Here is a 72089-nt window from a genome sequence, read left to right on the forward strand (position 1 = left end):
AATAATTAAGGGAAGGAGGATAAAGGAAGCAGGGTTAATCTTTTTTATATAAAGATGGTTTTATTCTGACTTTTCATTGTACTTAGCAAGCAACACACTGTATTGCTTAGCCACTTAATGGTAGGACCAGTCCCAGTTACCCTGAACAAAGCTTTAGGTGTGTCTCCTAAGCCTGTTCTACTTCTGTGCACAGTGTATGAAGAACTTACATATTTCATTAAAAAATTAACAAATCCCTCTTAGCTGTCACTTCAGCTGACTTCCTGCCTGGTGATACTCTTGCTTCCACAGCCCATGATGGTGCTGTACCTCAGATAGGGCTTTTTAAGATATGCTTGTGATCTTCCAAACAAAACAAAACAAAGACATTTTTTTCCCCAGAAAGCACTGGTTGTGCTATTGGGGCATCAGCAAGTACTTGCTTCCCATGATCATGAGAGCAGGAGCAGCAGCCACAGGCAGAGTAGCTCACAAAAATCTGTGAACAGTCGAGTAGATGGTTAGGATCTGGTTTGGCAGGTTTTGAACTGAGAGCGAAGAACCAAGTTGAGATTTAAATCAGAATTGGTAATAAAAGAATGTGGAAGATCAAAAGGGGATGGGAATAGACTTACTTATCTGGGGACCACTATAATAGCTTTCATTCTGGTGTGTATTGAAAAGTATGAGGTCAGCTGATAACAAGAAAATATATTCTAATCTTATTATTGTTGCTGAATATTGAAGTGGGAATAAACTAGGTACATCTGTCTCAACCTTCCCATTTTGTGTCATCTTAATATGTCAAAGACAGAAGAAATAAAGGCTTGCCCTTGAATAAATTACCTCTTCTACACATAGAGAAATGCTGTATAGGTTACTGCCTCTCTCATTTTCTCTTCCAGCCATTCTTCACCACAATCACACATCTATGGCTAATTGTCAAATGGCAGCCTCCATGAATAATTAAGTTTAACTATCAGGGAAGCTAACATTCCCAGGAATAAAATGTTTAATGGATGTTTCCCTCTATCTCACATTCAAATAGCCTTTTTTAAATTGATGATACCACAGCTGACTTTTCCTACAAATGCCACAGCCTTTCCTATGTAATAGCATGTGAATTCTAAGTAGAAAGACATTATCCCTGATGAACTGTTTCACGGCAACACCATAAATCACTCTTCTAAATGATTTTTCCGTGTTACATGAGCAAAATGCTGAACCTATCAATCCCTCTTGCTTTATGAGGCTCAGGACAGCACAAAGGCGAGAAAGCTGAAAGAGTATATATTAATCCTTCTGAAAATTCATAACTCAGCTGATGTAAAGAAGCAAGTATGCCTGACATTGCTATTTGTTATGTTTACTTGTGAAAATGTGACAGCAATACCTTCCCCATTTGACTTATTCACTTCGTGGCTTTCAAATGAGCAATCTACTGAATGTATATCAGCAAAATCTGATAATGCTAGCAAACATATCTATTCTGGAGCCCTCAGCATGACAAAGACATGGGCCTGCTGGAGTGGGTCGAGAGGAAGGCCACAGAAATGATCAGAGGGCTGGAGCACTTCTGCTATGAGGAAAGGCTGAGAGAGTTGGGTTTGTTCAGCCTGGAGAAGAGAAAGCTCCAGGGAGACCTTATTGTGGCCTTTCAGTACTTAAAGGGGGCCTAAAAGAAAGATGGGGACAAACTTTTTAGCAGAGCCTGTAGTGGTAGGACAATGGTTAACGGTTTTAAACAAAAAGAGGGTAGATTTAGTCTAGGTATTAGGAAGAACTTTCCACCATGAGGGTGGTGAAGCACTAGCACAGGTTGCCCAGAGAGGTGGTAGATGCCCTTTTCCTGGAAACATTCAAGGTCAGGCTGCAGGGAGCGATGAGCAACCTGATACTCTTAAATGGATACTCTTGTGTTGTACACTGTTGTTAGGCTCTACAGTATTTGCAAAAGATTATTAACTCAAGATTTTTCAAATCGCAAATTTATAGAGGTATTAATAAAATTGAAATTATTATCCTATAAATTCCTTACTGTAGTAAAATGATGATGACACAAATATTTGTTCGCCTGACAATAAACTTTTATAGTGACTAGCATTGGGTCAAAAGATTGTTTCGGAGGTGAAAGAAGGAGATGAATATCCCACAACAGCTTTTGGCAGCTTATATTGGTTGGCTAAATCAATGGTGTAGCTTTTAGTAAGAATGGTTGACATGCCATGAATTGTTCCTGATTTTCCAGCCAAAAAGGTCAAGTGAAACTGGTTGCCTATATTTATGGTTCAAATTAATTTAAATGGTATTTATGTAATGCAAATGAATAAGAGTTTGATTTGGTAATAGATCTTAAATTCATTAATGAATTTATTTTTCTTATAGCTAGAATATGAAACTAGATAGGTAGATAGGTAGGCAGGTAGGTAGATAGATACCAGATGATACTATTGGCTAATATACTTTACAAGGAAAACCAGAAAAAGTTTCACTCATTTTCAGATTTCTGGGAATCGTTTTTTAAGTAATGTGCATTTCTCATCATTTAGCCAAAACTTTTATTTCCAAATGCAGTTTTTTGCATTAGAGCTTTGAACAAAACAAAAATTAAACAAGTCATTCTATTTAATCCCAAGTAACTCTCCATTAATACATGCAATACAGAAATGCATTCTATTTTACTGCTCCATATTGTGCTTTTAAGCTATGTATTTATATACATACATGATTACAGAAATTTCCATGCAAAGTAAACTTTTGTCTATGTGTTACCATGTTGCTTGTGAAGGCATGAGGGTAATTCACAAGTGCATTCACAGGGCCTTAAATGCTCCTTTGAACTGTCTGAAGTTCTTCAGTGTCCTCTCATTCAGTCACGTGTATGTGCACAACCACACATGCACAGAAAGGAACAGACAGATTATATTTCAGATAAATAACTCCATGGGATTATTCCTTTGAGTAGCTTAACCCCCTGAGCAGGTTAGCTCATCTTTTCGGAGTCTGCAGCCAGTCTGTTGCTTGCTTCATCCCCTCCCCTCAAATTACTCACCTCAATATATAGCGCTTTCCGTAAAATTTATTTTCCTTTCCTGCCTGTTTTATCCAGTGATCTTCTGTTCTTGGCCAGTTGTTCTGCCAAGTTTACTGAAGCTCAGAGAAATTAAACTGGTGAGTTTATTGAGTCTCAGAGAAATTAAACAACTAGTGCAAGGTCACATATGTCTCGGCTCAGCCAAAATTAACATCAAGAGTTAAAAAGCAGATCTCTAAGTGCATACGAAAGAGGGAGAAGAAGGTGAAATTCCATCACTTTGTTTTTCAAAGTGATGAAGAGGGAGAAGGTGGTGAAATTTTGTCACCTTTTTGGTTGTTGGGGTTTTTCTGCTACAGAGAAGTTTAGGTAAATTTTGGTCCTATCAAGAAGAGGATCTCTTATCTTTTTCCTCCTAGTAGATCCTTGATTCTGCCATACAATTATATTTTCACATAGAAAGAGCAAGGCTTATCACCGTTTTTCTCCTCTTTTACCACCTCTGAGTGACAGGATGTAGAAATGGGCAAGGCTGTGTCCAATTTTTCAAAAGGGAAAGGCATAAGTAGCTGCTGGTAGCTACATTAAACCCTCTCTAGACAACAGAGACCCACTATTTGTTGTCAGCTTTCTTAGAAAATGAGCGAAAAAGAGGATGTTAGTCCTTTAAAGTTAGAAAATCAGCTCCTTTTCCTGTCCTGATTTTTTATCTTTCATGCTTTATGCCTACTAATAACTGCATTGAAGAGAATTGTGTGACATATAACAAGTCAAAAGATTTTATGAGTTAATAGAATATTGTATGTATTAATATTACTATGTACCTAAGAAAAGAATTAGCAGATTTTGAAAAACGCAAGTAGGACTAGTGTGTGAAGCATGGAAAAACTTCAGACTGGTTCCAAAGGTGTTGAGGTATACTTCCAAAATAAAGCATGCATTACAACTAAGAATAAATAATTATATAATAATACACTATCTTACTCCTAAAGATAGATGAGATTTAATATATAACCTCTATGTATTATATGAAGGTTTTTAGTTCTTGTCATCCTCCCAAGCTGCTCACCAAATCTGTCATGATTATTTAAATTATGTACATTTTTAAATATAAGACTTGAAACATGTTAAAGGTCAGCAGAGAAGAAAAAATTCTTTTCTATTTTTCTGTATTTCCCCAGACACCCAAAATAATTTGTGTTTAAAAAGAAACACTATCACTTTCTAGCAAAAGAATAAGCATCTTATTTTCTTATAGCTCCCTTTATTTTAGCTCCTTCTAATATCCTTTTAGACTTAGGAAACCACTCATTATGCTTTATTTTAATTCCTTCCCACCATTTTTAAAAAAATCTTTGGTCAAAATCCTTGGTGGTTTTCAGTTTCTCTCCTAGAGAAAAAAAACCTTACAGTATTTGACATGCCCTTCAGCATTAGCACTTTTGGAATAAAATACATCTTCCCTTTGTTTGCTACCAAAATCTATTTATATATTTCCATAGGGAAATATCTGAGACTCATAAAGCAATGAGAAAAAGCACTAATCCATTCATTAGCGAAGTATTTGATCTTTTCCAAGACTATCCAGGACAGAAATTTAGACTTCGCTATTTTTCTCCTACACCAATGCAATCTTTAAAAGAAAAATGTGAGAAATGTGAAAAAAAAAAAAAAAAAAAAAAAGGTTAGTTTTCTGATGGGTGTTTGAAAACATAATCCCTGAAAAATCTCCAGAGGCACTTCTACAAAAGCAGATAAACAGGGATCAAATTGTGAAGCTTAGACATTATTTACGTAGGTAGTATGAAAAAACTATCTCGCACACAAAAAAAAAGGCAAAATCACTGTAATGCAGTGTTGATAGTCTTCTTGATAGACTCGAAATGTCTCCAGCCCTTCTAGTGGTATTTATTCTCTTTTTTTACTTTCATTTGAAGCCAGAAAGATGAATTAGTTTTCTCTCATTTCATAGAATCGTAGAATAGTTAGGGTTGGAAAGGACCTCAAGATCATCTAGTTCCAACCCCCCTGCCATGGACAGGGACACCTCACACTAAACTATGTCACCCAAGGCTTCATCCAACCTGGCCTTGAACACTGCCAGGGATGGAGCACTCACAACCTCCCTGGGCAACCAATTCCAGTGTCTCACCACACTAACAGGAAAGAATTTCCCCCTTATACCCAATCTAAGCTTCCCCTGTTTAAGTTTTAACCCGTTACCCCTTGTCCTGTCACTACAGTCCCTGATGAAGAGTCCCTCCCCAGCAATCCCTATAGCCTCCCTTCAGATACTGGAAGGCTGCTATGAGGTCTCCATGCAGCCTTCTCTTCTCCAGGTTGAACAGCCCCAACTTCCTCAGCCTCTCTTCATACAGGAGGTGCTCCAGTCCCCTCATCATCCTCATGGCCCTCCTCTGGACTTGTTCCAGCAGTTCCATGTCCTTTTTATGTTGAGGACACCAGAACTGCACACAGTACTCCAGGTGAGGTCTCACAAGAGCAGAGTAGAGGGGCAGGATCACCTCCTTCGACCTGTTGGTCACGTTCCTTTTGATGCAGCCCAGGATACGGTTGGCTTTCTGGGTTGCAAGCGCGCACACTGCTGGCCCACATTCATTTTCTCATCGACCAGCACCCCCAAGTCCTTCTCTGCAGGGCCGCTCTGAATCTCTTCTTTGCCCAGTCTGTAGCTGTGCCTGGGATTGCTCTGACCCAGGTGTAGGACCTTGCACTTGTCATGGTTAAACTTCATAAGGTTGGCATCAGCCCACCTCACAAGCGTGTCAAGGTCCCTCTGGATGGCATCCCTTCCCTCCAGCATATCAACCGGACCACACGGCTTGGTGTCATTGGCAAACTTGCTGAATTTCCCATTTTTTTCTTCATTTACCCCTAGTTAGTTCATCACTTCTGCAACTTAAACCAAACAAACCAACCTAAATTATAATAATTACAGTATGACAAGAAATTAAGTATGCCAGTTTGCTTCCAATAAATTATAAGGATAAGCAGGTCAGAATTTGTTCTGATACAAACTATTACACAGAGATTTCTATCATTTTCTGTTCAGCTAAATATGCTCATAGAAGCACTGCTTTGGAAAGAACATAATTTCAGATTTGCTCTTGCTTGTCTCGTGCTGAAATATTTATACTACACAGATTTTATGTTGGTTCAAATACAAATGTCTCTCTCGGATATGATGGTTTTCAAAGCTTTCAGTGCTAGAATGAATCTGAAGCAGATCTTGAATTAATTTTAACACTGGCTTTGCACTAAAAAAAAAGTACAGAAGAGCTTCATGAAAAATCTGTTAGATGCTCCAGCTGGGAGCAATTCTTTGCCTTGTAAATGCCAAATTATTTACTGTTCTGTTTAATGTTTCCTTATAAAAAAGAAAAAGTAGCACTTTCCATAATGATCAAGAGTGTACTCATCCTTAAAATTCCTACTGACCCCAAAATACAGAAACAGGAACTGTTAGACAGGATTTTAAGATCTCTCACCCAAGGTAAAAATATAAGAGCAAATACAGAGCCAGACCAAAGACCCTCACAGCTCAGTATCATGTTTGCTCAGTTAGAACCCAATTCTAGAAAAGACAACCAGAATAGAAAAAGCAAAACCAGCATGCCCTTCAGATGCCCTCCTAGCTATCCTTTGCTATCTTTTCATTTAGAACTATAGGTATTTTTAACACAGGACCTTACCATGCTCTTGCCCACACACACTCTTAGCACCTTAAACATCCCGTGAAAAGGAGTTTCACACCTCAAGAGCAGCTATATGAAGCACCTCCTCCTCTTCTTTCTTTCTTTTGAACCTGTCCCTCTTACTTTTCACTTTCCCCACTTAGATAGAATGATAAAATGATAGAATCATAGAATAGTTAGGGTTGGAAAGGACCTTAAGATCATCTAGTTCCAACCCCCCTGCCACAGATCTTGTTTTGGGAAAGATAATGAATCCTTGATCCCAATTTACACCCAGTACCTCAGCTGCCTGAAATAATCTCATGGCCCCTGGCCAGTAACCTGCATGTTACTTCAACAGTGGGCTGGTTGTGGTGACCCCAAGTGTTTGCAGGTCATACTTGGAGCAGGCCAAACCTGATTAGCAGCATCAGCTATAAATGGAAGCTCATTTCTCTGCAATATTATTCTTATTCTTGTTATGACAACTCTTGAGAACACTTGTCTTAAACCATGAAAAGCCTCAAACACCAATATATGTGTGGAAGATTTCCACAGAGACTTCTAGAAACAAATACTTCCTCTGCTCTCTCTAAATTAAGGATAACTTCCTTTGAGCTCTCAAGCAACAACCATTACCACATTGCTGAAATCAGACAAAGATTTAACCCAGAGGCCTTGCACTGAGCCCCTTCACAGGACTGTATGAATCCTGATGCAGCTGACAGCACATACAACACCAGCCAACTGAATGATGTTCATGTTGTTATTTCTTCCTTCTCCCTAATATGAATGGATACAGTTTGAAGTCACATTTCAGGTTTTAATATGAATAGCCCATACAGCAAGCACGTCAGCAATGCTGCAAGGGCAGCTGGGGAAAATGACACCAGGAGTGATTCAATCTTCAGGAGCTGTAAACAATCAGGTTGGATAAAGCACATGGGGGAAGAAATGTCAGCACTGTAACGCATAATTACTGGGTTTTTAAAAGAAAATAATGATTTTTGAAACATTGCTGCTCTTCAAGCAGATTTCATTACATTTTGAAACTGCATGATAGAAACAAAAACACCTAACAACGCAATCTCTTTTTTTAAAGCAAATTATAAACTAATTTCTTCAAATTTTTCTTCTGGGAGCTCAGAGCTATTATTTTTGTAACTATTTTATTCCCTTGCATTGCATCATACGTCATATATTCCACACTGCAAAATATTGACAGTTTTACAAGTACAATATCATTCCAGTGACTGAACACACTACCTAAAATTTTAGAAAAGCAAACCTCTACAAAACTAAGCATCAGTTTCCCAATTCAGCCTAGGAAAAATGTAACTTTCATATTTCTGGAGCAGCAGAGCTGACAATACTGGAGCAAAAATGACCCTATTCCCAAAAAAATAAAACCTCTTAGACCCCACCTCAAGTTTAATTCTGATATAATTAAATTTATACCAAAATAACCAAATAAGTTGGGTATTAACTAGGAACCATACCTTATCTAAAAATCAGTCTTTGTTGAATAAAATTGTAACTGGTTCTTGGAAGGGTAACTAATTCACTGATGTTACTTGAAACAAATTTTTATGTTTCATGCCTTTCTCAAATTCCTTAAAAAATATTTTTATATTTTCATAATTATCATTTTTATATGACAGCATCATTTGTTTGTGCATTAAACAACTACACCCCAGAACAATCTTTTACATCGAGCACAGATTTATTTGTACTTAATTATGCCACTGAACTATATTAGATATATTTGAATGAATCTTTAGCTCCAATTATTTTGTTGCAGTTCTTTCACAAAGATTTTACATTCACGGTTGTGCATGGTGATCACATAACAGGAAGGTTTTGGCATTCTGGGGTGTCTAGAGACAGCTGTTACTGCATTTTCTTAAGACATATATTTTTTGTCACTGAAATATGCTGTTAAGCCATGATATTAGGAAGTTACCACCTCATGTGTCAGCAGTTCAGTAGGACAATGTACTAAAATATATTATTGGCTTTTTAGAAACAGAAATTAGTCTTTAACAATTATGACAGCAATTACTGCTTCTGAAACAAAAGTCTCAGTCTAACATGGCTTCTTGACCATCCATATGAAACTGTATGTTCTATAATTCCATTTAAAATTAATTACACTTGAAAATTTATTGAAGTCAATGTTCATCTGAGGATTCAATAGTGCCCAAAAAAACCCACTAAATTTGTATGTAAGAAAATGCTTTCCAAAATTAACAGGTTGAAGTAAAATAGAGCTCAAATTATTTTTTCCTCAAATACCACTATTATTTGGGAAAAAGGTAACATTCTAATTATGAGGAGCTATGAGTTTTATTCTAAGTATTAAATTATCTCCATGAGAAATGTGGATATATAGCAAATTAAGTACCAAAAGATGATCATAGAATCGTAGAATAGTTAGGGTTGGAAAGGACCTTAAGATCATCTAGTTCCAACCCCCCTGCCATGGGCAGGGACACCTCACACTAAACTATGTCACCCAAGGCTCTGTCCAACCTGGCATTGAACACTGCCAGGGATGGAGCATTCACAACTTCCTTCCCCAACCCACTCCAGTGCCTCAGCACCCTTACAGTAAAGAACTTCTTCCTTATATCCAATCTAAACTTCCCCTGTTTAAGTTTTAACCCATTACCCCTTGTCCTATCACTACAGTCCCCAATGAAGAGTCCCTCCCCAGCATCCCTATAGGCCCCCTTCAGATACTGGAAGGCTGCTATGAGGTCTCCATGCAGCCTTCTCTTCTCCAGGCTCACCAGACCCAACTTTCTCAGCCTATCTTCATACAGGAGGTGCTCCAGTCCCCTCATCATCCTCGTGGCCTTCCTCTGGACTTGTTCCAGCAGTTCCATGTCCTTTTTATGTTGAGGACACCAGAACTGCACACAATACTCCAGGTGAGGTCTCACAAGAGCAGAGTAGAGGGGCAGGATCACCTCCTTCGACCTGCTGGTCACGCTGCTTTTGATGCAGCCTAGGATATGGTTGGCTTTCTGGGCTGCGAGCGCACACTGAAGCCGGCTCATGTTCATTTTCTCATTGACCAGCACCCCCAAGTCCTTCTCCACAGGGCCGCTCTGAATCTCTTCTTTGCCCAATCTGTAGCTGTGCCTGGGATTGCTCTGACCCAGGTGTAGGACCCTGCACTTGTCATGGTTGAACTTCATAAGTTTGGCATCAGCCCACCTCACAAGCGTGTCAAGGTCCCTCTGGATGGCATCCCTTCCCTCCAGCATATCAACCGGACCACACAGCTTGGTGTCATCGGCAAACTGCTGAGGGCGTACTCAATCCCACTGTCCACGTCAGCAAAGATGTTGAACAAGACCGGTCCCAACATCAATCCCAAGGGACACGCCAGGGTGATGATGCTGAAGTTGTCCTCATTTTCAGCATTATATTAACCCACACAAGTAACGATTTTTTGGTTAACACATCCTAATGTCTAACTACTGTGAAGATGTTAACAATGTCAATATTAAATTTCATGTAATGGTCTGTAATCAGACCACAAAACATCCCACAGAAAGTACAGTGATAGTAAAGATTTCCATCCTCCTATCATTTGGATTCACTCACTGAATCTTAAAAGATATGTGAAGAGAAAGAAGACAGAAGAGGAAGTTAGGAAACTTGAAATTGGTTATTGATCGTCACAAATGAGTGACAAAAAGGAGCAAGTCTACCATGGACCTGCATTTTGGCAACTTTTATCTTCAACAGAACCTGGAAAGACAGGAGTTTCTCAGAACGTTGCCAACCAGCAGCATACTATCATTAGGGTAAAGATCTGAAAAAGATGTCAGAAGCTAAAAAGGAACTCACACATGAGAGGTTGTATCTTCTGTGGACTCTCCCAGTGCAGGCAGAAAACACATCAGGAGAGGTGCCCACTCTGCCACCTACCCAGCACACCAATCCCTCTTTTGTTTTCCAGAATGACATGAGTTATCCCATCATTCTGACTGGGATTTGGGAATTTCCTTAACATCCATATTCAGCAGAGCTAAGCAGGAGTTTTCACTGTGACAAGGTTGCACACCCTTATCACAGCAATGGTTTTCATTTTGCTGATGTTCCCACCCATTGGTGCGCTTACCCAGGAGTTAAAATAATGGACAAAGATAATGGTATGAATTTCAGAGACTTATGATTTTTCAATCTAAATGTCTTCCAAGCTTTAGATCCATAAGAACTATAGAGTATCTTAGAAGTCATTGCACAATAGTCCTGAAGCTGAGACTTTTAGAAGTTTCAGCATTGTAAGACTGTGAAAACACTACTCGCTCAGAACAAACAGCTCAGGTACCTTTTCCATGACTTGAAATGGGTCTGTTTAAACCAGAAGCAGTTTTGCTTCAGACAAGCTCAGGTTTGAGGAAGGTTAGAAACTTCACAAGTTTATTTTCCTCTTGGAGTGATACAAGGCAGACAACCAGGGAAGAAAGGTGCTCTGAAAGAAAATATAAAGCATGCTTTTCAATGGAAAACCAAGTTTGTAGCAGTGGACACAGATTTTGGCAATCCAAACAAATTTCAACCAGAAACTGAACAAGACAGCTGCTGTCTTCTGATGGAAGCAGGTGGCTGAGGCAGGGGAAAAGGTGGGGGTGATATTTTGTGGGACAGCAACACTGCCAAAAATCTCCTCAGCCCTGCTACCCCCTTGGTTGATGTGATGTGGTCAAGCCAGTTTTCTGGGGACAACCTGAGAAATTCAAGTGGTGTTTTTATTCCTTTCTTAGTTTAAAGGTGTGTAACTAAAAAGACGTGTCATAAAGAAATAGATCTGATGTTGATCACATAACAGATGCCCTCACTGCTTCATTAAGAACCCTGGAAAACACATTTGAATTATTTCCAACATCTACTTAAGTTGTATTTCCTATTAAATAACTGGAACTAACAGGGGTTACTTTTAAAAAACTGCCCTTCTTACTGCAGCAGGCTGACGAGAAGAATGCGATGCCTTGTGACAAAGCCATGAAAACTAACTGCAGCCAAAGAGTTTTGTGAATTAAAGAAAATTACAGCAATTTTGAAGAACAGACAAAAACACAATACACATACAGCATCAGGCAGTTACTCTGAAGTTTCACCAAACTTTTATTACCTTTGCTACAGCTCCTCTTCCTTTCAGTGTATGTTTATTCTTCCCTCAACACGCAATTGCTCAAGTGGCACTTGAGCTGTCTGTATCAGTAGCGGTCCAGATTCCGTTATGCATCCTTCCTCTGTGTGCATTCAAACTTACTCATTCTCACCCACCGAAAATGAAACGTGTCACTTATTCTTCCTTCCTCATCCTATGAAAGGAAACATTCCTTTCTTTTTTTAAGCTTGCTTCATGAGGGCCCTGCCTACCCCAACCCCCTGCAGTACCACCTTCAAAGCACACATTTAATCAGATTCAGTAAACACATCAGTAGTTTACTGACAGTATGCAGCAAGTTGGCCTGAGAAAATGACAGCCTCCTGTCTCAGGAGAAACACCACCTCCTATCTCTGAGTCATTCCTCAAAAACCAAACAAATAACCACTGTCTCCATTCCTTACAATATCCTATTCCTACTTCACATGGCTTTGACAGGAAAAAGTAGGTAATACCTTACCAGAAATGTCAAAGACGTGCATACTACCGTTACAAAAGATACTAAAATGCTTGTCTGAACATTACCCTTTGAAAGAAAAAGAGAAAAGCACAGATTGCAAGCAATTTCTATATAAATACGGAAGTGATTGCGCACTGTTTCTTGAATATTAAGGATTTCTACTAGATCTTACACCTTTGTAATCTTTGAGGTCTTGTTTTAATTCTGAAGGATGACTTAATTCAATCCCCCAGCTGCCAAGCCCTGACTTGTTACAAGGGTTATGTTATCAGACATACAGCAAGCTTTCTGCATCTGGCAGTGTCTTCATGTTTCTCTTCTATTCTCACAGCTATGAATCTGATTGGATGAGAGGTAGAAATAATTAGGATTACAGGCATCTTGATTATAAACATTTCAGCCCTGCCTGGATCATGCTAATTTTACATGCAGCTGTAAAACTAACTCTTACTCACCTTTTTCCATTTGACAAGTAAGCATTTGAGGGCAAGTTTAATTTTTTCATATTTTCTGGGGTGAACAGAACAAATGTAAAGACCATCATTCAGATTTAGCAACAAAACCCCAGAAGATCCCCCATGTACTGGCAGAAAAACCTCACACCATACTGAGCATGAAATGCTAGTCCCAGCAGTAGGAAATCGGAGAAAGAGATTTCCTCTTGAATGGCAAACACTATGAATTATTTCTGGTTACTGGTTCAGGACTTAAGAGAATATAGTAGAAAAGTACTTATCAGCTGTGGACAATATGAACAACAATTACTTGCTACCAAGGCTGGGGGTTTTGTTTATTAAAAGCAAACAAACAAACCAGTTATAATTAAGACCTAAGGACCTGTTGGTATTTTCTTGACCTTGAGTAGTGAATCTGTAGGTCCCAACTATATGAAAATGTGAACAGTTGTACATATCTTCTGTAAGACAGAAATTGTTTATCCTTGATCTTCTGGTTTACTTGTGTGATCTCCCACGGTTTAAAATACCACCGTCTTTTCAAAATTAACCTAGGACAGCATCATGGGAATATATGAAGACCACCACCATATATATATATATTATTATTTTAAACTAAATAAGTACTATTCGCTTGCGAGGAAGACAACAGATGGTATACTACCTTTAACACACATCTGGATGAAACTGAGACTTTTGTTACAAAATCCTGTAATTTAAGGAAAAAAAAAAAAAAAACAAAATTATCCAAAAGTTAGTAATAGTCTAATTATTTCCTGCTCTTTTTTTTTTTCTTGCTTTGAAAAGCAGAAATTAATACAATTGGTATAACAGAAATACTGAACAGTCAGCTAGCAAGGGCTAAAAATAGGTAACAATTTAAATGTAACCATTAAAATGTAAATGTTTGTCAGATGCCCAGATTTTACAATGTCACTTTATATTTCTCGGTTTAGAATGTCATTAAGGTATATAACACTCCACAAATGTTTTTGTGAATGAAATTTTTATTTACACACTGTATCCAGAAGCAGATACATAAATCCTTATACAATTATTTTTCAAAAATGTGCAAGAAATTACTATAATTTTGTTTACAAACCAAAACACATTAAAATCAATGGACTTTGGATAATTCACTCTGTGGTGTGCTTAGTACAAATAGTGCACACCAGGTCTGAAGCAGAGAAAAGTGTAAACTACAGCAATCTGGATTGCAAATATTAACTTCATGGCACTCCATCATCACTATAAAAATTCTTTAACCCAACACGTATTCATATAAAATTCTTTAAGATTTTTTCATTATCTGTGTAGAATTTAGAAGTTTCCAGATACAACAATGCCATATTTTCCGTATTATGAACTACCATCTAGCCCATTTTTTGTTTTATAAAGAATGCTTGTAAATTATGTTCTCTGCAGTCATAAAAAGATTTTAAGAAATTGAGTTGGCAATCATTAATTTAGCCATAGCTTAGCTCACAATTTGAAAGTTTAGTAACAGAAAAATATTCCTCATCAGAATCATAGCCCATATATTGCTGGTATGCTGTTTTAAATTTATAATTCCAGTATTCACAAAGACGAAATGCATCAAAACAAAACCTGCACAGCTTTCACTTAGCCCAGCAGTCAATATTCACAGAAAGAATTTGGCTTTACCAAAATGCAAAGTCAGCTCATCTGAGAACAAAGAGTTTAATTGCATTTCTGATCTGTCTGTCAGAAAAACATTTTGATAAAAAGATGGCATTCACTATGTCAGCAGCAGGATAAGTGCTATATCCTTCAAATAGATCAAAGAATACAAATCACTTCCAGGTGTTTGTAACACTGGCTTACAAAAATAAAAAACCAACCAAAAACGAAAACAAACCCACACATGACTTGTGCAAATTTATTTTTCTATTTCCAAATATAAAGTGTTGTTTTATTCTTCTAATTGGTAAAACAATGTTATTAATAACATCAATCGAGATACTCAAAGAAAGAGCTTTATTCCAAAGTTTCATTTTCAAAACATTTTTCCACAAATCAATTGCATTTGAACCCTTAAACTGTTGTGCTGCATAAATAGCCATTTTTCTCCTATGTAAGGATCATAGTCAGTTAGCTTTTATTCCTAGTGTATCTACTTCCAAAGGTCCCCAAAATATCCTCAATCACTTTCTTTTTATTTATCAAGGACACTTTGTTCCCCCAATTTTCATGAAGGAGAAGTCAACACAATTTTTATGGTTACTCTGAGAACGTCTAAATTGTCTCATAACTAAATTAGTTACTTTTATATTAATGTTTATTATAAGAAATTGTAAGTATCTTTAATGTTTTCAAAGTAATTTTTCTGGGTTCCTTCTCCTGGCTGGCCAGTTAACCTCAGTATGAAAAGAAAACAAACAAAACAACCTGCAAGGTCCTGATTAATGAAACCTGTAAAAACAAGTATTTGTGTCTACTTACTACTGATTTAAAGTACTTTGAGCTTAGTAAAAATATCACCATCATTTTTTATTCAGAAGCAATGTGCTACATGGTTCTCACATTCTAGGTCTAAACCACTTTACAGTGTTCCTTTTATGGAAGCTTTACAGTGTGGGGGGGAAATGACAAAGTTAACTTGACCTGAAGAAGTTCACAGATGAAGAACACAGCAAGGAAAGCAATTATAAAACTGGATAGCTGAACCAAAGTGTGTCGGTTTTGTTTTCTGTTTTGTTTGTTTATTAAAAAAGGCATCAACTTGTATGAGTGAAAAAAAAATGAAATTTATAAAGGCATGGGCAAAAATTTAGCATGCGTGTTCTTGCACGTTTTTCAATTCAACAATAAGACAAGGATATTACAGCTTCAATTATTTAAGTTTCAATGCAATGACTGCTAAATTAATGTATGTGGCATAATATAAACAGGTTTAATGTATTCAATAGTGGTATTAAATGGCAAAGAAAATATTTAATATACTATAATCTTTTGAAGATTCTGTAGAATGCATAGGCCCTCTGGCTTGTATGGGGAAAGAATTTTTAAAGTGAAGAAAATGCCAGAGGTTTTCTTCCAAAAGTATGCGTCTGAAATCCATAAAAATTATTTTCTTTTTCCTCCTCACAGCCAGAATCAGAACACTGTACCATACAATAGGTTATTGTGCCTTTTTGAATAAAGTTTGTGATCCTGATTCGGTGATAGGGAAAAGGGCAAATCAGCAGAGGAAAAAAAAGAAAACACAATTCACACTTTCATACATACATCCCAATGGCAGAGCCAAGAAATCACACGTATAGACTGCTCTAGATTTTTTTCTTTTAAAGTTTAAAACTTTATCAGACTAAAGAAGAAATCCTTATTCTCCCTCCCTTAAAAGCAAAGGCATCCTTTCTCTACCTCTGATTTTCTTTTTCTTTTTTTTTTTTTTTTTTAGTTTTTAGTTAAACATTATGGTCAAAAAATAAATAAAAAAATATAAATTTAGTCTATCAATTCAGGCAACCCAAGATGTAGTGCTACTGCACCACCTTGCAGCAATACTGTATTCATTACTAAAGACTCATTTCAGGGGACAAAAGGCCAGGCGAAACAAAGAAAAGAAATGACCTAAACAAGAAAGCTCTATCAAAGATGAACAGCCTCTTCTAAACTGATGTTTAGTGACTAGACACTCCTACCAAGGATGGGGAAGATGACATTCTAAAATAAAAAGTGGGGCAGTCACAGGCAAAGCAAGCCTCCCTTCCAGGCTATGACCCCTTTAACAAATAACAAATAAAAGTGATAGACTCATTGGTGGGGAAGGGGATGAGGGAGAAACCTGAAGCAAAACAGAAAAATGCCATGGATTAACCTTGCATGACAAAAATATTACAGTGTAGAACATGTAATCCCCACTGAACGTCTTTCCCTACAGAAGGTCACAATAACTGTAAGCTTTTCAATGCCAGAATTTTTGACAAATATCATAAACTTTTACTTAATTGATTCAATATTTCATATGTCAAAACATATTTTATGACAACAGACATATCTTCTGTGGTCAGGGTTAGTGTTCATATGTTCTATAATCTGAAAGGCTATGAGAATAGAGATTGAGAGATGCATTTTAAGCATCTTCCATCTTAAATGTCATGTCCTGTTCCTTCCTCCCCAAAGGATACCAAAAAAAAAAAAAAAAAGAGAAAACTATCCAAAGGATATTAGTGTATTACTGCATTTCCAAAATGAAAAAAAAAAACCCAGAAAATAATAAAATTTCAAATAGCTTGAATATATATTGTAGAAATCATCCTATTAGAAGTTTTCCCCCCTTCGCTACAATGGCTTATCAATTTATATTCCCATAACAACAATTCCTAGAATCTTTCAAAAAAAATTGAAAACAAAACCAACCAAACAAAAACCCCCTGGTCCCCCCAACAGGAGGTAGGAGGGAAAAGGACAGAAAGATGGGGACCTGGTAGATGTTAATTTATTTAACTTATGGCATGATTTTAAAGGTAATATTTGACAAGACCAAAATACTGCCATTTCCTTACAGGTACTACACACTGACTTTTTTAAAAGGCCATTTTTAGAAGGACAGAACACTGAGACAAAAAGGCAGCTGAACTAACCTTCTCAAACACAAAAGTGTATAGACAATACAAGGCTGAAGAGAAAGGTGTTTTTTTTTTCCAAAAGATATGCTGCATAACTATGTTCTTATCACACAGCTCTGACTGTAAGTTCTATATTAGGGCATATCTTGTAGAAATTCATTAGGATACTGGGAAATTGTTTTTAAAATAGTAAATTCTGTAATTTAGAATACCAGTATGTTTTTTATCCATGATAATTTTTTTCAAACAGGCTATTTTAAAGCAGGGGGTGGGGGGGGAATCCATTGAACAAGTTTCATTTGAGTTTTACTTATCGTTGAATACACATGAAATGTGCTTTCAATGCATAAAAATCACAGTGGATAGCAGCAAAGGACTTGGGGGAAATTAAGGAGAATCTGATCATTCACATTGTGATTAATCTGCACATTGATGAAAGATAGCTATTTCACACTTCTAAAAATAAACTTGAGATCATTCTTGGAAAAAAAAAAAAAGCTCCCCCAAAATAATACACAACCCCCCCAAAACAAACATAAATCCAAATGCATTACTTCTCTTTTACACACAAAAATGAAATATTTTTATGGCAGCAAAAGATTTTGATAGCAATGAAAGTCTGTAAACTGTAATTCAATCTCTTTTTGTTGTTGTCGTTCCCAAAGTGCAAGATGCAAGATTCCCGTAAGCTTTCAGTAGTGCTTTTCCTGTAAATAATCCTTCATTTTGTTTGGCAAAGGCAGTTTCTGAATCAGGTCTATTCTTGTGTACTGACGTATTACAAAACGACACAGGTATTGTAAAGAACGCACCTGCATAAACCGAGATACTGGATTTGTCAGTCTCACTGGGTAAGTTGCAGATCCAGGCAGGCGAGATCTCGAATAGCAGAAAGCTCCATTTTCAGAGTCCCTGATTGAATGTTCAATTAAGTCAACTATAGATGTATGTCCCTCCACATCTGGTTGTTCATAAAAGCTAAACCTACCATTTGAGTGTTCAATTCTAGTGTGAAGAGTTTTTCCATGGGAACGAAAACTCAAACTTAAAAGATAACGATCATCAGAACTATCTCGAACGAGAAACGAGCCATCAGGCACATTAGCTAATTTTCCCTCTGCCTCCCAACGTGTAATGGGGCCCCAGTACCATCCTTGTTTTGCAAGTTTTTTCAGTTCTTCTGTGAGACTTGTCACAACCATAGGACCACTGTTCTGTACAGAATCATAAACTCTTCCAACTCCCGGGGCAGTGTTAGGATCAAAATTCAAATGGCAGCGCATACTTTCAGCCACATGGGCATCTGTGCCATTCAATCCACTGAAGTTCCTTTGGATTTGATTATTCTGCATTGGAGGTAGCAAAGGTGAGAGTGGAGGGACATCGCTGTGATTAACTCTTGGACTTTGTAACATGACTCCTGTGGTACCAATCAACAAACCATTCACCGTCTGGTCCACAAAGATATCTGGTGCAACGACTACATCCTGATCCACTTGGCTCTCTTCTTCATGGAAAGCATTTCCCCCCACTTGAGAAGAAACAGTTGAAACTTCCATGGGTGAGGAACTATCCAGACAGTAACTACGTGATCCTTCCAAAGGATACATTCCCTCATCTAAAGGCACAGTATACTGAATGTAGTCCTGAGGCATTAATCCAATAACTACAGGCACATGTTCATCAATATGAAGATGCAAGTCCCCGTTCTGAGATTCTGTATTTTTTAACACACTGTTTTGTTCCTGGAACACACTGTCTGACTGCAAGTCATGAAAGTCCTTTCGAACACCATTCAGTGCTGGGCTTGGATTAGAGGAATGGACCAAGGCCTTGACTTTGACTTCCATTTTGATGCAAGTCTCCTCTGAATTTGTAGGTCGAAGAGGCCACGGAGTTGGACTGTAATGGTGATTACGGAGAGAAGTGGATCTCAGAGGTCTTTGAGCTCGCACATCTTTGAAAGTTATTGGAGCAGATGAGGAAGAAAAGGTGTCATCATCTGCGGAGCTTACAGATGGTGTGCTGCCTTTGCCTTTCTGTTTTTGTTTTGCTGAAAGCCTCCTTTTTAACGTACCCATTAAACTTTCACTTTTTGATCTATTTTTGCCTCCTTTTTCATCTTCACTATTGACTTCACAGCTAGCCAAATCTTTACCATAGCAGCTGCCAAACAAGGAGTCATCTTTTCCAAATTCACTTAATGATGGCTGCTGAACCACTACAAAGTCACTTTCATCTTTACTTTTATTTAAGTTAAAGGACTTGCGAATTGTTTTGAGACTAATTTTCTTCATTATGACAAGTTACCAAGAAGTCTGGCTGATCAGCAGTGCTTGTGGTGATATAGCCCTAACACATGCAGAGCAGCTTCTGCTTCATTTATGTGTTTTATCCAGCCTCATTTAACTTCAAGAGCCATTTCCTGAAAACAAATAAAAAACAATTAACTTCACAAAAGAAATATTTTTTAAATTATCCATAAGGGTTTCTCCCCTCCAAACAAAACAGAAATTCCTGCACTTTAAGTAATGGGCATCAAATAGAAGCAAATATAGAGAGCTGACTTGGAAACCAATTAGGCTCAAGGAATTAATCTGATATATCTGCCCTGGAGATTTCCCCCTTTTATTTTTTTTCCTTCTTTCAGCATGCTATTTATAAAATACGCACAGAATGATTGAGGATGGAATGGACCACCAGGGGTCATCTAGTCCAACCTTCCTGCTCAAGCAGGTCACCTAGAGCACATTGCTCAGAAATGCATCCAGTTAGCTCTTGCTATCTCCAGGGAAGGAGGCTCCCCAAGCTCTCTGGACAATCTGTTCCAATGCTCAGTCTCCCTCACAGCAAAGAAGTTCTTCCTCATGTTCAGCTGGAAATCCCTTTCTATTTCTACCCAATGCCTCTCATCCTATGGCCTGGTAGCACCAAGAAGAGTCTGGCTTCATCCTTTTGACATCTTCCCTTCAGATACACATTTATCAGATCCCTCGAGTCTTCTTTTCCCTAGGCTGAACAGGCCCAGCTCCCTCAGCCTTTCCTCCTGTGAGAGATGCTCCGGACCCTTAATCATTCTGGAAGCCCTTTGAGGGACTTGCTCTCTTGTAGTGGGGAGCTCACAGCTAGACACACTACCCAGGTGAGGCCTCACCAGGGCTGAGAAGAGAAGGAGGATTACCTCCCTCACACATTATGTCACACTCATAGGCACATATATTTAATGCATGTATCCAGAATTTTGCTTACATATATATGTGCTTGTATATAAAATTTGCAAGCACAGAAACATCCCTCTCTTTCAGAAGGCTCCTAAAAATCCCCACAATAGATAATAAAACTATAGAAGATACTCTATATATTCTATCCAAGAGGATTAAACTCTAATTATTCCTAAAACATGGTCTTACAAGGCCACACTTTCTTTACACAGGAAAGTTGAGCAATATTCAAATAGCTACATAATTCTAGGAAAACTAACTCTAGTGAAAAGAGACACACATTAACAGCAAAGTAACATCTGGTTCGAGCAAGTCATAGAAGTCTCTTCCTGAACTTCCATACAAGAAAAGTTAATTTCCAAACACTGTTTTAGGTACAGAGGAGGTCAAATCATGGGCTCTCCTTGCCTAGTACTAATAAAGCTTTCTTCCTGCAGTACTTCTGCCAAGAGTAAGTGGACACATCTGCTCAAACACCAGCCAACTGCTCCCACCTGGCTTCTTCCAGAGTCATGTACCCACCGCCTCCACAAATTTGACTTTTCAGCTTGGGTTTGGGTTTTTCTTGTTTTGTTTTGTTGGTTGGTTGGTTGTTGGGTGTTTTTTTTTTTTTTTTGTTATTGTTTTTGTTTGTTTGTTTGAGGCTTGGCTGCAGTGGTTTTGGGGGTGGAAGGGTGGTTTTGTTGGGTTTGTGGGGGGCTTATGTGTTTTTAGTATTAATTAGACCTTCCAAAGCAAGCAGCTCTGTAGAGAGGGGAAGCACAAGAAGAAGAAAAGGAAGTTGCTGCTGCCATAGAAGTAGGTACTACCATTAGTAATAGCCATTATTCCACATTATTCCAACTTTTGTGGTCCTCAAGTACACAAAGGCTAAAGGATCATATCCAAAGTAAATTAAAACACATCTAAGGATTCTGAACTTCAAAATACTTTGAAAAAATTTGAGTAAAGCCCTGCTGCTGGGCAGTTGAACGCTGCTCTCAAACAGCAAAAGGACTAACGCTTGATTTACCTGGATATGTACCCTAGTCCCATCTTCAAATTCCCTACACTATGCATCACCCCACCACAAAGACCCTTTCTGTCTCTGCCATAACCTCTGGCATTTTCCAGGTCCATCTTTAGAGTATCTTAGTCGACTTCCATTTCCTTTTTCTAATTACCAAATTAAAGAGCACCTTCCTTTCTCTCCATGGGGAGAAACTAAAAAATTTTTCTTTCCATAAACTGATTTACTTGCCATCAGCAAAGAAAACATGACTTTAGGAAACAACCTGTTTCCTATACAAAAGACTAAGAACCAATTATTGCTATAAATAAATATTAAAATGTTAAAACCCAGTATTTTATTAGAAGTTTACTGCTTGTCTCCCACTTTTAAGATAATTCCTGTGGTACCAGGAGTCCTGACACCTGAAAAAACATGAAGATTATACTGGGATATGCATATATATTTTCAGAAGTTAAGACACTACTTTTATTTTCCTTTTCTTATGACAGATACATGCAGAACCATAAAATGAAACATTTTAAATTATTGGGCTTAATATGAGCTCCATATGTTTGGAATAATTGGCAAATATAGAAGTACTGAAAATCAAACATGAGCAGAACACATCTAGTGAGTTTTATAAGCCTGAAATTTGGCATACGGGAATAACTGACAATGTACAGTAATTAAGAAAAAGCTACAGATATAGATAAAGGGACAGTTACATATCAAGAGTAGACTTGAAATGCCTTGTTGACCTTCTATTCCTAAACCATTTGGATTTTGCCATCTTACCAATCTGCAGTTTCTTTTCATCATATATAACTGAAATAACCTAACAAAATGAGTGAAAAATTTAACTTCAGGATTCTATGCTGCTCCTAAACTGACAAAGTCAGAGTGCTTGTTCATTTGATAAATTTAACTGTGCCTTTGTGTAAGTACTACCAGAAGCCTGGGAATCCTCACATTAGCCCCACTTGTGAAATCCATGATCTTCTCCAACTGTTTCTGACATCCACAAGCTGATACTATTTCCACTTCATCAGGTATGTAACCCCATCATTGTGGAAATACATCATAATGTTTGCAATTCCTAGCCCTGAAAAAGCAAGCATGAAACAAAGTAAAATCTGCCTTCTAACCTAGGGAGAAAATAAAAGAACACTACCAGGCTGTTGACTGGGGAGAGATGTAAGAGACCCAAACTGTCTGATTCACGATATATTTTTTATTGGTATGTTACAAAAAAAGTAGTTCCCTAGGATCTGGCTGAAGGAACAGCATTTCTTCAGTTTTTCTATAACTAAAAGACTTAACAAGTCACTTAAAAGAACAGGTTTTTTTATCACATACCAGTCTTTCGGTATAAAAATGTATTGCTTTGCAAATGAAAAAGCAGTATCTGAAAATAATCTCAACAGATAAATCTTTATGGCAGCATAGAGAATTAAAAATTTTCTACTTTGAATGTGACTGAGCCTGCTTGAGCTAGTGGTTTACATCTGTCAATCTACCTTAGTGGCCAACGTCTTCATCAAGCAAAACAAGACTGCCCTAATGCACAACTCATTACTTGTATCATTGTAACATTTCATATAAAGAAACAATAAAGGTTTGAAGTTCACATACAAACTATATGAACAACAGACATATATCTAAAAGTCCAGCTCATTCATCCAGGAAAAGATGATAAAAATCTAGTCAATGTTAGGCTGCTGTCAAAGCTCTGCAAAATAAACTGAACACACCTACAAACGAGAGCACACCTCTAAACAAGTTTTCCGCATGAGAAACACTCTACTTTATGATATCTCAAACACATATTTATCCAAGACAGCAGAAAGCAAATATATCATGAAATAAAATACTAATTGATCCAGATACTCTTATTTATTTGCACATACTTAAAAATACAATAGCAATTCTGCATTGTAGATTAATGTATTTAAAAGTACTGTATGACCACTCCTCAACATGATAGACTCATACACTTGCAAGTGTAGAATTTTCTACTGTCTACATCTAGAAAAGCTGAAGCAGAAGAGCCCAGCATGCACCCCTTCCAGAAATGCATTAAAACAAGCTATTCAACTTCTTCACAACCCTCAGCACTGCAATAGCTTTGCTAGTGTTCTGTATGCATTATAGCATCACTGAAGTCTCCCACTGATGGCCTCTTCCAGTGCCATCTGCTGTACAGTGAATTTAGACAGCCTAACTAGAGACACCTCCAGAAATTCTTCTTGCAGCTATATGTGACTAAAAACAGGGTCTGAACTATGCCAATGTACTGCCAAAGCCTGGTAGCTATGTACACAGTAATACCTGGAACATACATATTGAAAATGGGAGATTAATCAGACCCAAAAAGAGAATCTGATGTTGACACACAGATTAATGAGGCAAAATGAAATTCTGCCTTATGAATTGTCATTACAAGTTCTGCAGGTTGACAAAACACAGGCCTCTAGACAAAAAACTACCATATTGCCAGACTGCCAGATTACTACCCAGCAAACAACATGGCCCCCTCTGTGCTTATAAACATAATCATAACTAAATTCACATGCCTTATTTTGAAGAATAACAATATATATTAATTACATATAAATGTGAAAAGAATTAAAGAAAAACCTTACAGGCTGCTTTTCTGAAATCTGAGGAGCAGCAATGCTGTGGTTTTAAGCAGATTTATGAAAAAATGCAGAAGTTTTAAAAATGTAAATCCATTTGTGGAATCCAGTTTGAATAGTCAATGGTTTAGTCAGTTTGATGCTACAAAACATTTTCAGCATATGGCTATCTCAATGCAGTATTCACAAAAGTACATCAACGAAAAGTTTGATTATTTGTATTTATATGGCCTTTATCAATTTCTTATTTTTTTCACACCTTCAGGTTAGGTGTACTCATTTCCTGAGAAAAAAATACTATAAACAATGCTGCCAGAATACACTGCTATAGAAATAAAACAACACTAACTCTAAAGAGTCAGGACAGAAAACATCATACTGGAAACACACAGCAAAATACAAGTCACGGTTGAACGAAGAATCACCTTTTAAAAGTTTAATAAAAATACCATTATAAAATGGCTTGGAACTATTAATCAATGCTGTTTCAGATAACTTAAAGATTTTCCTATATAAATTACATCATTAAATAAATGTTAATCTGCTCATTTATTTCCATAAAGTGATACAGTGGAGCACTGAACTATTCCTGAAAAGTCTGGCTGTTCACTAGAAATACATAATCTTCATTCTTATACTGAATCATAGTAAGATCTACATAATTAACAACTTCAACTTCTGCATTTTTAACATAATTACTTATATTAAAGAAAATAACTAAAGATACCTCGAAAGATAAAAAAGTTTCTGCATTCCTGGGGCATGACAAGCAACAGGTTCTCATTATAGTCAGATAATGAAGCCTAGTCTAATTATCTGCAGAAGTATGAGGTGTTGTTCCCCTGCTGCCTCCAAACTTTTGCTGAAATATATTCATACATTACTCAGAAGGGTGTTTCAGAAACACCATTTCAAGGTGTACTGGGTTCGGCACACAGGGTAACACCGATTTCAAGTGCTACGTTTCAGAAATTCCTAAGAGTCTAAATTTACTCCAGAGTTCCTAAATCTGTGTATGTAAAATTATTAAGAAGTTGTTCTCCATACCTGATTTTACTTCAATAAGTAAAAAAATCAAGTCTGGATCACTGGAAGTTATTTCTTCAAACCAGTAACAGAAAATACTAGCTCAAGATACTTCCTGCCATGTATTTACAGTTTCAGTCTATATGAGTACAGAAACTACACATAAAATACTCATTAAGAAAGATTAAATATCTGTTTCAAATGTCATCAGTTTCTGATAGAACATATAGACTACATTCAGCTTTCTCGCTATAGATGCTGTCAGCATACTTAAGATGGTGAGCTTTTTCCTTTCCCAGAGCTTCAAGTAAATTCCTTCACTGTATTACTCTAATATGAACAGTCTTTAAATTAAGTAATCTGAACCTCATTGCATAATCTTGTACCTTGAAAACAACAAAAAAAGATGGATGGTTTTAGTAGTGGCTTGCTGATGAACATTAATGTAAGACTGCAGATTTCACAAAAGCTCATCCTCTCCTGCACACCTGCTTTTCTAGAGCGTGGAGAAACTCAGATGTACACCTTTGTATAAAATTGCAATAAGGTAAAAGACAGAAGAGAAACTCATCTGACAGTACTTTATACTCATAACAATTCAAGAGTTCTCAAAGACTCCTATTTTTAAACTAACTAATCAAAGACCTGAACACTGAGTAGATGTCATTCACCACAAATTTAAACTTCTACCCTCTAAAATTTGAACAGCCAGGGAAAGTACTGTCAGCTTCTCTAGAGGCCAATATAATTTAATAGGCATTACACAGATTACAATTCAAAACAAACAAACAAAAACAACAACAGTAAGTCATGTCATTGCTTTTTTTCTTGTATTTTTTTTTTTCTTCCTTTCCCTCCTTTTACAAAGCTTAAAGGAAAAACATTCTATGGGCAATAATGTTCTAACAACATACAGAGTAACCTTAATCACAGTTAGCAACCTTTAGCAGAGAATAAGTAAGGTATGCCTTTGGTAATAAGTAGAAAAGTAGGATAAGATAATAATAATGGGATTTTTCTTCACCATTAATAGAATAAAGCCAAAGAAGTCTGTATACCTTGACTAATTGCCTCTGGCCTGCTGTTGAAAAAAGATGCTCCTTAACATATGGATTTCCCTGACTTTTTTGTGTTTGTTTTTTTTTTTGTTGTGTTTTGTTTTGTTTGTTTTTTTTTTTTTTTTTTTTTTTTTAAAGCACTACTTAATCCATGGCTGCTTGCAGTAGGTCCTGTTCTTCTTTCCCATATTTGGTTGCAGGACAGAATATTTCTATCTGATTGGTAGTTTTCCTCTGGGGAGTAAGTGAATGGTGTTAAATGGCATCTCTGTATTACAGTTCATCTGTGTATATACAGTCTCGTAACTACAATAATCTCATCACTACAATGCAAAAAAGCAGCTACTAACACTAACAGTGCTCTCCCAAGGTTGCATCTCACTTACACAAGGATGGCTGACTAGGGTGCACATCTGCTCAACAGCTACTACAGGCACACTAACTCGGTACTTTAAACTGAAATCAGCACCAGCTTCTATCAGCTGGTGTCAGCTCAAGAACACGGACAGCATCATACCACCACTGTTGCTTTTGGAGTAGGAAACTCTGAGGGACTTGGGTGGATGACAGCCAGAACAGTAACCACTTCGACCACTCTTACTACATCTCTCAGCAACTGGGAATCAACAGGGAACCAAGCAGATTGTATTTTTTTATACATTTACTAAAAGACTGGCACAAGTACCACCTTTCATCATTTTCTTTTGAATAGACATCTGATAACAAAGTATACGGCTTATGAATTTTTCAAACATGCTGAAAATATACAGGGAAAAGAAAGTCACAACTTGGCTCTAAAGATCCTGGTGAATTAGCAGTGAGGGAAAAAAGAGCAAACAAAAATGACCCAGAAGATTTCTATATGCCAAGCTACTGAAAAAGAGAAAAGTGGAATATTTTTGCTGAATCAAATGAGAGAAGTCACTTAAAAAATCTGCTATGTGTTTCACTGCAGGAAAGCGCATCCATTGAGTGCAAATAAACCTTGTTTTTTCTTTTTCACAGCTGTGAAAAAGCAGACGAAGAAGGAGCATAAAGTTCAGTCAGACTCAGTTTTCATTTCTTGCTATTTTACAAGACTGCAGCAGCCAGTCTTGCAGCAGGCTGTCTGTCAGCAAAAATTAAGTTTGGCTTCGTAAGCAAAGGTTAGACTTCCTGAGAGATGATGTATGAGAATTAATTTCTGTCTAAGGGTCCAGCATACCTCTCTGTCCTGAAAGAAGGCGGATACACTGAAATGTTTCTCCTCCATTGCAAGGTATGGTAGTACCCACAGCATGATAGCAGGGAGGACTTACTGCTTATCAAACATATTTATGCAGTCCTCATACAGTTATTAATTATGTTATGTTAGGAGTCTGAAAACTTCTAAGACTACAATGCTCTACACAAAGCAGTTTCTCATTTAGCAAGAAGCACCAACACAATGTTCTGTAAAAAGGAATAATTTTGTTTAACAACTTTGCTCTAAGATTTTTGTGAAGTTACTTGCAGAAACCAGTATACAATTTACAGTAAGAAACTGCCTTCAGCAAAGAACAGATTCTGTGCCTACTTACTTGAGAACAACAGAAACTTGAAATTAATACAGTGAAAATGAAAGGAAGAATGGGAAGACATTCCATAAGAACAAAAATTTCCACTTCTGCCTAATGCTTAAACCCTGGAACATGTGTTGAAAGGAACATTACCTATCTAACTGTACAGATACAGACACTAAGACCCAATTTCTGAATCCCAGTGTATTTAAAAATGTAGTTTTAGAAATGCTGTCCACCCATCTAAAGCATATGCCAGAAAGGCAGAAATAATAAAGCAGACCATTCTCTCAAAGTGACTTCTGTGGCCAGCAATAATCTGGTGTTCTTTTAATATTAGTGACTAAATAACATAATTGTGAGAAACGGTTTTCCAGCCCTTCCAAAAAAAGGGAAGAAAACACTTAGCAGACATGCAACAGCTGAATATTACCACTTCATGTTGACTTGTACTTATGTTAGTTTCGCTTTCAAAGTTTATGTTGGGCCACTTTAGGCTAGCATTTCTACAGCAAGCAGAGAAACACTGTCACTGTGGCCAACTTCCAAAACACAAAGAAGTCAGCTGAAAAGGGCCTCCTGCTGACAGATATTTTGATGAAGAGACATAAAACAGGTACCATGAATTACCTTTCTTACAGTGCTGTCAGGACATTCAGCTTCTCAAGCCAATCTTCTACCATGGATACACCCTGCAGTTACAGGGCATGTACGAAATGGGCAATACAAAAATACACCTCCAAGTTAACACATGTACATGCATGTCTGCATGGAGAATAATGCTAGAAAAGAAAGGAAGACACCGTGAGGGAAAGAAAGAAAAGACAGGAAAAGTAACAGAAGGAAAAGCCCTGTACCATATTTCTGCTGAAAACAGGTTTACACAGTATCACCATATACTTCACTATACTAGGAATAAAAATTGAGTATTTTTATCTTTTTCTTTTAATATTGCCGTTCTCCCTAAATTATTATGCTGTTAATTTCTTATAATCATGTTTGCTCCTGTCTAATTAATCTGATGTGAAAATGAAAATAGAGGAAGTAGCTTTTACACACTATAGCACCAAGCATGACTGATAATTATGCATTCCTTAAGGTGCAACATGGGATACTCTCTTTTTGAGCAGCAGAAATCAAAATCTAAGCAACACATCAGGAGAGCTAGAGAGTTATATTCACAGAAAAAAAAAAACCAAAAAACACAAAACTTTTATTTTAAACATTTTCCTAGCCATGCTATCATGCCAACAGGTGGCTTCACAGCACATATTTGTAAAACTGGTATCTTGACCAACAAGCAACTGCTCACCTTCCCTATTCAATTTATGCTTACTTGACAATCAGGAACATCTAATTGACCTTTTTTTCTACAAAAAACATTCACCTGGCATCAAAGGTATGCAAAACCAGAAAAAAGATTTTGTACAAATTAAAATTATTATTTTCAAAATATCCAGCAGAAAAAAACCCCACAAAACGTCTTTGTGAAAATACCCCCCAAACTTAATTATTAAGAACATGCTTTTCTTCAAGCAATAATCCAAATTTAGTTATCTTATTTCACTATTAACAAAAGAAATATTGTTAAAACTGTAAAAGCTAAATTTATTAACACAAAGCCATCTAACATATACACAAGATGGAGCAAAAGCTGAAACAACTTTTTAAAATAGAGACCAGTCTGCAAACTCACTATACAGAAGATTCCGCTTCACCATACGAAGCACAGTCATGCTCTACAATTGGAGGACCTGTGCTTGAAGTAAGAGTCATTTTCCTGTTCTGCTTGGCCTAAACAAACTACAGTACACTGCAATCTTATACTGCTTTTGTACCTACCATTCTGCCTTGGATCTCATGACTGATGATGGTCATACCTGTGGCTTCAAATTAACCTCAGCTGGGTTAGTTTCTGACTGGGGCTAAATTACCCTTTAAATTTGCATGACCAGGTAAGATCTCAGTTCTTTACAGCTATCACCCTTCCACTTTTACCATGCTATTTTCAATAACAATAAAAGCTTTCTTTCATTAGAAGGTAACACTCTACCCTCTCAATTTAAGCTAAAATGCAGCAATCCTTTATAACACAGTTAACCCTTTACATAAATGGGAGGATTAAGCTGACCTGTTTATGGTCTGAGAGGAAAGAGAGCATAGCACCTCGATTAAAGAGAAATAAAGCAGAAAGATAGCTCTTTCCCACAGCATCTGTATAGCATTCACACATACATGCCAAGGAGTAAGAAGCAGTTAATAAGGACATTCCTCAGAATCACAGAGAGGAAGAGACTGACCTCTAGTTTTGGAGTTTCTTCACTAAATTATCAAAGAAAAAAAAAAAAAAAAAAGCAATGTATTTGCTAAACGGATGCCACAAAGATCCACTATTCTCCCCTAGACCATATGAAAAGATTTAATGTCAATACTGCATAATACTTGCCTCATATCAAGGCATTTGGCTGCCATACAGCTCAAAGATTTAATAAGTTTCAAAACCACAGAGACTCCTATTCCATCACTTCGCTTTTTTATACACATTTTATACACATAAATCTGCTAGTATATTTAATTTCTAATAATGGAAAATTCTGTCAGAAACCCAACACCTGGTTATTATACTCATTTTCCAGGAATGTAATGTGAAAGAAATCTCATTTTTGTGAAATTCACATAAATTTTATTCATTTTTTAATTAAAAATAGTAACATTTTTCAAAATTAATAACCAATTGCTTTATTACAAATGCACACCATTAACACAAACATAACTTGCGCATAATACGAAAGTATATGCTCCCATTCTGTATAACACATTGAAAGAGAAAGTGTCACTCAGTGAAACATGAAGTACCTGGGATGAAAAAGCATTGGTTACATTTAAGTAACAATTCTTTTTAGTTGAAGACCTTTCCATCTTTAAAATAACAACTAGATAAAATACTGTAATATAGTATCTCATCTAAAGTACAAGCTGCTACTCAAGAACCAGAGCTCCCTTCTAAACAGTTCAGTGTTAAATTCACATTCAAAGACCCCAGTTTGTTTTAGCATTATTTCATATAGAAACAAACTCAACCAAGCAAGGCTCTTCCTGCCTGTATGCCCTGCAGCCTCTTCAGAACTGCCCAATAAAGTTTTATCAAATAAGCAGACAAGTAGTGTCTCAGCTGAGGGAGCAGCCATAGCAAAAAATTATATTTTATATCTATATATATATATATAAAAATCTGCATGGACATTTCTAAATACAGGAAAAGCTTTCTCTGGAACTCAAAACATTTCTAAATACAAGGAGGAAAAGCGGCATGAAACAATTTTATTCCTCAGAGACACCTTTCACATAACTGTTTCATTGTAGCAGAAAAACTGCTTATCTCCCAACTGCCCATATCCCAACTATGTTCTTTAGAAGCAAAAGAGGTTTGTTACTATATAATGTGGTATTAATTTCCCATTACCAGTTAAAACCAATACTTTTTATATCACTGTAATAAGAAATCACTATCAAAAATATTATAAATGAAAACCATTTTCTATGTATTACATCAGTTCAAAATTTGAGATTATTCACAAAGTGACCGCTAAATTCCAGAATCAGTTTTACTTTTTCAAAAATTCACTAAAATAATCACACACAATTTCTATCACAAAGGAGTAAAATCCTTTGTGTTTTCCCTCTTGAACAACAGCATACTGAGAAAAAAAAAAAAATCATTTGTATCCTTTATCTGAACTATTTATATAGGAAAAATACTAAATAATTTCATTAAAGTTCAAAGTTCAATAACTCAAAAGTTGAGAAAAGCCAGAAGGGTTGTCTGAGCAATTCTCTTCTCCATCCTGCCTCACATACGGGACTATAATGTTTACACTAATTCTACCCTTCACCACCCTTTAAAATGTATGGTCCTATCACCTACAGTATACTAATTAACATCCAAGTTCCAGAACTCACAGATATAATTATTGGCTTCATTAAGGAAATTTTTGCTGTCTCTACATCTGACACTTACATGCTAATGCTCAGGCATTCAGTGCTCTATTCAACACTTTAGGAGCCAGAACAGATTGCTCAATTTTATACCTTTACACTTTTTAAAATGGATTCATAAGCTGAAGTTAGGGTCACTTGATTCAAAACATGAATTCTGATTTTTTTATGATGCAGAGTGATGGCAGAGGTGGGGGAGGGGGGCGGGAGGTGTGGTGGAGAGGGAGGTGTGGTGTAACCTGCTGGGTTTTTGAGAAAATGGGTATCTACTTAAATCCTCTCCAGGTAAAAGTACAAGACGACAACAGAACCAAACAAGTTTAACTCCAGTAGCTGACTGCAACAGTAAACTGCCACCCACTGAAGGAGATCGGTAAAAGCTGTGGTCCCTTTCAGGGATTTGCTGTCAATGGAGGAGTAAGCTAAACCAAGTCCTTGGAGGTTCATCATCCTGTGGGCACATACCTAACTTTTCAAGATACCTTCTATCACAGTCCTCTATTGAGTCATGATTCAACTTCCTGACTTTCTTTAAAGGTTACAATTTGCCAGATATTTTACAAAGTCTTTTCAGCCCAACTGTTTCATTTATCAAAGCAGTAAGTAAATGAATCACATCCTATAGTACAAAAACATACCAGGTAGTCAGATAACAAGCAGAAGATCCATCAGTGGTATATATCTCAAGGAGTTAGAAAGATGAAGGGGGAGGGTAAATACCAGTTATGGAGGAAGGTAATAAAAAAGAAAATTAAAAAAATCCACTCAGACAACCATAGAAACCCCAGAACCAAAACACCCTTCAAGACTAGTTCTAAACCACTGGTGAAAGCACAACTTGCAAAGAATGTAAATTCAGACTAACAATTAGGCCTACAACATTTCTCCCCAGAGTTTAAACCCTGAATGACACAAACTCTGAGTCTGCTAAACTGGTGACGGCAGTGGGGCACAGAGTATTCTCACAACTGTACCACATTCTGGTTTTGACAAAAAAGATCACAGGCTGATGACCTGCTTTCTAAAAATACAAATCAAACCAAAGTACATTTTGACAAACTGCAAAGGTCAGAACTACAACCAGTCTTATAAATAGAGGTAAAACATCTGATTTTTTTCCATGTTAAGATCTGGGAGGGGCAGGGGCTCAGTACCTATGAATAAGCAACTCCTCTAAAAAAAAAACAACAGCATTTAGGGCACCTTGAAGAGTCAGGCTCCACAGACTTGAGAATCTTTTACTCAAAATATTGCTCATCAAAACCCTTCTCCCTTTCACATACACAGAGCTGCTTAATCTATAAAGTACCAAAGTTCAGAGAGATTATTATTACTATCACTATTAAAACCTCTTCAGTAGCCCTTAGCCTTATTTTTTGCATTTAAAAGCAGGAGTACAGAACAGCATCAAAGCCTACCTCATGGGTACGCATTCACCTAGCTCCTTAGGCATGTTGCATGACTGCCCATCATCACCCCACAGAATCATGCTGCATAAAATACACTGGCAACCGTTTTTCATGGACATCACGAGAAGTGGAAGAATGATCATAGTATCCCTCAGGATCACATAAGTAGACTGCATCAATGGAAATCAAACTACAAATTCTAGCAACTTGGATAGTGGTCCCAGCCATTGTGGAAGGGAAATTCTTACTCATTCCTGATTAAGATACCTTACACTTTGCAACAAGTTTCAGATGCAGGATGAACTAGGTCAGAAATTCAGTCCAAGGTTTTTCCCTCTCCAAGGCAGTTGCTTACTCCACTGGATGAGAAAACAGACCATCTCTATCCCTTTCTTTTTCAGTTCAGTTAATCTTCTGTAGAAGAGCTTTAAAAGAAGGAATAGAGAATTTTTCACACCACAGAGCAGCCAAAAGGCTGGCGTTCAGGGTAATCCTCATACAGAAAGGATAGAAGTGGAGAATCAACTTGGCTCTTACATTTTGAACGAGGGCTCTAGCTACGAAGCTGTTACATCCTGTATTTTACATCACTGAGAAATGCAGCCTGTACTGCTTGCAGTCTGTGAAACTTGTACATGTAAATGACAAGGGAATTTTTTAGCTATATACTTTCGTATTTTATTTCATTGCAGATAAATTTTGTCCATCACATGGATGCTAGGCCAAATGTCCACCTATTACTTGGTCCCCAGTAAGTAACTGTGACTATATACTTCACTCACATGCTCTTGGAAATCTGCTTAAAAGGCAAAAGAGCATTTAATACCAAAAGTGTAAGGAAGCCACTCTTACACAGTTATATTTGCAACTCATTTCTATTCTGGAACACCTATACTATTTAACAAGATGCAATTCGACTGAGATCAATACTGGTTTGATCTAGGCTCTGATAATACTTAACGGGAAAATTTAATCTAAGGCACAAAGTTTGCATAAATAATGTTATCAGAAAAATGTTATTAATAACTCCTTTCCAATTGAATGTACTTCTCTCTGTCACTGTTAGTAGCGAAGCTTTTCCATATAGTCAAATAGATTTTTAACTTCATTGTGCCTTCAAGCAGCTATAGTTTAAGTTTCAAAGAAGCACCTCATCCAGAAAAATAGTGTTTCACATTGTTTAAATACCTTAACACAATCTTGCTGGATATATGCAAATCCTAATATTAGTGTAAATATTCTAAAAAGAGGTTTGATTAACATTTTTATGTTTTTTTAAACTAAAGTCCAATTTTATTTTTTCATGAAATAAAAATTAAAGCTTTAAGTAACTTAGTACCTCATACTGATAAGGAAACCATATTTCCCACTACCACTACATAAAACAATTGCATTTTTAAAGAGAAAAAGTTAACAAACACTGAAAGAGTTTTTTAAACAGTTGCAGTCAAAACTTTGTACAACACAGAAGCAACTTAATCTGGGAAGTTAAAAAAATTAATTTTAATCAAATTTTCTGAAAAACTAATAGTACATGCAAATTTAGTAGGCTGGATTTATTTGGTATATTCTGAAGTGAGAAAAAAACACTTTTGAGGGATACAAGACATACTGCCTTTCAACAATTAATCTGAAAATAAATACTAGCATCCATTTTGTTTTAGACGTCTATTTCCCCACTATTTGTACTTAAATAAATGCTTATCATAAAACTACTGGCTTTGATAATACTTGAGAAGTACACAAGTTCCCTATGGCCTGCATCTTCATTTTTGAGTACTACATTATTTTAAGCTTCTCTAAATTTGGAGGGGCTAGAGCAGGGAGGCATGCACAGGCAGAAGCTTCACTCACTTTTCAACACTAAGCATTGACAGAAAGATTTTAACAGAGTTACTCACATGTTCATCCTGATGAACCAATACTGAAGTAAAACAATAATACAACATTTAACACTTCACTACTGATTCTGAAATCAGTTTTGGAATCTTCAGAATCAGAAAATGTTCTTCATACAATACTGCCACAGAAGAGTCACATATCATCAGATTTCTTAGGAGCACAGCACACAAAAACAAGACAAGAAGGCTCATAATTCTGTCCTCTTTTCCACTATTACAACTCTAAATTATTTTTATTGCAATCCTTATTTCAATATATTCTATTTCCAGTACCCCCAGCATTTTATTTCCTCCTTTGGACTTTATGTGATTCATAAGCGAGCATGTCAATTGCTAAATAAACTTAAGACAGTTTAAAAGCTTTCTAATCCTCAAGAATGAGACATTTGAAAACAATCCTTCTAAACTGTTGTGTTCTTTTAAATGCATATTCTTCACTTAAAGAAAGTTGGTACCTGTATCAAACCACATACAGAAGATTAGGTTACGATCATTTGTCAACCTCAAATCTAACTGATTTTATACATGGAATGTCAAACAGTATTGGCTATTGAAGAACAATCTTGCATGGTCAGTGAAACAGAAAGCAGGGTTTAGTCTACAGAAAAGCCAGCACAACAAAACAAAACAGGACAGGGGGGCAGAGAAAGAGGACTTCCTTCTTTCTGTTTAAAGACTGAGGGATCTTCAGTCAGGTGGATTTCCTAAGAGGAAATCTTATTTCTCACAGAGTACCTCTTGTAATTAAGCGGATGCTGCTGGAACACACTCCAGCAGTAGAACCTGGATCAGTCGAACAGAAGTTGCACCCAGTGTGTGCCCGCTGGCTCCTGGTGCATTCATCCTGGCTGTCCCTCCAAGGTCTTAGGACCTGTTGCAGACAGTAACCCAAGCTCAGCATTTGGGGAAGCGAGACTGTAAAATACTATTTATTTAAAATATTTCCCTTCCCATTTTCACTGGCAGGAGGCCCAATAAGAACAAAGGGTAAACGCATTATCTTTTTTATGGTTTTGAGCCCATGCATAACATATATGGGAAACAGGAGACCTGGCTGTGCTCGAAGAACTGTCAAAGACACAGGGAAACACACCTGAACAGAGAGTATTATCTCCATCTAATCTCAGAGAATTAATATTTTGTTTCCCTTAAAACAGAAGGTGAAACATTAAACAGGTTTTCTAAATTGACTGATCCTGAAAAGGGGTGCTTTTAAGAAGGCACATAAATTAACCACACTGACCAGGAGAACGGAATTTTTACTGTGTAGGTGAAGCTGCTTAGCCATCTTTTTTATGAAGTCTTAATTTCTCAGATTTACAAGAATACACCAGTTCTGAAAAAGCTTACTCTACATGCAAATTTTCTAATTTTGGGTCAAAACTAGAGAGACTCTTAATTATTCATTATTAAAATCAGGAAGTTCTTTTTTTTCTCCTGCACCTACACTCTAATCACCTGCAGACAGAAACATCTCACTACCACACCAAAGAAACTGATGGAGAGCATTTTAGTGAAAGTTTTTAGACAGACACTGTCTTGCCCTAATGCACACTGGATGACTTTTGGGTTTGGGTGGGTTGTTCCAGGGGTTTTTTTTGGTGGTGGTGGGGTTTGGGTTTTTAATAATTTTCCACAGAAGCGGAAAATAATCTTCCGCACAGCCTAAACAATCTGATTTTGCTAATATTGAATCCCAGCAAAGATTAATTAACTTTGAGGAGACATTTAAATCAATAGGAGTGTTTATTATACATTATGTTTAGCTTTCACATGAAGAGCTGGGGCCTTACACTGAGCAATTTCATGTTGGTGTATAAATTCTCACATGCAGGATCCAAGATAAAATGTTCACTGTCTATATGAAGTAATGTGCTCTGTGAGATTTACACAAACTCAAAGCCCTTAAGGAAAGCTATCTCCAGAGCAAGGTCAAATTTCTGCAGAGCCAGGAGTATAGAAGCCTGGCTTCAAAAGCTAGCTAAGCTTGAAATTTCAAGAATGAAAAAATAAGAGTTAACATACACGCACACAGACCATTTTTAATCCTGTTCTCTCTGCCATACATTTAAACTTACACATGCTAGAAATAAAATGAAAAAATGTATTAGCCCAATTAAAAAAAAAAAAAATAGGATACATACTTTTCAATGCTGATACACAGAATTTCTGTTACTCTTTTCCATGTCAAACAACATTTTAAACACTGCTGCTTCCAAAAAGCACTTATTTTAGTAATATACAGGGCATCTGAGTCAGAACTGATGTAACAACTTCCCTTCACTGTCTTTTGACCACCAGTGGATTAGACTGCAAACAGGACCAGAGCATTAGTCAGTATAGACTCTTTTTTATCCCTTTATTAAGGGACTGTAGAATATCTATATTTATACATAAGTATTTTGTCAAGTAACTAGATTTTTTTGCACAAAGTATGCCAAAGACCTATGGCTAATCCTTTATTACTTCCCAGCATTATTTACTATTAACCAAAAGCTCTCTTCCTTTCAAAAGCCAAGAAGAGGAGAAAAATCAATGTCTCATAGAGGACTGCATCAGCATTGGTTTTGCCTGCTTTCCACTAAAGAGAGAACTCTGAAGTGAAGGAAAAAAGGTAAGCTACCAGGTACCTATCTTACACATAAACTAGCAACTCCTACCTCTTAATGCACATACCAAGTATTCTGGAGTCACTCTCACTGGGCTGACCAAAATTCCAGCCTGGAAAACTTCCTCAGCAAGGGTTTCACCCAAACCAGTATGCCTGCACAAACAGCTTCTGTTCAGTGAATCCCGCGAGAATTCCTTACTCACCTAGTTCCCACCAGCTCCTGAATGGAGTCAACCAGAAAAGCTGTCTACCCACTTTCTAGAGTACAGCTTCCACAAATCTTATCCTAGAAGGCACACATTCTGTAATCAAACACCTCTGCCCTGATGCCACCAGTCTCTATTTCTCTGTTTTAATAAACCTTCTAATCTGATGCCCAATTACCAACTGAAAGGTAATCCAAGGGTATTAAAACCCATTTCTGATGCCAAAACCACAGTCAGCATTACAGCTTGTAACTGCCCGGTCTTGTAGCACTTACTGAGGCAAAGTCAGAGGAAACAGAATTCCCTAACTCAGAAGGAACAAAAAGGAAAGCAAACTTGACCACTGTATTGGAGACATCTTGGGATCAAACAAATATTCTTCTGAAACGTTTGGAGTAGCCTACTAATTTGTTCTCAACCTATCTGAGGAATGCAGACTGCCTTATAGAAGGAAAAACAATCACCTACTCAAGACTCCTACAAACTGCTGTTTTAGCACATTTACCAGAGAATGTCAAGATTAATTAAGAATAAAACTACTCAAGAAAAACCAGAGATCATACACTGTAAAACTAAGCCTGAATGGATCCTCACTTCCAGCAATTCTGTCATCAAGCGTAGCACTCTATGTATTAAGTAATATCATTGAGAAAGAATACCAAAGTACTTAGTCTGCAATCTCAAATCCTAAAACTAATCAATTTAGCTGCTAGCTGAGAGCACCAAAACCTTACACAAGTCATCTTACAGATCATTACCATATATCATTCAAGTTAAATAATACAAATAGTTGCTGATTATACACTGCTCTGGGAAGCATAGAAAAATACCACATATCCCTATGATTTACTTAACACCACATGTAAGTTCATTTTCATTGTTTTTTGGGTTTTTTTATTACAGATCACCTCACAAATGCTGTAAAAAAGACTACCACTTACTATTTATACCTTCCCTGACAGAGAAAACGGCTTCCATCCAAAACTGTTTTTACAGCAGTTTACAGTAAAATTATTTGGTGTTTGTAACAAAAAAAAACACATACTTTACAAACCTGAGACTTTTTTAAAACTGCCAACCTATTGCACTTGGCTAGTTCAAAAAGTAAAGGCTGTTTCACACCGGCTAGGAACCATCTCATGATCTATGTGTCCTATAAATACACAATAGGAAACAGTATTTGGAGAATAGCACCTGGACATAAATGCCTATATACAGCATGCCTAGGCTGGGGTTACCTGCAAGCAAGGAGACGTTTTTTCATTTTCCTTAGAGTTTTAAAGTCAGAGGCAGAACAAGTTAGCCAATGTATAGGCATCTGTGCTAAACAAATAAAGACTTATATTTAACTTGCATAGTTTTATTGGTGATGCAGCAATCAAGGAACAATTTTTTTAGGTAACATGTGGCTTACATTCTTGTCATAAACAAAGCCAACTGAGTTCCTCAGAGACCAAAATGTTACGTGAATGGTTAAGGACTCAGAAAAGGGCCAATAATTTTCAGAGTATGTTATCTTAATATTTTCCAGAAGAAAATTTCCTGACATATAATTGTTGGGGGGGGGGGGGGGTGTTAAATAAAAATATCTAAAGATGGGTCCTTAAATCTACATTACAGACTCTAATGAACAGCAGTCAGATTTGCAAAGCCAAAACTTTTTGAAATCATCTGGAGTTGCAGATGCTTATTGTTTGCATGTCTGAACATGACAAAAGCAGGAGTCAAAACACTGTGAAAAGTGGTGGAAGAAAAAAAATAGGTACAACTTTTAAGTGAGCTTAAGAAAGAAATTACAAACATAATTTATGTTCAAAGTTACTTTGGATCTGAGAGTTTTAGTTCTTACAATAAGTAGACCAAGTCAGATTCTGCATCATGTTGCCTTTTCAAATTCAGTCTGTATAGAGTCCAGCAAAGACTGCGTAACCTTTTTTACATGTTTGATGTATTAGACAACACTTCACATGCAGACAGCTTTCTATTTTCATCCAAGGCAATAATTCAAGGCCAGTTTGTTTTGGTTTTAACCACCAGGAGAGGCTGAAGTAGGTGACAGGTTTTTGTTTCAATAAGATCATTCAGCTACAGTGGGGAAAAAAAACAAACCTACTGTAACAAAAAAAAAAAAAACCCAACAACAAAAAAACCCCACAAAAAGTACAAGTTTGTAAATATTTCAAAACTAGCGTAACTTTTTAACACAAAAATGTATCCAGCTCATGTAATATAGAGTTTAAATTCAGAAATCAATTCTTTATAGAGCAAAAAACAAAAACAACAACAAAAGAAAGAACCTACTGTGTGCCATTAATCTTTAACCTCTGCTGTATCAGAAGCATATTTTATTGGTATGAAGCTGCTTTTTAAACTTGGACAATACTCCATTACAAGCACAATCTTCATGTTTTCCAAAATAATATACTGCTGTATATAATTTGCCATCCAAAATTGTCAAGGAAAATTTTCATGACCTTTTTTTTTAAAAAAAGGATACTTCCTTTTCTGATCTTACTAAAAAACGTATTGTGAGGCAGTGGGAAAGGGGATGGAAGAATTTGGGGCTTTGCATCAAGTAAACCTATTGTCTTCTGAAGACTGATATGTATTTACTGAAAAATAAGTGTATGCTAAAATGTAATGAAATCAGATTTTGTCACGAACATAACAGACATTACCAGATAATGTTATTACTCTTTAAAAGTAAATAAATCAATCAATAAATGAGGAAACTCAAAGTTCTGTTTCTTTTCAGTTTAATACTTCATCACAAGATAGTTAAACTGCAGAAGAAAACTTTATTCTACATTTCAATCCCAATCCTATCCAATTTGTAGTCACTACACTACATAGCATTTGCATCCTTAATTAGATTACATTTGCTTTTATACTACTTGTATCTTATTTTTCTTCCATGGAGCATCGCAACTGCTTGACCTACCCCCTCTAATTTGTTGGTAACATGCATTAAAACACTATCAACAAAAAACTGGGACACATACAGAAGAGTCTCCTTTCTACCTACTTTATGTTATCACTCACCTCCCTGCAACTCCCTATACGTTGTACTACCCAAACACTGCCAAAATAATATAGGCCCAGGAGGGCAGTAAAACAATAGCAAATAAAGTATTTGAGTAAGGGATTACCCTGGACTGTGGCCTCGGTTTTGCCAGCAATAGTGCAAGTATGTACTGAACTGAAGGCATCTACAAGATAAAAGTCTTTCTAATGTTTATGTTTGAGTTATTGTATGACCATAGAAGACTTCATAAGAAAGAACAGAAAGAAGTAACTTGATTTCTAAGATGACCTGTTGATTAACGGCTCATTCTCTCACTTCATCACTTTACTGTGCTAACGAGAGTTTAGAGGTGCTATCAATCTACTTGCAGAACGATGTCGAGCAGTTATTTCTTCAAAACACCCCTCTCCAAGAGTAACCCAAGTTGTCTGGCTGACCAACTTCACAATCTAGGACCAAAGAAGTTAACAGCATAGTCTAAATTAACATACATCTTTTTCAGACTTCAGTATGTCAAGTTCTCAGAAAGTTTTAGGATTATCCATTATGTCTCCTGAACCCACATGAACACTCTGATGCTGCACATACACAGTGTGATGAAGTGACACAAAAGCCTTGCAAACAATACGGTGGGTGCTCCTTCCTTAGTCCTTCCCGGGGAGTTAGCAAATGCAGTTATGTCTATAACACTACACTATGACCATTCATACTTTTAAGTATTAAAGCTTAATCTCGTTGAATTTTAATTTAAAAATCTACTTAAATCTCAAACCTCAGGATACACGGACTACACACTTGATTAAGCCTACAACAGGTAAACCTGCTTTAAGTATAAGTTCAGTTTCAAACGCAATGCAAGGCCACAAATCCAAGAAATATGTAATAGGAAGTGAATACTCTATTCAAGTACTGCTTAACACTTCATGAAAAGCACTTTGAAAAAGCTGAAATTTGCCTTTCATAAGTTACACATAAAACTGCATGCTACAATTACCACCTTACTGCAGAAGACTCCAAAAATATCTACACATTCTCTAGTAATTTAAAGTCTCCCAGTCAAGCCAAGTAATTTATTTTGTAACTATACTGAAGCTTCCATATTTTTTACAATCCAAGGATGCGTTTATTAACATGAAACAAAAATAGTGCTGTTTTTTCCACCCAGAGCAGAAATGCAGCTGCACTACTCAAGCACTTGTGCAGAGAGCAGCTCTCTAATACAGAAGGCCTGCAGCAGGCATTTTTAAACTACAGGTGTATTAAGAGGCTGGACAGGGTATAAACATTTCTGGCAGGTAGGAAAGAGGGGCTGGCACCTAATAGTAAAAGGGCACAAGAATTTACTAAGTGGAAGAGCAGCTTTCCCTGGCTGAAGCGTATAACACTGTAACAGAAAGTAACGTACTCCACAAAAGTGTTCCAAACTCAGATGATTTTGAAAATAGAGGAAGGCCAACGAGTAAAGGAGACAGCAAGACACAGCCAAAGCACCTCCACACCAGAGAAGCATCAACCTCTACATCTCTTAGAACCTCGAAGTTTTGAAAAGGCTTCTTTCTTCAGCAAGCGGGTAGGCATAGGCCAGGAGCTCTTTTACTGAGAGAAGCACCACCATTAAGGGAAGGAGAACACAAGAAGCAGCTTGAGGAACAATAAGCCAGTAAAGTTTGGGGGTTTGGTGTTGGGTTTTAAAGTCAAGTTTTCAAGTGCTGCCCGTCCCAGAAACCAGCCTTTCCTTCCCTCGCCCCTCCGGGGGCCCGCGGCGCACCCTCACCTCAACAGCGCGACACCGGCACCCTAGGGCTCCTCCGCCGCACCAGCCCCCACCGGGCTGCAGACGGGGACCCGGCAGGCCTCTAACCGCAGACGGGTTACAGGGCGCGTGCGGGCGAATCAGCCTAATTCAGCTGCCTCGATAATGGGGTCGGTAGAAGCGGGGTATGTTTATTCAGCGGCTCAGGGCAGACCGACGGCTGGTGGGGGTGAGAGGCCGGCCCCGGCCCGCTCCTGTCACGGCGGGGGGCTGGGGCAGCTCCTCGGCGGCCCGGACCCAGCTCCCCACCCTCCCGCCTTGCAGGCCGCGCAGTGGCCCCGGTGCCTCCGCAGGGCCTGGCACCGCCGCAGGCTCGGGGAGCTGAGCGAACAAAGGGAGAGCAGGCCGGGGCCGCCGCTCAGGAGAAGGGCGGCAGGCAAAGCGCGAACCGCGCTGTCCCCATCCCCCGGCCCTCCCTCCTCCCCGCCAGCCCTCCGCTGCCACCGGGGGACGGGGGTGGGAGACCCGCCGCGGCGCGCCCGTTGCCGCGGGGACGCTCACCCAGCGGAGGCCGCGGTGTCCCGCTCCCGGCGCGGACGTCTCCCTGGGCTCCTCGGCGGCGCGGCCCGGCCTGCGCCGGCATCCGGGCTCAGCGGCGAGCAGCCTCTCGAGGCGGCGGCGCGGGACTCACCGAGGAGAAGGAGGAGCTGACGCTGCTGTTGCTTTTGCGGGGCCCGGCCCGGCTCCGGCTCCCTCCCTCCCTCCCTCCTTCGCCGTGCCGCCGCCTCCCTGTTCCTGGCGCCGCCGCCGCTTCCTCCGCCTCCTCTGCCCCCACCTCCCCGTCCTCGGAGGGGCGCACGGGGGTGGTGAGCCCGCGATGGCCGCCGCAGCCGGAGCCGTGCCTGCGGGAGGCGGCTATCACGTACAGCCCGGCAGGGTTAGCGGGGCCTGGGATGCCCCGCTCCACGCCTCCGCCTTCCTCGCTGCCCCGGCGGCCGGCAACAGCCCTCCGCGGCCCGCCTGCCCCCCAGCGCCCGACTGGGTGAGCGGGCCTTTTCCCTTCCCGGCTCTGGGCGCCTTCCTCCGGGCTCGACGGCCGCCGGAGACCCACGGGGGCGGCCAGGAACCGCGCTAGGAGGGGGCAGTCACGCTTTGTTAGCCCCCGGCCCTTTCCTCCCTCCCACCCCTCTCCAGTATCTGGCTGCCCCCCTCGCTTATAGAAGGTCACAAGTTCACAAGGAGCTACTCCCCCCTACTTGTCTGGCGAAAGGTATCGCCTTGCTGCTACCGCACTGCTGAGGGGCTTCCAGAGCAGGGGTGATGGGCCAGGCCCGCTGCCGCCCCGCCGGGAGGCGGTGGAGATGGGCGTTCGGAGCAGGCCCCGCGCTGTGCTGGGCAGGGAGGTGGTCTACCCGCCGCTCTCCTCCGCTTCATCCTGCTTCACACCTCCCATGCCGTGAAGATGAGAATAGGCATTATTTTAGTGTTTAAAACTTCGCTTCACAGATCGCTGCTAAACTTCAGCCCCATCAGCTGTGCTACTGCGACTCCAGCCAAGCAGGCTGCGTGCCGGCTTGCTTGTTTGCCTGCCCCTTTTTTTAAAAATAAAATGCTAAATCAAGAGCAACAAAACAATTCTTAATATAGGATGTGTGAGACTGACAGAAGCGACTCGCGGGGAGCGAAGAATTAAAATCTATGGACAATATGGGTCTTAAAAGTTGTAAGTCATATTTGTTGACTGATGTGGAGATAGTAAAATACTACCTTTTATTTCCTGCTTGTGGTATACAACTGATGTAAATGAAGAACCTGATTTGTAAATATATGCATAATTTTCTTACCTATGTAATCGCATGAGAACCAATGTCGTTAGTATGACTCGTTATGCCAGTACTCACTGATTTCAAGGTTTAAAAGAAATGGTTGAAACTCACAAGATAGTGAGAATGTCCATGCACATTCTGCCTGGATTCCTCTACCGAGATCAAAGGTATTGTGGGTTGAGGTCTGTGACTTCTTTAATTGCCGAAGTTATTTGAGATCAGAATGTGTCCTGATTTCGCTTACATTTTGGTATCTCAGGCACTTACTGAGAATTAAAAGGGTTTTCCTGAGTCTCATCCAAGGGTTTTATGCTTCTTTATGTGTCATATCGACCTCAGTTGCTGCCAGGCCGGAATCATTTCAGGAGATTAATAGAGTTGCACAAAGAAAATATTTTTTTCCAAACAAAGTTTGGCTTTTCCTGATCTATATAGAATGATTTATGGTTTTAAGTGGCTTATATTAAAACTGTTTGTTTTACAATTATGATTACATGTTATCACTGATATAACAAAGGTAAGAATAGTTCCAAGTAGTTAATTTCTGAAACCTTATGAATTTTGTAACTTGTTCGTAAAACCCTTACCACTGATGTTAAAAATATGAGTGACTTTCTATGTTGGCAGTGGTGCTCAAAGAAGGAAAGAAAATGAAATAACAAAAGACTTTGTTTTTCTACATAGTAGGTTCCTCCTTTCCTCATAAACTGTTAGCAACCTAATCCAAAAGGGGAATAAGAGAGAGCCACGTAAACACGGAAGGTCTTCACTGGGAAAATGTTGGTTTAATTATTGTGCAGTTCTGTCAGTTCCTCAAACAAGTTTGGGGGGTTTTGTGTGTGTGTTTTTGCCTTCCTCTTAGGCCTCCTTTTCCGCTGGATACAAACATTGAATAAGTAATTATTTTCAGGATCCAGCTGATACTCCTGTTCGACACATGTATGTGATACTAAATTCAGCAGTGTCTTCAGCAGCAGCTGTGGGAAAACAGCAACTGTATATATGAAGAAGTCAAAAGACTAAAAATGTTTTTCTACCTTCAGCTGGTTGTTACCATAGACAACTTCTGTAGTATTGCACATGAGACAATTTTTTTAAAAAACAAAAAGGTCTTAGAAGTCTTTTTCTACAGCCACCCACACTTTATTATAGAGTTGGTTCTGGATGATGTTTTCCAGCCCATGTTTTAAACAAGGGTTTTGATGTGTCTGCAACTGACTCCTTGACACTTTTAGGAATCAAAAGGTTTAGCTTTTTTGCAGAAATGCACTGACAGACAACTTCAGAGAGTTGAAGGAATGTAATCCACAAAACTTGGTAGATTTAGCCCCCAGTCTATCTTCCATACTTTGACTATGTAGGGATCATGTTTATCAGTATGTAGGGATCATATTTATCAGTAGGGATGATGCTAAATATGGCTTAAATTAGTATTGTTACTCGACATGATTCCTCATTCTCTCTTTGTGTCTTTTTCCCTCCTTCTGCTCATACACACCTTTCCCTTTTTTCATAGTGGCTACAGTCCTTGTTGGACCTCTTTAGGCCAGCTCAGGTAGCTAAATCTCTTGAGGTTCATTTAGCTAAGAATAAATTACAACATAAAGTAGACTAGGTGCCTTACTTTTCACTCACATAATTTAGAAACTGTAATCTGTTGCTGTAAGAGTTCACAAGAACAACATTTTCAGATTGTTAGCATTAAGCAGTTCATAAGAAGTTAGGGACGTTAAAGGAAGACACTGAGCAAGCAAAACCAAACAATACTTTCTAGCTGGATTAGTTGCTGATGTAGTTCAACCTGATACTAGCTGAGTATCGAAGCATACACAAAAGAGGCATTTTGTGTGCATTTGGAGTGGTGAATAAAAAGGGGGAGAAGGATTGGGATTGCAATCCTCTCTATAGGCTACCAGTGTGCTGTTAAATTGTCTTAGCCCTAGTATACAACTTTATGTTCAGGATACATTTTTTCCCATCCAAGCGTGTCAGCAAATAGCTGTATCCCAGTACAAGCAACGGTTTATCACTAAGAGTGAACCACCTAAGTGTATTACTCGCATTGCAACTTGGACGGCATACGAGAAGGATGTTGACAGGATTGCTCAGCGAATTTGTTCTGGGATTAAAAACATGTGTTGGTCTAAATTGGGCAGTTCATATATCCAGACATCTTGTTTTAATGCTCTCTAGGCCCATATAACTTATTAGAATTGCCTCACAGTTGCTAGCTTTGTCTAAAATGATGAGGACTAAAAATTGGGGTTTAGTAATACAAAATTCAAATTTTTCATATCCAGTGTCCTTATATGAATAAGCTTCTAAAATCGGGAGCTCCAGATCCAGTTCTAATTACTTTGACTGAGGTCTGTATGTCGATGAGTTCCTTGCTTTGATATGCTTATGGAGTTGAGGTTTTTTTCCCTTTTTTATATTCAAAATTGTGATTACAAATTATATCATGACTTTTGAATCAAATATGTGTGTATACAAATCTTTAGTTCAGAGAGGCAGATCATTGACAACAAAGTTGATGTTATATCCACCATACCCACTTTTCATCCTATTGCTGCCTACCTGGCATAAGTTACCATCATATCGTAACAACTACTCTCCTCCTTGCTCTTTGGCCTGAATTGCAGTGGGAGGTTAATGCTTTTGTCTTCTTATTGCTCCTTGAAGGCATGTAACTGTATATGACTGTATTTTAAGGACACAAATGCCTCCTTTTTTATTTCTGTTAAGCATAATTTGGAAAGGCATTTGCAATTTTATTAGAATTTTCAAATTATTGTAACGCTTTACAGGAACTGGATCTTTTAGATGGTAAGTATTCAAATGGCCTTGGAAAACCATAGGCTTTTAAGGAAAGCAGTATATACAAAATCACTGTATATTGCTGGTCATTTTTATAACTGTGACCTAGTTTTCTGGGATTTTCAATTTCCATAGTCCTTTTTTGTTATACCTATTTTATTTATTCCTGTATTTTTATTTTAGATAATATTGTATATTTATAGTCCTATACTTTAATACCTATTAGAAATCTTTATATATCATATCATCACATATAATGTTTGGATACTGTATGTTGATTGTTCTACTTCATTTTCTCAGATTCTTGCATATTTTTTGTTAGTAAATTCCATTTCCATTATAGCTGTTAGTTTATGTAAATATTTTCAACATTGGGGTTTGGTTTTGGGTTGATTTTTCTTTTGACCAAATTCCTTCCACCCAGTTTAATAGTAGTGTTAGAAAGCAGAACTGAAAAAAAGGTGAAGTATGCAGGAAGTTCTTCCACTCCCCGCTTTGCCTCAGATTGGAGTTAAATTTGCATTGTTTACCAGCACTGCTGAAATCAGCTTAAGTTATAAGCGGTGTTAAGACCTCATTATAGCTACTAAAAATAAACTATCCATATCACATACATATAAATCATTTGTCACATTTTAATGAGAGTAGTGCTATTGCTTCTACTTCACACTGTGGTTATCTTGTGATACTCTCTATCTTTATCTGTTATGCTTATACCTAAAAAACCCAGTTACTTAATATTTTTCTAATTTACGGTTGTGTTTGAGGGCCACTTCCACCTGTTTCAATTCAATTCCAGAGAAATCATACTTAAAAATGACTGACAAGCACTTCTGAAATTAAGATTTTTAAATCCATTACAAAGATTCTGTTGACGGTAAGAGTGTCAATTTTTTATCAAGAGCACAGCTCAATATTTTCTTAGATCAAAGTTCTCTGTTGTCTGGTAGAAAACAACAGAGTATGGCAAAATGACATTTCTAATAACAAACAGCACACGAAGGCTAACTTCTGAATAACGGGGAAAGGGAGTAGTCATTTTGTTTATGGACCAAAAGCTGAATAAATTCAGGGTAAATTAGGCCTCACAAATAGATTTCTGTTAAAGTCAGGGAAATAATATATCACTTTTCTTGTCATTGAAGACACACAATAAATCATGACAGTAGTTGCTGTGAGCAGCTCTACACAGTTAAGTTAGCCTATGCATCTTACTCATTAAGTATCCATATTCCCTGTATGTTTGCTTGTAAACTAGCTCAGGTCTGCAGTGAGTCATGTAAATTTGGAGATGCAGAAAGACAGGCAAGGTTTCTGAGCAACCTGGTCTAGTGGAAGGTGTCCCTGCCCATGGGTATAGCTAACAAAGACAATATATATAAAGTCTGTACTCTCAAAGCCAATACATTGGAATACATACAGGCTCAATTTCATCTGTTTCCCCATACTAGTTCATCAAAATAATGCATACAGAAGGTCATATATTTTTTTCTGTAGCAAAAGAGCAGAAACTTCACAGAGACTTTCTTCTTCAACTTGTGAAGTTTCTTCTGTTAAAAGTAAGAATTTTTACAGGTACTAGTGACAGACCCTTAAAGAAAAACCCAAGAGCATATATTTTAACTTGGAATATTGTATTCTTCCTTATAGCCAAATTAATTCTATTTAAAATCTTAACTGTTCTTTACAGTGCAGCTCATGGACTTGGATTTGTAGCCCTTACTTCAGTATTCACAACTGGCCCAAGGAGTATAGAGCTCACCAAGAGCAATCATTTTGGCGATCAAGTGCCGAAGAAAAAAACAACTCCAGATGTCAGTTTACAATGCTTAAACATCTGGAACTTTTGGTTATGCTTTCGCCATAGATGTGGAGGATCAAAGGAGATTTGTGTGAATTGAGTGAGCCTGTGGCAAGGGTATGTGTTGCTCAGCACCTCTGTTTCCTGGTATCCCTGTCTGGTGGGTGAAACTGGTCTAGAAAATGTTGCATTAGAACGTTTCTTTCATGGTAGAGTTAATGACAAAAGTGTGCCCCAAACTTTTCAAATATGAACCTGGTCATTTAGAAATAATCAATTATATTTGTCAGCAGTTTATTGTTCTAAAGCAGGACTTTTTTAAAAGGAAAAAAAGCAGTGGTTTCTTTTCTTATCTTTAAGGGGGAATAGAGGATAGAATAAAAAAGTGAAAAGGAGTTAGAACATGCCTTGTTACTTTTTCACAGGGAAAAATATTTTTGAAAACTCAAGAGGTAATATTACTTCTGTATTTGTCTCCAGCCAGCTTCTGTTAGTGTTACGCGATGACTGAGCACACAGCTGTAGCTAGAATTTTATTAAAAAAACTAAAAATAAATCTTGGTTAGACATCAAGAATCATCCCTAGTTCATTACACCACATAAAAGAGCAAAGTAAAGTGTAGATATCAGGTCAGAATGTTCGCTACAGAGGATCATATTAAATTTTAAAATGTCTAAAACCAGTAGTAGCAGGTGTGCCCAGAAATCGATGTTGTTCTACTTTCTGTGTAATGACTAACTGCTCCTCTCAGCTTTAAGTGTTGCAGCCATTTCCTTAGTTATGAAAAAAAGGTCAAATAGGTTCTTTTCAGTCTTCTTCTTAAGAATATGCTTTTAAAAACATGCATAGAAGCATAAAAAATGCTCAGTTCATAGGCAGAAGCACATTAAAAACAAACCCCAAAAACCTGCCTGCTGAAATGGACGTATGGCTGCGGAAAGCCAGCAGATTTCACAATGTCAGCCAAGCAGTTCTTGTCCAGCCCTGATCGTCCTTTCCTTCCAGTTCACAGAAAAGATTCACGGTTGCTTCAGAACTGTAAGGCCGTTCCTGTAATGCCATGAGCAATTTCTTTTGATTTCTGAACTCCCATAGACTTCAGCTAGGTCCAGGGCTGCTCCAGTATTCTCGTATCATGGGGCTTATCATTACACAATGTACTTTCAACTAGATCAAGAGTTGCCCCAATACTCTTTGTTTCTCAAGAGCTTACTAGAGGGTGTACCTGCCGCTGCTAGTTTTAATTGAACAGTTTGTAAATAATTTTTACCCATATTGTTATACTTACAGAGTTCAAATTAAAAAATCAAAACAAGCAAAAAATAAAAACAAAACAAAGAAACCCCTTAAAACACCTTTGGGCTATGTCAGTCAAGCAGCACAGTTCACAGCCTTCTGGAATAAAATTTCCTATTGCTGAAGAAAAGGTATTTAAGTCTAGATGGCTGACAGAGGTACATATGGAACTTCTCGCATTTAGGTCACAAGTTCAAACATGGTCTTCATTACCTGAAAATTAAAACTCTCAATAACTGACATCTGTTACATAGCCAACATAAAATGAGCTGCTTTCTAAACTGGATAGCACAGAACACATTAGTGAACTTGTTTCTAAGTGTACTCTAAACATGCACATTCAGATACGTTTCTTCTCAAAAATGAAGTCTGGCTCTCAAAAAGAAGTCAACAGTACCAACTTCTACAGTTTTGCAAAACACTTTAATTACTCTTGCCCTAACAAGTAAAAAAAAATAGACATTAAAATCTCTGTTGTACCTGAAACGTGCTTTCTCTCTGAAGTTGTAGCTTTCAATTACAGTTCCTTACATATGTGCTGATCTCTCAGGAAAGGTGAAGCTGACAGCAAGGCAGGGTGGAAAAGCCCTTGTTGCCTACACGTGTGTTTTCAATAAACCTTGGTTGCACATCAGATAACTAACATCCTGAAATGGCATTGAATTCGTTAGGAAATAGCCTACTGTGCCTCTGCATATCATTTTCAAAAACATCTTGAGAACATTTGTCAAGACTTCTATGCAGGTGTAGAACCACACTAAAATATAGTCTGCATTTGAATATGAGGAGGCTTTACCATCAGTTCATTAAAATTGGGTTGTTATTCAGAAATAAGTTAGTCAAATTCATCACAAAACTTACCTTGAATATTTAAAAAAATATAAAAAGACAAGATGGGTTTCACATCTTCAGAAGCAAAAAAGGTGAAAAATCTTCAGATTATGATTGGCTTTATAGGTTGTTTTCAGTATGCAAACCAGCCAGGAAATACTCTGTCAGCTTCTCTGTTTGCTACTCAATGACCAAAGACAAAGTTGTAGTAGTAAGTGAATTATCCTTTTATGAGCCTTCTTCTTCCACAAAAGCTTTGCAGATGCCTTAAGCATTTCTGCTTTTTATTTATGAAGCAGTACATTTTGTCACTGTGATTATAGCATAGCAAAACTCTTTAATCATTTTACTCTGCTCTGGATAGAAGTAACTGAAGGCATCTTTTGAAAGAAAAATAAAAGACTCAGTGACTACAACCTGAACATGCTGAAGACCATATCGCAGTTCTCATTCATTTCATCCAGGAACTTTGTCAAAGAAAAAAACAGTGCCGAATATGTAACACGTTGTTCCAAAGCTGGAAATTATTACTGATGTAAAATAAAATTGCAGCATTTTTTTCCCAGTGCAAACGCAATGGACTTGAATGTGCTTCTCAATACACCACTAAAATCTACATTTTGTAAAGACAACACTAGGAATGCTATCATCTTAAATCCCAGGACTGAGGGCTTTCAGCTGAAACTGGTAAATAAGGCTACTCCTTTTAGAAAAAGGAGGATGATATATCTGCAAAATGTGCTCACACAGTGAATACACAGCCACAATCTCTTTAGTGGGTAAAAATCAGTCTTCAGCTGGATAAAAAAATTTGCTCCACTAATGAAAATGCTTCTTTTGAGGGAAGCAGTGTCATTTTACTAAGTAGCATGCATTCAGGGCAGATTTTCAAAGACATGAAGGGCACTTGGATACATCAGTTAGGTGCCTTTTGGGTCTTCATGCCTTTGAAAAAATATCCTCCCTTGCTCTGTTAGGATTTTCTTAACACAGAATTTCTTTTCCTTTATGACTCATCTCTATCATGTCTTTGCTGTAAATAAAACATTCTCTTGGTTTTATAAATATGCTGATAGGCAGCATGGAAAACATTAATTACTGTAAAGCTGAAGGATACTTTAGTAAAAGTTAGTAAAAGCACGAATTCAGGAATGTTGATTTAAATAGTATTCAACAGCTACAAAAATTGCCATGCAACCTCACTATGATCCCACCAAAAAAGCTATTTTATCATACACAAAGAAGAATAAAATCTAATGTGAAAGAAAATAGAATGAAACATTATTGAAAACATATTATGTAACACTAATATTAAATAGTTATACAACACATCAACAAGTGCAGAATACTGCTTTTTTTCATAAAGATAGCCATGTTTGATAAAAAGAAGAAAATACTTTAAAAGCTTGTAATATGTAAATATATAGCTAGTGAGAGCAACTTTTATCTGTGTATAACTGAAGGTAGATGCTTAAGTATCAATCAGCATTTAATTTGTGAAGTTTGAAACAAAGTCTTTATTCCATTTAAATCCTTCGCAAAATTGCTGTTCACTCCAGGAGGACTGTGGTTTCCTCACTCTTGCTTAAATACTAACTAGAATGGTGGTATTATATATGCTACTGAATAGTAAATCCTTCCTGTAATAATCTAGAGATAAAATTAATGAGACTTCATTTTTAAAATCTTCCTGCTTCAGATTCAGAGAAAGTCAAACTACTTTTTATTAAAACCACCAGATTTAGATAAATGGAACCATCAAGTACAAATTAATATAAATCACAAATTAATATAAATCAAAGTGGCTACTTTTTGTTGTTTGAAGAGGCAATTGCTCTCACAAAAAAAGCTCCATTTAACTAATGCTATTTTTTCTTTTTTTAGAAATTTCTTACTATTATTGATCATTACATCAAGTTACTGCTGTCAGTTGTTCATTCTTAGTTGAATTGGTGTCTATTGGATTGTTGTACAATTCAACTCCTTTGTCCAGAGCATTCAGGTTCAGCATTGTAAGTGAAAAACTGTCCTTCAATATATAATTTCAATGAGACTTAATCTACTCATTATCATAACATCTTCCTTTACATGTATTAAATCTTAATCATTGCTTATTTCATAGTAAGATAAGTGCCAGTCTATTACATTAATGCTATTTCACCTGGCAGACAAACTTTAGTCTCACAAAAAGTTTGGTTAGCTTGACAAGGCCCATTTCTCAGAAACTTATGATGTTTGGCAATTAATTGTATTTCTCTTTTTTAAGTCTTCATTATCACAAACCAAACTAGACTTTTTTTTTCCAGTCTTACTGAACACCAAGAGAAACTTTGAAGCTGAATATACTGAACAGGGGTGGGGAGGGGAGGAGACGTTTTTTGGACCTTAGTGATGAAGGCAGCATTTTAAGATTATCTTTTTAAGTAAAACCAAACATCTTTTTTTTGTATTTATCAAAGAGACTACTGTAATTGTGCTTGTATGGCCTCTGTGACTGAGTCTGTGGCTTCTCTTAGCCAGGGCCTGAGGTGTGGTAAATTAAACTTCCTGCCCAGTCTGCACTCTGTGTGTTTCCAAACCAACCCCCATAAGCAGGACTGTGATTTTGAAACCAGTTACAATGCTGTGTTTGATTTGATGTATCATATTACATTTAAACGGGTCTAATCTGCAAAGATCTCTTCATTTCCTACTCCCAGCAAAGTACCCCTGATGCTTCCCTTGAACTGAACCTGGAGCTTGTGCTGCTACAGGGGACAATTGATTCAAGCAGGGTCTGCCAGGTTAATTTTCTGACAGATCAACAAGCTGATCCAACTCACAGTGATGTGTGATTGCTAGATCTAGTACAAGTTCAGGCAGGAAAGGGGAAAAGCAGGATCACGCTTTTATCAGCAGCCCACAGTCACACCAGATGAGCTGTGAGCTGAAACCTCATCCTTAGGCTGAGGTTTCTTGGTCAGCAACTGCACTACTTGCCCTGCTGAGCAGCCTTCTCCTGGGGCTGCTTCCTTCCAGCCCTGCACAACCTTATGCTTTTTCTAGGGCAGTAGTTTATGCAGCTGCACAGGGAGCAGGTTGAGGAAATAACCTAGGTGACAAAACAAAAATAAAATTAAGAAATGTTTTATTTTTTGCAGAAGTTCTGTCCCCAGGAGATCACTTTGTCAGCCTAGTCCCCAGAGCAGCAGTGCTGCTCGCATTGTAGGAGGCGACATGGGGTTAACATGACAGAAAAGGTAGCTGCTCCTTAAAACAAAGTCTTTTGTCTATTATAGGTACTCTCACCTCTACAACAGAAAAAACTGGGGTTTTAGGACTTCCCAGCTGGCTAGCCACCTCTTTACACATTCACTCCCACTTTGCAGCAGTTGAAAGACCAAGTTCTAATTACTCTGCCTTCCAGTAACTACAGGGGGCCTACAAGAAAGCTGGAAAGAGACTATTTGCAAAGGCATGTAGGACTAGGACAAGGGGTAATGGCTTTAAATTGAAAGTGGATAGATTTAGATTAGATATCAGGAAGAAGTTCTTTACTGGGAGGGTGGTGAGGCACAGGTTGCCCAGAGAAGCTGTGGCTGCCCCATCCCTGGCAGTGTTCAAGGCCAGGCTGGACAGGGCTTGGAGCAACCTGGTCTAGTGTTTTTTTTTTTTTTTTTTTTTGTGGTTTTGGTTTTTTTTTTTTTAATAATTCTTTACTTTTAAGCATTTGTTGCAAAAGAATAAATAAATGTTGGCACTTTTCAATCATTTTGTATATCACTTGATAAATCAATTAAGTATCACTTTATACAGTGGGAAAAAACCTGCACTTGTTCCACAAGTCTATGAAACGGGATTTCCTCTGCAAGAAGCATGTTCACAAACGTAAATGGGAAACTATCCTTTTAATGAAGAAAATATACTTTTAATGAAGGACACTGGTGGAAACTGAACAACTTTTTTTTTTCTTTTTTTTGTATTTTCCACAAAGCAGAGTGCTGGTTTTCACCACTCCAGAAATTCTTCTAGAATCTTTCTGAGAATTACATCATTATGGTATGGGCAGAATAAATGTGATACACACATTTTGCACCTGTGTGTGGTGACTCAGACTAGTGACTCCATCAGTTCTGAGCACTTCTGTTCTCGTACTTATGCTCTTTCATTCCTGGGCATGGAGTTCACTCCCAGAAACACCGACATTAAGATCTCATTCTCTTGGGCCTTGAGTGCATGAAATCCCTGATTTAAAGATATGACAATGTAAAAAGGTAGGAAAACCAAAGGATAAGTGGAAAGTGTGGTGCTTCAACCAAGGTTAAACAGCACGTCAGCAGCAGCAGATACCTTTTCAGAGTATTTTTTTAGCTCAGTACTGCTGTTTCTGGTTCCTGAACTTATCTTCCCTATCGGGAAGAACTCTAAAGCATTTGTAAGAAAAATCCTGTAATCGATTCTAGAAAGAACCTCATTCATAAACAGCAAAATAACTACTCACTTTATGCCATGGGAGGACTTTTCTGTGAATGCTCAGTGATTTCAGATTTTCCAGTCTGCTTGTGGAAGTATGCTAAGTGGCTGATCTTTGATGAATAGCAATTAATTCCAGCAAAATTACACTAATTGATACTAGTGGACAGTCTATTTCTAGCCAATCATTTACTAATTGGTCATTGGTGCAACAGAAAATGAATGTGAGCCTTGCCATGAAAACTTTCAGGTTACTGGCACATAAGATGATCACTATACTGACTTTATTTCTCTGTAATAATTTATGCTGTTTTAACTAACACTACCCTGCAAGTTGCTAGATTCTTCCATACCATATTGTGACTATTTATATGCAGGTAGTTCTCAGCAGATCTCTAAGGACCCTCTTCATATCAAAGTTTAATTTGTATATGATAATTTACTGTTAACGTTTCTTAGCAAGATTGCCCTAAGCAATTAGGCAATGCATCTGAAAAGGGCAATTTTTCTTTAAGAATGAAATTTAACAGAGCATTACTCACACTTTATCACTCATCTAATAATCAAAACATATTTTATTATTGTTAATTTTAGATATCATTAATTCATAGGGGAAACTTTGATATTTTTCCAGTCTATGACTCTCTTACACAGATTCAAAAGACAGGAGTTGTATTGTCTGCTTCTAAGGAAAAACTGCTGGAGGCATTTATTTTGTTTTTCTAAAGAACACCATATGAAAACAGGCATAGACCAACTATTTAATTACATCCAGTGGTCAGCTGTGGTCTCATACATGGGCTACTTCCTTCACCATGCCACTGAACGTATTACACTGATAAGTCTATTTACAAGACTTTTATTTCTTTTTCAACACAATATTTTCCATATTACTTTGATGGGAATTTTTAATAGAATCATAGAATAGTTTGGGTTAGAAAGAACCTTAAGAACATCTAGTTCCAACCCCTCTGCCATGGGCAGGGGTGTCTCACACTAGACCATGTCACTCAATGCTCTGTCCAATTCGGCTTTGAACACCGCCAGGGATGGAGCATTCACAACTTCCTTCCCCAACCCATTCCAGTGCCTCACCACCCTCACAGTAAAGAACTTCTTCCTTATATCCAATCTAAACTTCCCCTGTTTAAGTTTTAACCCATTACCCCTTGTCCTATCACTACAGGCCCTGTTGAGGAGTCCTGTCTCCTGCATCCTTATACATCCCCTTCAGATACTGGAGGGCTGCTATGAGGTCTCCATGCAGCCTTCTCTTCTCCAGGCTCAACAGCCCCAACTTCCTCAGCCTGTCTTCATACAGGAGGTGCTCCAGTCCTCCCATCATCCTCGTGGCCCTCCTCTGGACTCGTTCCAACAGTTCCATGTCCTTTTTATGTTGAGGACACCAGAACTGCACACGATACTCCAGGTGAGGTCTCACAAGAGCAGAGTAGAGGGGCAGGATCACCTCCTTCGACCTGCTGGTCAAGCTTTTTGATGCAGCCCAGGATACGGTTGGCTTTCTGGGCTGCGAGCGCACACTGAAGCCGACTCATGTTCATTTTCTCATCAACCAACACCCCCAAGCCTTCTCTGCAGGGCTGCTCTCAAGCCAGTCTCTGCCCAGCCTGTACTTGTGCTTGGGATTGCCCCAACCCAGGTGTAGGACCTTGCACTTGTCATGGTTAAACTTCATGAGGTTGGCATCAGCCCACCTCACAAGCGTGTCAAGATCCCTCTGGATGGCATCCCTTCCCTGCAGCATATCAACCGAACCACACAGCTTGGTGTCATCAGCAAACTTGCTGAGGGGACACTCAATTGCACTGTCGACAATTTTTAATGACTGTGCTCTGTGTAAGGGTGAATGACACTGTTATGTATCATTTACTAGACTTAAACACATCAAAGAGCAATAATATTTTATAGTTTTACATGTTACAAAGTCAGTCTTGCTTATTTCCTTATTTCAAAGTTCAGATTTACTGTTCAACAATAGCACAGTTTTTATTGTTCCTGTGCTAGAAGCTTCTCATTTGCCTGGTAAAGATGGTTAAAGATGATTTTGAGAGCATGTTGGAAGAGGAATTGATGTTTTTATTGACTTCCCTGTATTAAACATCTGTGGTTGGATGTGGATTTGGTGATCAATGATTTACAGTCTTGCTTTCCAGCCTAGCATTTTTCACTGCATCAGACCCATAGCAGGCAGTATATATATTTCCTGCAGTTCACTGGCATAACAGCACATAACAACACACGTCATGAATGTGTCAGACCTTGGCCTCTACCATTCTGCTGTAAAATGGGGGGAAAATAGTAGCAGTATAGTAGGATACTGCTAAATGGGGTTTTTATCCCTTTACGTATCTATGCAGGTGCAATCAACTGAAGAATTCTTATATTAATATATAGTAATTATTCAACTTTTATGAATACACACTAATAATTGACATATTTATATGCTTAATATATTAATTGGTCTGTACAAGTTATTTCCTTTTTCTTGCATCACTGATTTTCCTATAGAAGAAAATTTGATCTAGTTGTTTTAGTCAGTGTAGCTTTGTTTTACAATTAAGAGTAACTTCTAGAAAACTTTCAGCAAGTAAAATAGTTCCCTGTGTTAAACCTTATTTTAGAAATAAGAATACACAGACCAGGAGAGACAGGCAGCACAAAAGCAAAACTACTGAAAATTACTTGGACTTCTCCAGTTTCTCTCTGGAAGTTTCAGAACAACTAACCACCATCAGCTTTACATTACCAAGCTTGCTACTAAAGATATATAACTTTCATTCAGTGAAAAATGACCTGTAGAAAATTTGCATCAAAAGCCAATGAAGTGAAGCAATGATTTATTTATGTGCATCACAGTATAAGAAAGTGACTTTCAAAGGTAAGAGAGGTGTTCCAAAAAAATATTGCCCTGCTTGAAAAAATCCTACGCTTTCTGTTGAATGCAATATATTGAAGTGAAATGGATAACAAATATATCTGAAAGTGATTGCACATATGTTCAGTTCAAAGAAATCACAGGCCGCTGGTTGGATCTGATGTGGTCAAGGGCTTCTTTCCTAGGAAAAGCTCGATAATTAAAACCACAGTTTGTACAGGATTAATAGCTACAGTTTTTTACACTTAACTCTAAATTAATTACTTAATTTCTATTAAATAAAAATACAGAGATCCACCTAACACTATGGAATAAGAAACAGTGCTTGCATTGTTAGAAGAGCATTGGCAGGAAAAGCATTACATGAAGTTATTTTAAGTCTTGCATCTCCCTACTTACACCTATTCTAAGATTGTAACTAATGGTGTGACATCTGGCAACCACAGTACCTCAGACTGTGACCTTGTCAGTTCTTGTAAAAGTGTGGGAAAAGTTTAACAGTGTAAGCATCAGGTTTAGATTTTTTTTTAACTGTCTAAAAGCACAGAATCAAATATAGATAGAAGCTACTCAGCTCTTTCATTTCTAAACAGCAAAATCTGCTTTCCTTACAACAGATTCTTTCTGAAGAGTTGCAGATAGGTTTTATGCAAGGAAAATAAGTGGTCAGGGGCTTTTTGTGGGGATCAGTTATTAAAGCTTAGAGGAAATCCACTTTGTGTTCCAAATTAATTGGTATCATCCATCCTGAAGAAGCCTATAGCAAGATTCTGCAAAATTGTGAAGTACATCACTGCAAAATTTTGTAGCCAGCAAACTTTTTGCAAAATTGTGCATTTTTGCTATTAATCTGAAAAGGATGCTTATTTAATTACCAAAGGGTCAATATTAAGAATTATGTTGTTATCTGACCATGTTCAATATTGTATTTGTAGTTCTAATGATAAATAGACTCTCTTTCACCTGCTGTCAAGGTAGTAATGGAAAGAAGAGAAACCAACATCCTCAGCCGGCTTTTCTGGCAGAGGTCACTTTCTATTACATGACACTGTGCTACAGTTGCTTTGTTCAGTCTCTAGGGAGTTTGTCACAGTGTTTTCTCATTGCATGGCAATGATCACCGCAGCGCAGAGTTTTTCATTTCAGAGATGATCATTTTGCATTAAGCACTGTGAGGAGTGGTACTTGGAGAAAGCACATCGGGCTAAGGAGGAAAGTCAGGGTAACATTAGCAACAGCATTAGGTATGAGTATGAATATGAAATCATCAGTATCACAGAATGGGAAAGAAGTCTTGGCCAAGTCAGTAACCTCCAGTTGCCCAGAGATCATCTGCATTCTCTTCTCATCAGTAGGCTACTTTGTGGCTTTTTTTTTTTTCTTGATATTCAAGCTCCATTTTTTATAACCAGTAGAATACCAGCAGGTACTCCTACCTTGCCATCAGAATAATAGCCTATATAATGTTTAGAAGTCTGTAATTGTATTAAATAATTTATAAATATTTTTTTAAAAAATCACCTATTTCAAGACACATTAAAGACAATGTAACAAACAAAGCAAGTTTTTACATACATCACACAATTTATAACTTCAGCATACCTTGCTAACAAGTTCATAAATATTTGGAACTCTAAATCCTTACTAGATTTATCCTGAATTTTAAATTACTCTCAGTCCATCTTGGTGTTAACTAGTTTAAAGTTAGCATTGCAGAACTTCTTCAGTTTGTCTTTTCCTTAAGTTTTGATACAGTTTGGTAATCACAGTTATTTCACTGACCATGATGTCCTCTGATGTCCAAATCCACAATTCTATAAACTGTAAGTAGTTGGCTATGATTTGAGTTTCAGGGTTCCAGTTAATAATAATTCAAAATAAAAAATACCTTCACAAGCCTGTCTGTAGAAACTGGACAATCCTATGAAGCTGCAATGTAAAGGCATTTGTTATTTCTTTCAAAGGACAATCTTACTTTTACTCCAATAATGAAATTATACCAATAAAGGTATACTCATCTAGTGAAATGGTACTTAATAATATTCTTTGAAGAAAACAAAACATTAACCCCTTATTATCTTTCATCTTGGATAAATTATATCTTGCAATCTTGACTACTTTTAGCTTCTGAGAAAGTAATTGGAATTTCCTACAACAAATTTTTTTTTGTTTTGTTTCATTTTTTTTGTTGTTGTTGTTTTTTTTTTTGGGGGGGGGTGTTGGTTTTGTTTTTTTTTTTTAATCTCAGCTGAGACAGAGCTTTCAAGTTAGAGCAGATCTTGGTTGCAATTTGCACCAATGTAACCAAGTTTTGAGAAAATGGCTTACAGAATAAACAAAGAAATAAAGAATCAAGTGTTCTCCATGTAACAGTGGTTTAACAATAGTTTCACTTTATGTGTAGAGCTTTTGTTTCTGGATCTGGGAACAGCATATGGGCAATTCCTTTTACCCTCAAAGGTCAGATTCCATTATATCTGACCTCCACATTACAAATTGGCAAACAAAGCTATTTGTGAGCCTTCACTGCTTGTCATTGTTATTCATGCAAATCTGCTGCAATGTACCATTGAGGGCAATCATTATTGTAACCCAACTACATGACAATGTATGCAAATAACCAAGACTCAGATAACAAAGAAAGAAACAAGAAATTAGCATTGATTTTCCCCAGTTGTCCGAATCTGCTGGCATTAGTAACAGGGGTATCTAAAAACAAATGAACCAGGCCTTAGTGGAAGAATGAGGGTCTTGAACCCAAGAAAGAAGCCTGAGGAGAAAAAGGAAGAAAAGTTGTGAATCCAGATCATCAGAGAGTTCAGATCTGTTAAAAACCTGGGGCGAGGGGGGAGGGGGGTGAGGGGTGAAGGAAGTTCGCATTGAGAAGTGGGTTTATTTCAATCTGTAAGTGTTCTTAGATGTTTATTCATGCTTCATTTTCTCAGAAGGAATATTTAAAGGGAATTAAATATGACTAAATTAATTACATTGACTAATTTCAGTGTAGCATATCCTATATAGACAAAACAGTTGCCGTCAAATGCCAGGATCCTCAGACAGGGTATGTGTTATCCCCTGAAGATGCCCCTTTAAGCTACATGCAATTGGGGGCAGCAGGCAGAAGGACACTAATTACTTTGGAGTTGACCTAAAACAGCAAAATATTTAGGCATGACAGTTAGATACACTTAAATGCAAAATCTATAGTAGGAAGAATTCAAGCTACATTAATTGCTCTTTTTGATGATAACAAAGTGGACTGTACTGGAGAGCTAGAAGAGCAATTCTGGAACAGCCAAGGGATGGGTTCTTTGATCTTATAAATTTGTTCTGTACATAAATTTTTGTGAATCAGCAGTTATTTATAAAATAGGTTTGCATTGAGCCAGATGTTTTTGTAGCATTTATCCCCTAGAGTTTAACTTTCAATTACGGACATTTCCATGTAAAAGAAAAGTTAATCTATTTTATGTTGTTAATCATAAAAGAAAACTTCCAAAATGGATGTGGGACACGCCGTATTTTGGCAAAAAAAAGTTACACAATCTGTAAGGTAATAAATGAAGATAACTTTCTCTGTATTCCTCTCTCTTTCTGTTCTCATGTTTTACTGTCTTTTCACTACATGTGTATGGGAATTATTACATGTAATACATAGTTGAGGACAGGTGTAATAAATCTCCACTGAAAGGCATATAATCAGTTTTCTTACTACCAGTGTTTCTATGTCCCATTTTCTTTGGCTTGAAGAGTTTAATTTGAAAATCACCAGAAACATTTTTCTGCATCAGTTATATAAATGTAGTTAAATACAGTCATTAGGATTTTATATTTAGGACCTTCCCATATGTTTAGGATTTCCAATGGAGATTTTACAAGCCATGAAATCACATGAAATGCCATAGAGTATTAACATCTATCAAAAAATAGTGTGAGAAAGTGTATAATTCTAAGTATGATTAACCATATATTTATCTAATTTTCCTGGTTTTAGGTTTAATGACCTATCCAGGTCAGCCTTTCCAGTGTTTCAAGTCAGAGTCCCATTGATTTCAGTGGTGCGTAGGGACAAACCTCTCCAAATAATTATAAACCCACCTCAGTGCTTTGGTAAAATATAAATATATAAAAGGAATGTTTTTTTTGCCTTAATTGAATGTATCTACTCCAGCCACGAGTGTAAAAATTCGAACTGCTCCTCTATATGCAAATAAAAGCAATTTAAGTGTAGAAATCTTCTATCTATTTTAATGCTCATTAGACAGCTCATAATTCTTTAAGAGGGTATTTTATTTTTGCTTTCATTGTCATAATGTTCTAGCCAAACTAAAAGTTATAGTCCATAAACATCATACATCTGGCAATTCAGAGTACCTTATTGTATTTTTCCACATTTTGCAAGAATTGTTTCCATGGTATTTGTTAGGAATGAGCACTAAAGTGCACTTCAGCATCCTGAAATGCTGCTCTGTTCATTGCAGCTGTTCTGATACATTCCTGAGCTGATATCTTTAATATCAATACCTTTTATTTCCAAAACTAGTCATATCCGGGCACTTAAGAGTGTTTACTTCAATTGAGCCAGTGTCTCTTTTTGAAGTTATGAACAATTTTCTCAAATAAAGAAGTTCTATTAATATAAATTTACAGGCAAGAAGCCCATGTCTACATTCTTCTCTGACTCATTTGTCATCAAAAGAATGAGTGTCGTCTTTAGAAAACTCTATTTTACAACTGGAGTCTGAAACTTCAAAACTGTTTAGAATCTTTCAAAGTCAAAAATTTGCAATGTTAACATCTCAGGTTAAACAAAGAGTAACAGAGAGAGAAAAAACACTAGCTTTATTTGTGTCATGCAAGGATACAAAGACAGGATTTATCATACCTGATCAACATCAGGGCTAACATCCTATCTAAGCCTGGTAATCTATTTAAAGTTTTGCCCAGTGTGGGATGCTTCATCTGAAGAGGAAGTCTCACTACTCCCTCAAATACCAGGATAATTGTGTAATGCTGTTGAGAGTTTAGGAGAAGCACTACTTCCTAAATTGTCCACATACTAAACTGAGCCCCTAGGCTTCCTTAATGCACAGGACTGAGACCATAGCCAGCATGTGGTGACTGGTTCTCTGGCATCCCCTCCTGCATCTTCTCTCCATCAAATACATGTCTCAGCCAACAACTGTATTTGACTCTTCTCAACTAACTTAAAGCAATGGGAACTATAAAAGCAATTCCTTAAAAAAATGAAAACTGGAGACAGGAGGTTTAAAGAAAAGTCAGACTTAAGACTGAAAGACTAGCAGAGGGCTGCTACTAAAAAAGCGCCTGTGACTGGATGTGCGTGTGCACCCTCATGCTTGCATGTTCTACTGAAGTATCCTTCACACTTCAAGGCAGGGTTTCCATTAGAAAGAGACATTTTAGTGCTGCTGGATGAGGTAGCTCGCTGTGCTAACTCTGAAAACTGTTACATCAGTAACAAATAACTTGTGATGAAATATTTAAGTAACAGGAACTTCTTGGATTTCTTTTTGGCATTCTTTCACAAAGCACTCACGCCTTCACATCTTACGAAGTCAGTGGAATTTCTTCAGTGAATTACTGCTCATTTGCTCAGGTTGTAAATGTAAATGTATATTTTATAGTAATGTATCATTTTATCTTAGAAGCACCAGAATAGCTGGGGTTATTTCAGTGTCACCCCATTAAGCTCTTCTTTTTGAAGCTGCTAAGTGTCACACAATTTCAATATGAACATTTGTCATATAAGGCCTCAGATCTGGAACACATTCTAAAAATTAGTTGTAAAATATTGCTTAAATAATCTCTGACTTGATTGGAATAAAATATAAAACAGAAGCATTTTGGCACTGAGTAATGTTGAGGGTTGTTAAGGGACATTTTTCTCCCTCTGAGTCCTCGTGTTTTGATATTAGGATTTGACAGTTAATTTTTTTTTTTTTTTTTTTTTTCTGAATGGCCAGCAAAATGTTTTAACAGGAAACTTGAGTTCTTTAAAGTAAATAACTAGGCTCTTTTGCAAAATAAACAATTGTATGTACACCTTAGACCGGTAATTTGTCAATAATTTAAAATAACACTTTGACTTGACTGCATTTTAAGTCAGTAAAAATTACCTATAACTTTTTAACAGGACCAAAATTTCAATTTTTGTGTGCAATTTGTAATGGTGTCAGCAGGCTTGAATTTTTATGTCCTACAGCTTGTAAATCACATTTATTTATTCTGAATTTCCTTAGAGAAGGAAAAGTTTGTAGAAACTGATGAAAACAAATAAAAATGAATATGGATAGAAATTGCATGAGGGAAGAAGGTTGGAGACAAACAACATGCTAACCATTGATAAATATATAAAGGGTGTTAGAATCAGATGGGTATAAATAGTCCATTGTCTATCAGGAATGAAAACATAAGTGTGCAAAATGGAATGCAGAAAAACAAGATCAGTCTTTAGTCAAAAATATATAAAGAACAAAAAAGGAGTTCAGAATAATTATACAAGTCAAAAGTAAGAAATATTTAGAAACAGTCAGAATAGGCTAAGGAAAGCCTTCATAAATAGTAGGCAGGTCATTCTTCCCTTCAATACAAAAATGAGCTGGAAGACCTAGACTTTCATTTGTAATTTCTGGATGTGGATGTTGTAAAACTGCCTAACACCACTGATTTCCTTATTGGTAACAGGAATGGCATATCTAGTTTTCTTAGCTGTGAAAACTAAGCCCTAGCCCATCATTTCATGGTTAAAAATGTACTTTGTCAAAAATCTACAGCCTTTGAGTTACTAAAGGATGGTTCTAGCCTCTCTTTTGATAGTGTTACAGGTCATCCATTACTTTCTTTAGTACTTTGTCTTAAGATAGTTACTATACCAGTGAAATCATTTACTTCATTAAATTTTCCCATAACATTCCTCAAGGGGGGCATGCAGGAAATCAGTTGTCCTTATGACTGCCTGCAGAGAGTGAGTAAATTCTACTCTGGTCCTTACCAGGTGTTGCAGACTTTGCTACTTGCACCAGTGATGGCTGGGTATAGAAAGAAAAGCAGGAATCCAGCAAGCTCCAGAGTATTCATCAGGCTTAACAGATGAGATCTGGAAAATGTCTTTAAGGGATAATGACCAATTTCTTTTTTTTTGGGTTACTTTTTTTTCCCCCCCCTTCCCTCTGAAGACACCCAGTTGTGATAATATACCTAATATACCTAGTGGCCAAATAGAAGCTGATGAAGATTCCTCTGCTTCTGAGTATCTTCTGGTGTCAGCTGCTAAATCGTGCTTCTATCTATAGCATATTTCATATAGTTTCTCATTTTCCCAGGTTGTGCTTCTGCTGCACGTCAGTCCTCCGGGCAAAGCAAAGCAGTCTTGTCTTTCTCACCAGTCCTGTGTATGGTGGCTCAGGTTGCCATCTCTCCATTTTTAGAACTTTTCCTCTAAAACGAGAGCCAACAACAACAAATATTTAATTAAACCCTTCATCGTTAGTTTTCATGCACTGTAAACAGCATGTCAAGTAGTGGCTGTCTATAAACACAGCGGTGAGGCTGCAGCTGGTCTTTAGACAGAAATATGCTGCAGCTGAAGCAGAGCAGGATGATATAATTTTAGAATACACAACCTATCGAGCAGTAATTTGGGGCTAGATTGCAGTTTTGACCTCATGCTAGCAGTGAGGAAGATGAGTTGTACACTAATAACAGTTAGCAGTGATGCTCCCTGTCATCCCTAGGAATGCACAAACAGCAGCTGCTGGTGCCCTTACTGAGAGCTGTGCGCACCCTCTCCTACATTAGGCCAGCTCTGCTGACATCTGTGTACAAACAGCATCATTGCTTGAACAATTGCAAGGCTAGCGCCTGCCACTTACCAGGTTTCTGTTATCACTTTTGACAGGTGCTGATAAAATATATGAGGCTCTGAACAGAGTAAAATAAGGAAACAGAAAAATATGCTATTCTTTATCTTAATTCCTATGCATACACTTATGGAGATATGCAGCCAACAGCTTGTCACTTCACTGAGAGATGTCTACATAGTGATACAGCTTTCAGACAGCTAAATGGGTGGCTTGGAGCTAAAAGGAAAACCTGGGAAGGCACAGTCTGGGACCAAACCTCCCATTCTGAAGCATCATCAGCTAAATGCAGTTTAATCCATACTTAGTGAGGTGATAATGAACCCACAGTCATCTTTGTACTAAAGTGTGAGCCAATAATAGACCTCTGACTTGAGAGAGTGGCTCATACTGGAGAAACAAATATCTAACACTAGCAATAGAGAATCTACATGCTGCTTTCCAAAAGGGTCACACAGCTCAAATGGATTCTTAATGAAATTAGTTATCTTCTAATCATAGAGCTAATTAAATTTCAAAGAGAGATCTGCTGGCACTGGAAACAGTATTCACATTCTTCAGCTACAGCCTTCTTATTGAAAGAGCTGTTGAACTACTTTAGGCTGGCTGGACCTCTGCTATAGCTGTCTAATCCATGTTTCTTTTAGTATCTGTCAAGAATATTTGCTTAGTGCAAACAGAGATAATTTCAAGGAATACTTTTATAATAAATGTCTTTCTTAGAAATAAGTATACATCTTCTTCCTTCAGGCAGTGAACAAAGCAATAGGTAGATACTGGGTTACTCTCTCCTCTGCCCCTGACATTGGCAATTGTAAGGTATATACGGGTAGGGGGCCCTTTTGCTATGGCCCACATTCAATATATAGAATTTAAATCACTAAAGAACAAACAAACAAACAAAGATAAAACTTCAAAAACAGCATTATGTTAAGAAATGCAGATTACTGTCCTGTAAACTGAAGAATAAAGACACCATCCAACAAAATATTGGTAGCTCTCCTAATGGTCACCATTATATTATTCATTAAAAAGCTGTGTATTTTTCTTCACTAAATATAGGGACTTGGAATGTTTAGCTACTGCTTGTAAACAGAATGACTTTCCTATGAAGAAAATAAAATTATAATTTTATTACTGTTTCATCCAAATATGCATATTTTGTATGAAATTTGCTACTACTTAGATTAAGATGAATGTGCAAACCAAGATGGTAAAGGATTCAGCACTGAATAAAAATATTTTTAGTGCAGCATGTTTCATATATCTTGTATCTCTAGGATGCTATTAATAAAGTTTTCATATATGAAACCAGAAAAAGGCATAGCCAAGGATTGCAAAAATATACATGATTTTTTGTCATTTACCCTTTGAAAACCAGTTAAAACTGACTCATTGATAATAGCAGAAAGCCTTCCATATTTTCATGTTTGATTATTAACATCCCTTAAAAGTGCCTGCATTTGAAAATAAATCCTCAGATATGCATGCCATCAGGTAACTCACTCCTTTAGGCAGCCCTGGTGAAATGGGAGGTAAAAGAAGGTGGAAACCAGAGATAGGTGAAGAGAAGCCCCCAGCATAAGGACATGGACCTGCTCAAGTGAGTCCAGAGGAAGGCCAGGAAGATGATCTGAGGGCTGGAATACCTCTCTTATGGAGGCAGGCTGAGAATGTTGGGCTTGTTCAGCCTGGAGAGAAGACTCCAGGGAGACATCAGAGCAGCTCCCAGTACCTACAGGAGACCTGCAAGAGTCTGGAGAGGAACTTTTTACAAGGGCATGTAATGATAGCACATGGGGAAATGGCTTTAAACTGACAGAAGGTAGATTTAGATTAGCCATTAGGAAGAAATTCTTTACTGTGAGGGTGCTGAGACACCAGACCAGTTGTCCAGAGAAGTTGTGGCTGGCTCATCCCTGAAAGTGCTGGATGGGGCTTTGAGCAACCTGGTCGAGTGGGGGGTGTCCCTACCCATGGCAGTGGGGCTGGAACCATATGATCCTTAAGGTCCCTTCCAAGCCAAACTATCCTATGATTCTATGATATGCATATATATAAATGGTATCGATATATATAAGTATATAGATACTTATATATAAACTTTTAGTGCTGATGAAATATAGGTGTTGGGTTTATTTTGCCTTTTTAAGTAGCGCTGACATCTAAGCTTCAGTGTTTTGACATATGACCTCTTCTTCTCTGAGTGCAACTGAAGCTTCTGTGGTTTATATTTAGCATATTAACCAACTGAAATTACAATCACAAAAAACTGAAAAAATGACAAGGTGGCAGCTCTGCTGGGTGTCTCTCTGCCAATGTCTCATTTATTCTCTCAGGCTACACACGCCAGTATGTGAACATAGTGCATTCAGCTACCTGCAAATGAAACATGTACCCTCTCCTCTGTCTATCATTCACTGCCTACCACCACTGAAGAGACTCAATCTTGCTAATAATCAGTGCTGTGCTTAATTCAGGTGGCAGAATATGGTCCATTCATCTTACTGCTTGGCAGCTATTCTTACTTAGCAGGCTGGTATTAGCTAAAACTTATTCTTGTCAGTTCACTAAGAAAATATGACTAGGTGAAGGCATACATATGGTTACATTTTCAAGCTGAGTTCTGAAAAATGTTCCCAGGATATGTGGAAAAATGCCTGTTTTTAAAGATAGAACTGAAGATTTGTACAGAAAATAGGTTCCCTGCATACACTGTATCTCTTAGAATCGCTACAGGTAAATTTGAGTATGATGCTTTCAAAAAGTGCTTATGAGATAAAAAAAAAAATATCTAAGAGCTGCCATTCTAAACATGCCAGCTGACAGCTGTCAATTTTTAGCAAACCATAAGGAGATATGAGGCTGAGCAGGAAAATACAATAAGGAATACAACTGAATGACAATTATATAAAACAGTTTAGAGCAATTTATAGATTGAATTATCAGAAGAAATACCTTATATTTAAGATCTGTAATCATAAAAATATACATGCTATACCAAGACTTTAAATGTCTTCACAAGCTCTGAAAACTTGCCAAAAATTGAGAGTCTCACATTGTTCAGGTTACTGTCCAAGCACATTCAGACAATTACAGCTCTTGCAGATGTCATAATGTCAGATTTGTGGGCAGTGACAAGCTGTGTGACTTTCTGCTGCTTTCACAAAGAGCAACTGAGAAATATGCAGTATGAAAGTCTCTAGAAGTTACTGTTCCTATATAAAAGCATGCAGTAAAAACTGAAACAGAAATAGCAATATTTAGAGGACAAGGAATGGTATTGCAACATACCTGGAGCCAAAGATTCAGTTTCAAAGTCTAGGAAAGTCACGTGAGAAATCAAGAAATCAGATCTGGTTTAGAGACAGTCTATACTAAAAATGGAGTTTAAATCTGAAATTCACACATATACCACTTCAAAATTGTGTTAAAGATAGAAATATATTTTTGTAATTTTGAGGATCTTGACAACAGAAAATTTTCCCAATATACTTCTTCCACTTGAACATGAAATAAAGAACATCTAACTCCATTGTCAAATATTTCAGTGTATAACTACTGTATTCACAACTTTTCTCCAAAAGCTAGAGAAGTTGAGAAACACAAAATATACAATTACAACTACATCTCAAGTCAAATAACAGTTGTACAAGTATCTTTTTCTTCTCAGATATTGTGCCCTACTCAAGCCAGGCTGTGATTTAAAGCACAACAGTTGCCTCAGTAATTTTCTCCCTCTTGTCCTTTTTGTCTGATGTGAATCTACAGTGTTTAGAGGATGCAAGCCCTGTGTGTGAACAGCAGGGCAACTCTTATTTGTGTGATGAGGACCATAATTTTGAGGAACTTCGCAGATTCTTGGTAAGACAGAATAGAAATAGACTCTCATTCCATATCTCTTTGACACCTTTTTTTTTTTCCTGTTATTTATCAATTATAAGGGAAAGGCAACATTGGAGAAAAGTATTAAATGGGAGGCTTCTCAATACTGACTTATCTTTTTTCTGTAACTCAGAGACTGAAGTAAGTGCAATGGTTAATGGCCAGACTTGTGACTATGGCTATGCGGCTGAGATGCGTAGTGGTAATGACATGAGTTTGGAAAACTCACTTTCTGAGGCAGAGTATTACATAGCTTGCAGATAATATTATTACTAATTAACAGTAATAGTATTCAAAATTATACTGAGCTCTATTAATGTCACCCAAAGGTTTTACAAAGCTATAAATTAATATGCTACAAAATAATTCCTGTCAGAATTTTAAGAATTATTTCCTGTTTTGACCTAGACTTGGTAATTTAATTACACTTACATCAGAATAAAAACAAAAATGTCATAATGTTGGCTAAAATGGGAGTATCTTCCAAATCCAAGAGCCAATTACTTAAACGTTTTTGTCTGTTGCAATGATGTACAGCATTAGCATTAGCAGACAAGAGTAACCTCCACAATTTAACATTTCCAAGAATATACAGTTTTCTAGAATTGCAGACTATCTTGAAATGCTTAATATTATCCAACAATAAGCTACAGAAAATCCCTTAAGAATAAGCTGTCCTTAGGAAGTAGAGTGCACTAAACAATGTGCTAAATTATTTAAAAGCAGTAAAGAAGTGCCTTGATACAAACTAAAACGCTAGATGTTTTAATAACATCAACATTTTTGTCAGGGTGGTTTATTAATTTTAAATTATATAGCTAGAATTTGTATATAAAAGGGAAAATATATGTGGTAATTATGCACCGTGAGCCAGAAATCATGTGTAATGCACCGTGCCCTCAAATAAAGCAAACTCGTTATGTCCATTAGGCATTGTCTTGTCAGCTGTGAAGTGGATGCAGAAGCAATTCATGGCAGTTACATGCCAACATCTGACACTGCCCCACAAGACATCCTTATCTCTAAACTGCAGAGGCATAGATCTAACAAAGGGACCACTCAGTGGTTAAGGAATTGGCTGGATGGTCACACTCAAAGAGCTGTGGCGAATGGCTCAGTGTCTGGATACCAGTGGCAAATGGTGCTCCTCATGGGTCGGTGTTGGTACCAATTCTGTTAGACAACTTTGTTGGCGATACAGACAGTGGGATTGAGTGCACTCTCAGCAAGTTTGCTGACAACACCAAGCCCTGTGGTGCAGTCAACATGCTTGAGGGAAGGATGCCATCCAGAGGGGCCTTGATAAGCTTGCGAGGTGGACCCATGCAAACCTTATGAAATTCAAGAAGGCCAAGTGCAAGGTCCTGAACTAGGGTTGCGGCAATCCCAAGCACTAATATAAGCTGGGAAGAGACTGGCTTGAGAGCAGACCTGAGGAGAAGGACTTGGGGGTGTTGGCTGATAAGAAGCTCAATACGAGCTGGCAATGTGTGCTTGTAGCCCAGAAAGCCAACTGTATGATGGTTCTCATCAAAAGGAGTGTGACCAGCAGCTTGAGAAGTGATTCTCTCCCTCCACTCAGGTCTTTTGAGACCCTACCTGAAGCACTTATGTTCAGCTCTGGGGC

At 37.6% G+C, this 72089-nt stretch overlaps 1 protein-coding gene across 4 annotated transcripts; it reads right to left on the minus strand.

Annotated features, from left to right (window-relative positions):
- Nucleotides 1–14792: 14792 nt before the first annotated feature.
- SOCS6 (suppressor of cytokine signaling 6) lies at nucleotides 14793–43669 on the minus strand. 4 transcript variants are annotated; one of them, XM_065667905.1, is made up of 3 exons: nucleotides 29570–29654; nucleotides 28504–28655; nucleotides 14793–19828 (listed from the first exon to the last, which is right to left on the minus strand). In XM_065667905.1, exon 3 carries the CDS (start codon nucleotides 19698–19700, stop codon nucleotides 18096–18098), a length of 1605 nt encoding a protein of 534 aa, XP_065523977.1. In that variant the 5' UTR covers nucleotides 19701–19828; nucleotides 28504–28655; nucleotides 29570–29654; the 3' UTR covers nucleotides 14793–18095. The 4 variants fall into 4 exon arrangements, with proteins under 4 accessions (XP_065523977.1, XP_065523978.1, XP_065523976.1 ...); XM_065667906.1 differs by lacking the exons at nucleotides 28504–28655; nucleotides 29570–29654 and adding an exon at nucleotides 43466–43669; XM_065667904.1 differs by lacking the exons at nucleotides 28504–28655; nucleotides 29570–29654 and adding an exon at nucleotides 43336–43669.
- Nucleotides 43670–72089: the final 28420 nt, after the last annotated feature.

Source organism: Lathamus discolor, chromosome 2, assembly GCF_037157495.1.
Source record: "Lathamus discolor isolate bLatDis1 chromosome 2, bLatDis1.hap1, whole genome shotgun sequence".
Classification (NCBI taxonomy): domain Eukaryota; kingdom Metazoa; phylum Chordata; class Aves; order Psittaciformes; family Psittacidae; genus Lathamus; species Lathamus discolor.

Coding starts and splice junctions, on each gene's coding strand:
- SOCS6 (XM_065667906.1), bottom strand. CDS start 19,700: ATGAAGAAAATTAGTCTCAAAACAATTCGCAAGTCCTTTAACTTAAAT.